Consider the following 72,089-nt stretch of genomic DNA (forward strand, 5'->3'; position numbering starts at 1 on the left):
ATTGTCTCGCTTGCTTGTTTTTGTATATGGGACTGTTATGAAAGAAGGGGCGGTAGATTGTTGCAGCTTAACTGACTTCATGTTATATCCAAAAATCTAACAACGTATTCGTTTATACCCAGTTTTGCACCAGGTCACAACAAGTTATGCACATTTTACTGTCATTTTTAGAAGTTTATGCGCTAAGTTTTGCATCCGTAATTCCCCAGATTTGATTTAAAATGGACGGTGGAACACTGAAGATTCGTGTGTGAGCAATCGAGGTAGCAAAACACTGACGACGAATTATGTTCGTTCTAGTATGGTAAACCTCAAAACTGGGCGAATGTAGAAAACGAATACGGTAAAAGTATCATATTTTCATCATTTTACAGCCTGGGCTGGCCATACTGAGCTCTTTGATTATTTCTACAACATTTGTGCCACTTTCTCATACTTTTTTGATCAATGGGAAAGGATTTTGGTGTCCAGTGCTTAGCTCCCGATATAAAAACTATGTAAAGAACGTCTATATTTCATTTTTTTAATCACATTTTTGTGATCCCAAACACAGGGACTGAACCTTCCACTATTGGCATTGATTATGCTTCACAATGATCTTTGATCGAAAAAATAATAAGTTATATAGTATACGACCAGGTTCTAAAAGCTACGTTCCCATTATTAGTTATATCACTTAAACAATACGATACTCAGAATTTTGGTTAAAATTTAAAGTCAGTTTTTCTGCAAACACACTACAAAGCGTAAAAAAGTAGTGTTTTTTACCTGCTTTGGTAAGTTCTTTTGTTCCCATGTTGTTAGAAGTGCTTGCTATCTCCATATGTGAGTGCAGTTGTTCCACCATTGTTTGTTTTCGATGCAAAAAAGAGATTTATTGTCATTATTTCTTTCATAACTCTTCAAGGTGTTAATGGCCCACTTTGGTGTCTTCAGATGAAAGTTGCATCATGAATCGAGCTATACAATGGTATTTTTTGCAAAATATTCGGTGGTGCAGACGGTACTTTTAGACGCCATTTAAAGTTAATTTACAACTTTTCATGTTGAAGGTCATTATTTAATTTTTTTCAACTATTATATTTGGAAAGCTGATAAAATGTCAATGCATTTCGATGTGCTATTTTATAATTTCCGTTGAGAAACAACAGAGTTATGTAGCTTTGAAAAATGGTTATTTTTTATTTACAAAAAAATCTAACCGAAGCTAACTCAAAAAATAAAAATGTTAGAAATCTGAAAAAATACATGTGTTTTTAAGTCGCAAAAATGAACCAAATTTTCAATTTTGGGGAAAATCTGAAGACCCCCGGCGCAAATTGTCAGATAATAAAAAAAAATCCCCATGTGTATGAAATAGTATCTTAAAATAAATGCGCCTCGTCAAATCTGATGGTCAATCATGATGGAATTGATGGAAAAAAGGCCTGAAAAAATATTTTCCAATGCTTGCATTGTGAATCCATCAACATGGCGTCATTTTGTGCCCTTCGATTTTGCAACCAACATGGCGTGAGTCAATTCATAGTTTTATTATGGTTTAATGATGACCCCAAGAAGGGCTACGATTTGACGTTTCTCTCGCAAGCCAACCAATTACACGCTAAGGATGAGTTCCTCATTTCTGTGTTGTTAATCATTAGTACAGTAAATGAGGACAGACTTTTTCAATGAAAAGGGATTGGTTGTAAATGACCCGTGGAATAAATCATGAGTTGAAATTGGTTGTAAATGACCCGTGGAATAAATCATGAGTTGAAGTCAAATTTCGTTGTCTGATGCCATCTTGAAATCCAAGATGGCGGCTTCCGCTGAACTTTAAAATGTTGTAAATGACTTGAAAAAGCATGAAACCCTAACAAAATGGGTATCGGGTGAAAGGGCTAAACGAGTAGAAGTCGAATTTCGCTATCAGACGCCATCTTGAAATCCAAGATAGCGGCATCCGCTCAACTTTTAATGCTTTAATGCTGACAAAAAGTCGCATTAAACCACCACTATACGGGTATTGAATAAAAAGGCTAAACTAGAAGATGATGATTTTTTTTCTTTCCGACGCCATCTTGGAATCCAAGATGGCAGCTTCCACTGAACTTTAAAATGCTGTTAATCAATAAAAATCGCATGAAACTACCACAATATGGGTATTGGGTAAAAGAACCAAACGAGTAGAAGTCGAAATGTACTATCAAACGCCATCTTGAAATCCAATATGGCGGCTTCCCCTGGACTTAAACATGATTTAAATCACTGAAAACCGCATGAAATCACCACATTATGGGTATTGAGTGAAACGACTCAACTAGAAGAAGTCGAATTTCGCTATCTGACGCCATCATCAATCCAAGATGATGGCTTTTGCTATTCTTTTCAAAGCTGTAAATAACTGAAAATCTCATGATACAACCACAATACTCGGTATTGGGTGAAAGGGCTATACAATTGTTGTCCGACGCCATCATGAAAGCCAAGATGGCGGCTGCCGCTCAACTTTAAAATACTATAAATGAATGATAATCGCATAAAATCCCCACAATATGGGTATTACTTCAAAGCGATCAACGAGGATTTCAAGATGGCGTAAGATAGCAATATTCGACTTCTACTCGTTAAGCCCTTTCACCCAATACCAATTTGGGTTTCATGTCATTTTAAGTCATTTACTACATTTTAAAGTTTAGCGGAAGCCGCCATCTTGGATTTCAAGATGGCGTCAGATAGCGAAATTCAACTTCTACCGGTTGATCTCTTTCAACTATACCCCTATAATATGGGTTTTATGCGATTTTCAGTCATTTACAGTATTTTCAAGTTGAGTGGTAGCCGCCATCTTGGATCTAAGATGGCGACGGGCCACGAAAATTGACTTCTACTCGTTAATCACTTTCACCTAATAACCATATTGTGAAGGTATCACGATATTTTCAGTAATTTACAGCTTTGAAAATAAAAACGGAAGCTGCCACCTTGAATTAATGATGGCGTCAAGCAACAATTTTTTTCCCTACTATTTGGGCCCTTTCACTCAATACTCATATTGTAAAGATATTCATACCACTTTCGGTGATTTCAAGTTTTCAAAGATGTATTTTTTTAATTTTAACTCAAAACCAACACGCATAACTTGCCAAAAATGTGTAAACATGGGAATTCCAATTCAAATATGTGCTATCTAACCTGAGCGTGTCCTGTTTTGACATCTTTATCGAGAACTGTCAATAAGTTTTATGGCGGTTTAATAATCATGCACTCAGTGCTATTTTAGAACATGCAAAAGAAAGCTTGGAGCAAACTTCTAAGTTTGTGTTTTATTATAGTTTAAAAAGAGCATTCATAACTCTTTCAAAATAACTAAAATAGTATGTTTAATAAAAGTTTTATTAGCGCTTTCAAAACCATCTGAAAACATATGGTCGAAAAAAAATCTAAGCATTCTGCATGACCATAATAAAACCGTCATAAAACGAGCTGCACAAAAAAATGCCATAATTAAACCATTATAAAACTTCCTAATGCTAGTTGGCTTAATCTGTGTTACTTGGGTGTAGACACCTTAATTTGTGCAAAAGAGGGAAAAGAATATTGCCTGACCTGCTGTTTATATGAAAAGCACCATTTAAATATCATCTGAACCGAAGATTACTATCGGTCAAACTATTTTTTACAGATTTGTTCGATATCCTGATGATTTTAAGAATGAATCATCCCAGAGGATGAAAATCTCATTCAAAAAAAAAACCTGATGATTTCACTATAAATTCAATTACAATTTAGATATATTTTGAAAATCAGGATTATTCAGTACATGTTAAAGACCATTTTTCAAAAATCAGAACAAATCCTGACTTATCAGGACACGTGGCACCTCTGGGTATTTGTAGCGAATGTTATTATTTTAGAAAATTATGCCAAATGGAGAGAAACATAGTGCTATGGAATTGAAAAAAAAAAATTCAAAAATAAATCATTCATAAAGTAAATGATTTACCCTTTTGATAAACTTAGAACAATCCTACTAAACGAACATGGTGACGTAGTATCTTCTTAATGGCAATTTTTCTTTGGGAACTTTGTGCACTTAGAATTTATTTTCAAATACCGAACTTTATCCTTCGAATATTTAATAACGTTTCATAACGAAATCTCAAACGACAAAATAGAGCACTTTGAGGGAAAAACACACATTCGAAATTTGCTCTTAACGGAATGTTAAATGAAAGTTTTTTGACCACTTATAAAACCTGTGAGCAAATTGTAAATTTTTATTGAGTATCTGTATGAAGTAGATTGCAATTGAATTTTTTTTACCCACTACTTGTACAAAATTAAGCAATAAGGGTCCGTTTAAAAATGATTACAAATTTCTGCATTTTTGAATGATTTTGTATAAATAGGGAGTCAAATTTGAAGTGCGAAGCAAAATTCAGAATTGGAATTCTCCATGTGAAAGTTAGTTATTTCAACATATATAGCGAAAATCCTTAAGAAGAATTTAGAAATCTAGATTGAGATTTGGAAACAGACAAATCCTATCCATCTAATTTTTCTATCATGGTTTTTTGAATTTTCAGAAATTGCAAGGAAAAAAGATGTTTAAATAGAAAAATATTGAAAAAATCCCCGCTATTCAATCAAAATTTGAACACTTTTGACTTCCTCTGCTTCAAAGGCCTGAATATAACATTTTATTTTAAAAGTTGTGATTTACATCTGGATTGCATATCTAAATTTGTCTTTAACTGAAAACATCGAATTTGGCATTTCGATTCGGACATTTCATTCGGAATTATAAAATTTTCAGAATCTTAATAAAATTGTTTATAATTTCGGGATGAATTTAAATTTAAAAGTCTGACAACTGGAAAAGTAATAATCCTATCTGAAATTCAATAACTGGAATCGATATTAACAACTATTACTTTATGAATGATTTATTTTGCGTATTTTAAAAATGAGGAAACTTTGAAATTTGAAAAATTATGAAACAAAGAGTAATTTGGATAAAAACAGTCTGTTGACGCACCGTCTATTGATTTTGCTTGATTTAAGACAAGGCCCTATAATTTCCTAATGAAGGAATGTTTCTTATTGAGGGTTCGAGTGTTTTTAACCACTTCAACTTTTAATTTTAAATTGAATCTTATATCCGTTCTACGAAAATTGTTTTTATTAATCTCTCTGCATCCACCTACCTTTCTAATTAATCGAATAGAGTTATTCAACATTTTATTCTGTCTATAAAATAAGAAATAAAATGGGATTGAATCTCCCCATTCTCTCCTACTTTCTTCAATTAGTAAATTCCATCTCACTTTCAACACGAAATGATGAATTATGAGAGCCTCGGTAAAAGTGAGACCTCGTGTTTTTATAACATTCGTTCAAATGCCTGGTTACCAATTTAATGTAAAAATCAAATAGTTCACTTAATAATTTAAAAATATTGACGATGGATTGCAAAAACCTTCAGACAGAAATAGTCCATCTTATGTAAAATTGTGTTTTAATCCAAACAAACAGAGATATTTTCTAAACTTGAATTCCGAATCCCTTGTTGGACTGGAAATTGCGTGGTAAATTTCTTCAACATCCAAACTCCCCATTTCGATTAGAAAGCATATAAAAATTTCAAAGCCTCGTCGTAACTGCGTTTTATAATAATTCTACAGTTGTTAATGGCAATGATGACGATGACGATGATGGTTAGCCTCTATATCTGATAATCATTTGGTGGATTTTAAATCGTGACTAAACTCGTGATGGGGGAACGGAAAGGGAATGCACATAATGCTAACGTTAAACAGCCCTAAGCTGCTAGCTGGTATGCTCATGTTATGTTGGCTAGATGGATGAGAGTAAATAAGAAGAGTCTCACATAAATATGTTCGGGTTTCTTGTATGGGTCGAATGACCGGAGCAAAGCAAAGAACGCAAAAAGAAAGTAACAGGCAACATCTGGAATCGTCGGAATAATAATGCTTTGGGGTAAGGAAATATGTGAGGAAGAAAATAAAAACATGAACCAAAAAACAAGTTTTCAACCTGCAGTGCTTATCTATCGAAGATGGTTACAGAATAATTGATGGCATCAATCGAACTTGAAACTACAGAAATCTTCGAGGAAATTTAGATTGAAAAATTGCTAGAATCGAATAGAAATGCCTATGTTTCATAAATATTTGTAAAAGTAATCAAAACAAACCTTTATAATACTTTATTGTGAAGAAGATAGACTGGATGAAATCAGTAAATTACATGATTTTTTGTCAAAATTGACAGATCTGAAAAAACATTGAAACAAAACAACGAAAATTGACAAAATCTGCAAAACTGACAAAAACTCGAAAAATGCCGGATGAGCTGAAAGCTGTATCGGCGATATAATGAGTGTGAATCTTTAAATTCAGCCGTGTTGATCAGAAATTATACAAATATCTTCCGAATGTTCAACTGGAGCGATTGCCTTTTTCCGAGAAAATAGTATATGAGGTTCTTGGAGCCAAAGGAGTATAAGTGCATAAAAGCTTATCAAAGACGTAAAATATCGCAGTAAACGTGCCTTCGAAGGATAAATAAATGATTTATTAAAAAAAAGAAGTTAGTTTTGAGAAAACACATTTTTAATTTGATGTGTTCGGCCATTTTGAATATATTTATCTAAAATTTATATTTCTCTACCAAACGTAAAAGTATGTAATTAAAATGCTAAAAATCTGAAAAAATCACCAATTGTAGTTTTAATTATGAAGAATCGTTTGGAATTATTAAATCCAAATCGATCCATTTGGCTTCTATACCCCTTTGGCTCTGAGGGCCTCATGTACCTACGTCGAAGCAAATACAATCAAAGCTCATTTTCTTTTAACAACGTTCTAAAATAAACATCCTAAACAAAAAAAAATGAAGAGGAAAGTGAAATTTATTTTAGTTTTTAGAGCTGTACTCGTTTGTTCTGAGCTTATTTTTTATTCCTTCAGGTCAATTTCTTATAATCTTTAACAATTATATTCGAACATTGAATATGTATTAAACGTAATGTTATATAAAAGTGATACATTCAAAGCAACATTAAATGTTAAACTTTACTTCAAATAAAAAGTCGAGATTAATGGTCTGCATATTTAAATTACACAAAAAAATATTCGCTGGAGTCATCAATTTTCGTTTATTTATCTCCAACAAACTGAAGTTTTCCAGTTTTAAGTTAAACAATATTATAGGCTCACATTTTTTGAAAATATGAATACGAGATGTGGCTGAAAAATCAAGCAACCCAGCGCTCCCCTCTATTAAATGAGCACTGAAAATCAATTGTAGTTTATATATTTCATATTTTTCAAATTATTCTATACCAGAAAATTGTTATTCATTTTTCAAAATCAACCATTCAAATCTAAGGTTTTCTAACAGTAATAAGAGATGTTGGCAACAAAAATCGAATCTGTCCACGTGGACATCTAAGAGAGAGGATGTGGGCATTTCCAAAATGTCCACGCTTGTCCACGGAGGGAGGAGGGGGTAAAAAATCTAATTTTTCTGACCACGTGGCGTCTGAACGGCCACTGAATACTTCATGAAAGTTATAGAAGTCTATACAGAAAAAAATATTTAAAGTATTTCTATCATATTTTCTTGGGTATAGTGATCCAAAATAAATTTCGCCGTCCATATGAATGAATGATAATTTCAAGCCTGTTTCTCATAACCATATTCACTTCCATACAGGCCCGTGCGAAGGACCCGCTCATGGGGGGGGGGGGGGGGGGTTTAAAAATTCAAAATCAAGATTTTAAAGTTTACAAATCATACATCATTTTTTCAGAAAACACAGAAAACGAATGCGATTTAAAATTTTGAATGGAACTAGAGTTTCAAGCTTCAGACATAAGAATAATAGAAATAAAATTCATATATTTTAACCCAGATTTCAAAAGAAACTAAATCCGAATTTTAAAATAAATTTCAAATCAGGGAAGAAAATAGTCATAATTTGGAATTGTTCAGCAAAACTATGATCATTGTTGTTTATAAATCGTGGAAATTTACTTTCCTGTTTTTCATTTTCAATTGAAGGCTTGATTGAAAAATTTCGCTGTAAAATTTTAAATTTGAAGAAATATTTGAATAGTGAAATTTTAATAAAGAAAAAAAATCCATTTGAACTTGAGAGAATTTATTCGAAACACATATGTACCTATTCGATGATTAAATCAATTTTGATAAAAAGAAGAATATCAATTTTACTTCAAAAGTACCAGTGATCAAAATCAGAGATAAAATCATTTTTTGTTTCGTCTAGTTATCAAAATAAAAAACTAAAATAGTTCATTTCTGAAGTTCACAATAATTACTTCATATATTGATAAAACAACATGTTCAGTTCATAAATGAAAGCTTCTATTGCCAAAGTACAGGTTGGGAAATAGATGATTTCTTGAATGATCAATAAGAAACTTATAAAAAAAATAAATTTAAAGTTTTGTTGTTGATATTGAAAGCACAAAGCAAATACTTATTTATTAAATGTTGTGCATTATAATTTTGCTTTAAAGTTTCTTCTTCGAATAATTTCGAATCTTTGCATAAATAAAAAAATCAAATATTTAAAAAAGATTATTCTGAGGAATGAAAATAAGTAAAACTATTATAAATTCTCAAGTGCAAGTTTTATAGTTGAAAATTTCGAGCTCTGAATATTTTGTAGCCGTCAATTGAAATACTGAGTTCTAGAAAGAACAAAAGATAGAAACTATTAAAAAAATTTAAAATTATTTTAAAGGAATTGAAAATGTTTGACTATTAAAATCGGTAAATTCATGTGAAAATTAAAAATCAAAAACTATAAATTCGGTTACTTTATTTGAATATTAAAACAAATTAAGATATTAAAACAAGTACGTTTCTAGTATTGATGATTTGGAGTTTATAAGTTTAAAAATGAATCAGTTTAAAGTCCCAGCCCTGAGTTCGAATGCGGCGATGAGGTCCTCCAGCCTACTCGTCCAGGCAAGTATTCATTTTCACCCGGAACATTCTCGTTGTGTGATGAATTTTCACCTAACCGCAGATCCTACGAAGCCCACCAACACATCTCGTCTACAAGTGCCTCAATTGCTTTTCGGCGTTCGACACCAGGACGCACAGTTTTGAGCCTTTGGGAGACCCCTGAGCCCTTCGACTCAGTCGCGCTGCTTCCTGCCTGCGTCATCAGTCGTCCTGGCCCTGAGTTCGTTGGAGGCGATGGGGTTCTCCAGATCACACCTACAGGCAAGTACCCTGTTACGACAAGAACATCTTCTTTGCGTAGTCAGTTTCCGCTTTCCGACAGATGCACCCAGCCATACACTCCTGACTTCGGAAATCCGGCATTCTCTACTGGGCCTCCAGCACCGGGACGCAACGAACTAGGCACCACGGAGACCCCGGAGCCCTTCGACTCAGTCGCGCTGTTTCCAGCCAGCGTCAACAGTCGTCCCGGCCCTGAGTTCGTCTGTGGCGAAGGGGTTCTCCAGCTTGCGCTATCAGGCAAGTATGATATCATAGACAGTTCTTCTCAGCATTTTCTACCAGAACACGGGTGGTGTTAATTCCTGCGTGATCGATTATCTGCTTGCTACTTCGTGCTCCTGCTACGATATCATTGCCTTTACCGAAACATGGCTTAATGACCGTACCCTCTCCAGTCAGATTGTTGGCCCAGATTATACTGTGTTTCGTTGCCATCGTAGCCCCCTCAACAGCAAAAAAATCTACTGGTGGTGGAGTGTTACTTGCCATTAGATCTACACTTCCGGCTTTGCTTATCGAAGACGTTTCCTGGGACGATCTGGAGCTTCTTTGGACCCGCATTGATCTCGGTAATCGGAAACTCTATCTATGCGTAGTGTACGTGCCACCTGATCGTTCTGGCGACCTGGTTTTAGCAGAGTCCTTTTCGCGTTGCCTGTCTAAAGTCAGCTCTTTTTGTTCTCCTGAGGATGACATACTCGTCATTGGCGACTTCAACATGCCCGGCCTAAAATGGTGCTCCTCTCGAAGTGGCTTTCTGTTTCCAGATCCTATGCGTTCTTCGTTCTCGCCATCTTCTAGCGTATACTTAGACGCCCTTAGTACAGCGACTTTACGTCAGATAAATGATATCGAGAATGAAAATGGACGTATGCTCGACCTCTGTTTCGTTAACGAAGGCTTAAGGATTCCGACGATTGACTTAGCACCCGCTCCCCTTGTCAAAGCTGTTCCACATCACCCAGCCTTAGTGGTCTCTCTCGATGCCGCATGAATATTTGCCCCCGTGAAGAAAACGGCATCCTTCTATCAAGATTTCAAGAACGTGGATTTTGAAGCTATATCTCTCGTTCTTGAGTCCATCGAATGGGAAGTTGAGCTCGATCCTTCTGATCCAAACGCAGCTGCTGAGACATTTTCGAACATTCTCAACTACATCATTGATCGCCATGTTCCGAAACGTAGGTTGGCTACAAATCTACGGGCTCCCTGGGTCACTAAAGAACTGCGGCGACTGAAGACGGCCAAGAAACGTGCACTCCGAAACTACAACAAGCACAAATCCCCTTACACTAAGGGAGAATACCGCAAACTAAACTCTGCTTATAAAAAAGTCAGTAAGTGTAGCTACTTAAATTATCTAAACCGGTTACAACGGAATTTTAAGACCAGTCCGAAATCTTTTTGGAAACACGTAAAAAATCAACGGAACGAACCAGAACTTCCGTCTCACATGTTCCTTGACAGCGACACAGCGAATTCTGATCCAGAAATTTGTGAACTTTTTGCCGAGAAATTTTCTGGAATCTTCATCCCTGGGGAAATTTCCATGGAGCAACTGGCCAGGGCTGTCGGAAATATACCACCCCTAGGGTCATCTTTGAATGGTATTCTGGTCGACGATGCAGCCATCCTAAAAGCGACAGCTAAGCTAAAAAATTCATCCTCTACGGGCCCGGACGGTATACCAGCTACTTTTTTGAAGCGTTTTATGCCATCTCTGCTGACACCTATAAGGCACATCTTTCAATCATCGCTGGACTGCGGAATCTTTCCTTCATTGTGGAAAGAAGCTCATATGTTTCCTGTCCACAAAAAGGGAGATAAGAGAGATGTGAGCAACTACCGCGGAATCTCCGCTTTATGCGCGATCGCCAAACTGTTTGAACTGGTTGTTTTGGATCCAATTTTCTCATTTTGCAAGCATCACTTCTCCAACGATCAGCACGGGTTCATGCCTAAACGATCCACGACTACAAACCTACTGAGTTTTACATCGTTCGTGCAGGACAGCTTTGCCAAGAGAACTCAAACAGACGCCATTTACACAGATCTCTCTGCTGCGTTCGATAAGGTGAACCACGATATTGCAATCGCAAAGCTCGAACGTTTAGGCTTCTGTGGTTCTCTACTGGATTGGTTCCGTAGTTACTTAATGGGACGAAAATTATCCGTTCGTACTGGTGAATTTTTTTCAAGGCAATTCGTTGCCTCTTCAGGAGTGCCTCAAGGAAGTCATTTGGGACCGATCATTTTCGTGATCTATTTTAATGATGTACTCTCGCTTCTCGGTGGCACAAAGCTCGCATATGCCGATGACCTGAAACTTTTTCACACCATAAACGGCCAAGACGACATTAACTTCCTTCAACAGTAATTCACCGCTTTTGCTCACTGGTGCGATATCAATTGCTTGCCCTTGAACCGCAGTAAATGCTCGGTAATATCGTTTACCCGTAAGCGGCATCCTCTTCATGCAGAGTACATTCTCGGAGACCAAACCATCATCCGCGTGGACCATATCAACGATCTGGGCGTTATTCTTGACCGACGGCTGGAGTTCAAGACTCATACGAACTATGTTGTTGACAAAGCTTCTCGAAGCCTTGGATTCTTGTTTCGTATGGCCAAAGATTTCAAAGACGTATATTGCCTGAAAAGTCTTTATTGCTGCATAGTTCGTTCTATTCTCGAGTACGCTTCAGCTGTTTGGTGCCCGTTCTACCAGAATGGAGCTGAAAGAATCGAGGCTATTCAGCGGCGTTTCTTGCGGTACGCTCTACGACACCTAAACTGGCAAGATCCGTTTCGTTTACCAAGCTACGAAAACCGCTGCCGTCTCATAGGCTTAGATACGCTTCAAGTGCGCCGAAATGCTACACGTGCTCTGTTGTAGCGGACCTTCTAACATCTAGAATCGACTGCCCCGAACTGTTGGAGGCCATACCTCTCAGCGTACGACCACGAGGATTACGAAACCAGAACCTGCAGCTCTACGTACCAATTCGCCTGAACAATTACGGTGCTAACAGCGCTTTCATCGGCATTCTAAAAACTTTTAATCGGTTTTCCGAACATTTTGACTTCGACGTCTCAAGGAACGTATTCCGAAGAAAATTTTTAAGTGTATCTAGTATTGTGTAGTTTTATGTTGATATTAATTTTAATTTGTTAGTTATAGTGTAGTCATTAGGATCAACATGTGATCCGTTGATGTTTTAAACAATAAACAATAAAAGTGGAATTAATCATAGATAACTGATGCTCTAACAAATCTCCATGAATTTGAAAAAAACTGATTCCTTATTTGTTAATTATATTTTAATTTATTTAGGAATAATAATGATGATGGTGATTAGAGTGCCCCAAATGACCCGACTTTTGAAAAAGTTATACGCTGCAGGCTAAAATTGATCCTTGGCCTAGTACAAGATCTCATGCCAAATTTGGGCCAGAACGGATCACGTTTAGGGGTCGCTCAACGAGCCTGAAGTTTGTATGGGATTTTGGAACATTTTGTTCGAGAGAAACATGAAAAACCAGTTTTTCATCAATAACTTTGGTTCCCATCGGCCGATTTCTTTCAAAAACGGGTTTTCTTAAAGCCTAAATTATGACAAATATTTCATGCGAAGACTGCGTTTCGATAAAAGTTAAGATAAAAAAGTTATAAGGCTTCAAAAATGAGCTAACTTTTTTAACGGTGGTATTCAGCACTGTTAATGAGGCGTCAATATGTTCGACCGCCTCGACTCATTAACAGTGATGAATACCATCCTTTGGATAATTGATTTGAAGCCTTTTTTTAAATCTTTTGTTATGTTTTAAAGTTTTGTTAAAAGAGTCAAAAAAAAAAAAAATTCTTAACAATTTTCACCTATTTTCAAAAGTGATTTAAAAAACAAAGCTCTTAGACAAAAACCTAATAGCAAATTTGATTTTGGGCATCCAAATTATTCGAAATCTTCTCTTAAATTCTTGTAGGATGTTGTTTTTATTTAGCTAAATCTGTTGACTATCGTAAGTGGCTACCAACTTGTGATGTGTAAAATTAGTATTCTGTGAATAAATTTCGAAGTTCAAATGGTTGGTTTCAAATTTTGAACTTGTTTAATTACACTTATTAGTAAAAACCCGTTTTGAACACGAGCTAAGGGTTTTGTGTGTCAAGAATTGAGTTTCAATACAAAAGGTATTTACTGAAGTGCAAATCGAAATCTACAATTGATTGGCTTCAATTCGTGAACGACATATAGAGCCGTAAAATGAAATGTCTTAGGTCTAGAGAGTGATTTAAGCCGAATTTCTGACATGTTAGTCAACACTTATTTTTAAACACCTTTTGGGATCAAGTGATTTCCCGGAAAATTCATTTCTTGTACTGAAAATTTTACTTGGTTAAACCCCTAAAACTAGGGTTTTAGCCATTTTTTCTATACGAGCTTTTTCATGGAAAATTTCCGATTTTTTTCAATATCCAAAAACTATCATCAAATGACCATAAAAATAACACTTAAACTAAACCCAAACCAAGAAAAAAGTGGAACTTTCACATTAAACAACCCATTTGCTCCTAAATGCCTAAATTTGATCAGGAAAGATGTTTGTTTGTGAGCCTTCAAAAACCAAGATATTTTAAGATTTTAAAATTACATTTGAAGTAATATAAAAAATCTTCTAATAAAAACCAAATTTAGCTTATTTGTAACTATTTAATATATACTATTTATTTACTTATTTAGTCAATCAAGCTAAGCCATAGGTCGGCAACCTGCGGCTTGCGAGCCGCATGCGGCTCTTTGGATGTATAACTGCGGCTCTTTAGCTCAATGTGTGAAAATTTTGAAAATCTTCGAAATTTTCTAGAGTAAACGGACGCAACATAAGTTCCTTCAGTTCAGATAATATTTCCCAGGATTCCAAACGAAACCAAAAAACTACTATAGAACAAATTTACAGCATCTTGTCAGTTTGCAACCAAGTTGAGATTTAGAAATCAGTTTACGTTCTTCATAAAAGTCTGATATAGCATTTGGAAGCCTGGAAAAATTTTTCATCGCTGGCACTGGAAGTTTTCCGTTAAATTTGATTTTCTGATTTAAGCGGATAAAAACCGAGCATTTTTTAATCGTCAAATAAAGTCCTCACTGTTAAGATTAGGAAATTGAGTTTGGTTTTCTTGAGTTGAATATTTTTAAAATAAATTTAATTTACCACCGTTCTGATCAAATATGAATATCAGTTGATGATTTTAATAATGCTTTGAATACTGATGATAATTGTTTTGTGCACTAAAATTTCTTTCATAAAACACTTTGTTTTTAAATTTTTCAAATGCTGAATTCCATCTCTCAATGTTTCTTTTCAAATCCAGAAAAAAAAATCAAGTTCTTCGTTCTAATTTTGAACATGAGTTCAAGTGAACAAAATTTTCAAGTTTGTCAAAAACTATTTTTGTAAACCGGGAGCTGAGTGCTGGTCTTGTTTTAAAATTTCATGTATAATATGAATAGTTTTAGGTATTTATTCGAAGGATAAACTTTTGTTCGGGCACGGCCGATGGGGGGGTTCGGATTTCGGGGAATTTCTTTCCGTCTCCAGTCGACGGCATCCACCAACACAGGAACTCCAGGTGAGTCGCACAATTGATGGCACAGCAGCTGATCGCCCCTTCGGGGGGAAGATTTCGTTTGCACTTGGGGGTGTACGTTGATGTGTTGAAAACACTTCGCAATTCGATTGCGGTTCTACTACTATCACTTGATTTCGGATGCACTTATTGAAAGTCGCTTTATTGGACTAATTACTAATTTATTAGCGAAGTGAAAAATCCGTGTGTAGTATTCAACGTTACAATCTATTCTATTCTAAAAATGGCTTACTTTCTATTCTATGAGCGGTTTCATACTCTCTCGAAGAAAGCTTTTATGTTAAGAGAGAGTTATGCTTATCCTAGGGTACATATACAAATAGTGGTGTTTTCGAGCAAATTAATTACAGTGTCAAGTGAACATAAATTAGACACATATTAAAAACTAAGAGTATGGATGGTATTTCCTGACCGGTACAGTACCGATCATTCCGGCCACCTTGAAACTGCTGTTTCAACGCATTTCGGACCACTTGATTACGGCCTCCTCAGTCGGTTGGACCATGCGACACCGTTGGATCAGGGGACATAGTTGGACCAAGGTACCCGGCTGAACCAGGAGACACGGTTGGACCAAGAAACGCAGCTGACACGTCGCACATCGAGGACTCTGCTTCGGCACTGGTGCAGAATCTGTGAACATAAAAAAAAAGACCCGGTAGACCGAACGGCGTAGGGTAAGGTTATAGGAACGCTAATCACCTGTTAGCGCCCCATTAGCGCGTTGAGCAACGTTCGGCGTGCTCTACCGATCTTTGTAGATTCTGCTACCATGTGGATGTATGTGGGCGATCTCGATCGGCTATAATGCTGGTGAACGAAGGAACTGCGACGATGTACGACAGTGGACGGTCTGGAATCGATAAAAGACCCGGTAGATCGAACGATTTGGATTAAGGTAATAGGAACGCTAATCACCTGTTAGCGCTCCTTTAGCGCGTTGAGCAACGTTCGGCGTGCTCTACCGGTCTTTGAAGATTCTGCGTTGCGGCTTGGTACATGGTGACGGAATATTAATGGAGTAATGATTGAGATAGGATCTATTAGCGCTCACAATGCGCGTTGAGCTACATTCGGTGTGCTCTACCGGTCTTTGAAGATCAATCTTGTTGAAAAAATGGCAGGCTTAACAGGGCATCTAGGGATCTGTAAACAGCAAAGATCCGGTAGATCGAACGGTAAAGTAGATATATTGGAACGCTAATCACCTTTTAGCGCTTGGAATGCGCATCGAGACACATTCGGCGTGCTCTGCCGGTCTTTGGAGATTGATCTCGTTGAAACGAACAATGGCTAGGCTCTACAGGACACATACGGATCTGGAAGCAGCAAAGACCCGGTAGATCGAACGGTTTAAAGAATAAATTTGGAACGCTAATCACCTGATAGCGCTCCATTAGCGCGTTGAGCACGTTCGGCGTGCTCTACCGGTCTTTGTAGTTTCTGCTAATCTTCGGTGGTTGTCGGGTCAACGTCTTGGATGCTGGCGGTGGGTAAGATGGCTATCCGGTTCACCGCTCTGACGACGTCATCACGCTTGGCTGTCTTCAGTCCCACAACACGAACAACTCCATCTCGGCCGGGATGAAGTTTTGTGATGCGACCTAGTGGCCACAAGGCTGGTGGTAAGTTGTCTTCCTTGATTACCACGATTTTTCCAACCTCCACCGGAACCGCCGATTTGCTCCCCTTCCTAGCGCGAGTTTGTAGTTGGGCGAGATATTCGGGATACCAACGAGCCCAGATACCCTGCATCCGTTTTGTGGTGAGCTTCCAATGGTCGAGATGGTTGTCGGGCTTTGCAGTAACATCCACATCGTCAACGGCTTGCAAGTTGGTGCCCACAAGGAAGTGTCCTGGAGTTAACACCTCGAGATCATCGGTTTCCGTCGGGATCGGGGTGATTGGACGTGAATTAAGGCACATCTCCACTTCAGCGAGCAGTGTGGTCATGTCCTCGTAGCTCATGTTCGTGTGTCCTATCTCACGTAGAATATGGTGTTTGGCAGACTTCACTGCAGCTTCCCATAATCCACCGAAATGCGGAGCTCGCGGGGGAATGAATTTCCACTGGATTCTTTCCGTTGCACACCAGTTGAATATCTGCCCCCTGTCTTCGCTGTTTTTCTTCAGCATGTCGTACAATCGGTGAAGAGCGTTCGATGCACCTTTGAAAGCTGTTCCGTTGTCCGAATGAATTTCCCTCGGGCGACTGCGACGGGCAACGAAACGACGAAGTGCTGATAGAAAGGCGGGCGTTGACAGATCCGACACCAACTCAATGTGAACGGCCTTCGTAACGAAACATACGAAAATGGCACCATATGCCTTTGTTGGACCATGACGACGAATCGGTGACTTGATAAAAATGGGCCCGAAATAGTCGACTCCACACACAGCGAATGGACGATCTTGGATCACACGGGATTTTGGTAGATCTGCGGAGCTTTGCTCAACGAGGGTCGGCTTCTGCAGAAAGCATTTCATACAGCCATGGTACGTTTGGCGAGCTAAATTTCTTCCTCCATGAATCCAGTATCTTTGGCGAATAGTGGCAATCATCAGCTGCGGTCCAGCATGCAAAAGCGTTCGATGGTAATGCTCCGTAATAAGCCTTGCCAGTGGATGCTTAGCCGAGAGAACTGCTGGATGTTTGACACTCTGCGCAACGTCTGCATTCCTTAGGCGACCACCAACGCGAATAATACCATCATCACAGAGGAAAGGACGTAGGTATCGTAACTGCGACGACAGCGGATTTCTTGTACGTTTGGGGTTTTGGAACTCGGAGAGCTCTTCCGCGTATAGCTGTGACTGGGCTAATCGGAGCAGCGCACGATCTGCCTCGGCTAAATCTTCAGCTGAAAGGTAGACGATCGCTAACTCATTGGGTGTAGGGAACGGCGTAACTAGTTGATTTTTCCTCCTTATAGCTGCAGCTTGGAGTGCCTTGATGTATTTGATACAAGCGGCTGTTACCCGGTTGAGTCGCTTGAACGTTGAATACCGAGTGAACAGCTGGTCTGCAAAATCCTCTTTTTCGGAAACGGTGGCAGCTAAACTGACAGAAGGACTTTCTTCAGCGACCTCTGGTGAATCATTCTCCGGCAAAACACATCGTGGCCAATATTCCGATGACGACGACAGCCAATCTGGACCGTTCCACCATCGAGCTTGGTTGAGAAGATCGGAGGGCTGTAGTCCACGAGAAAGTTCGTCGGCTGGATTCTGCACTCCCGGGACGTGTCTCCAATTGAAACCTTCAGTGCCAGTCTGGATAGCAGTAACGCGATTGGCAACAAAGGTTCTCCATCGATGCGGTGGCGACCTCAACCATTGGAGGACTGTGGTTGAGTCAGACCAGAAATAAACGTGTTCTGATGACCCAATCGCGCCTTGTACCTTCCGGAACAACTTTGTGGATAGAACAGCTGCGCATAGCTCCAAACGTGCAATCGAATGTTTCTTGGCCAAAGGAGCAACCTTGGATTTGGAGGTCAACAACCGCACTCTGATTTCGCCAGCAAACTCGGAACGAACGAAGCAACAAGATCCATATGCAGCTTCAGATGCGTCACAGAAGAAATGGAGCTGGATCGAACAATCTGCATATCCGTTGACAAACCGAGGAATTCGAATATCGGCTAAAATGTAGAGCGTTGCATGGAACTGCTTCCACTCCTCCTGCAGCTTCGAAGGCAGAGGCCGATCCCAATCGTACGGTTCGTCCTTTTCTGATCTAAGTCGCCACAACTGTTGCATGAACAGCTTGGCCAGTGTTATAGCTGGCCCGACGAGGCCCAGCGGATCGAAAATCCTCGCTATGTAGGAGATTACTTTCCTCTTGGTCAGCACCGACGCAGGAAGTGGAAGGTTGATGTTGAACCGCAGCATATCAGTTCGAGTATCCCAAACTAGGCCGAGAGTCGATACCGATTGATCTTCGTTCAAGTCATGCAGTGGATCGATGGCAAGGTCTGCAGATGGAACGTCTACAAGAGCCGATCGGTTGTTAGAAGCCCACTTTCTCAGCTGAAATCCGGCAGACTGACACATCGCGGACATCTGGCGGCGTTTTTGTATAGCGGACTCTAGATCGTTGGCACCGGATAGTAAATCATCCATGTAGTAGTCATCGATGGCTTCGGCTGCGACTGGGAACCTATCTCCTTCATCAATGGCTAGCTGCTTCAAAACACGAGTTGCCAGGTACGGAGCTGAAGCGGTTCCGTAAGTAACGGTGCGGAGTTCGTAAGTATCCAACGGTTCAGAAGGGTTCTCCCTCCAAAGGATTCGATGAAAGGGCTGATCATCGGGATGTAAATTAACTTGACGGTACATTTTTTCAATGTCCGCCACAAGAGCGATGGCCTTTGTACGGAATCGAAGGGTGATGGACAGCAGATCCTGTTGGACGACCGGACCGACGAGCAGCCTATCGTTCAGCGAATACCCGGATGTGGTCTTGCAAGAAGCGTCGAATACCACGCGTACCTTGGTGGTTGTGCTGGCTTCCTTGAAGACCGGGTGATGTGGCAGATAGCAGTGTGGTTTGTTATCGACGACAGGATCTATCTTAAACATGTGTTCAAGTTGTGCGTATTCTTCGATGAATTTGTGGTAGGCCATTTTGGTGGAGTCATCTCGCTGTAGGCGGCGTTCTAAGCTGTAGAACCGGCGAATTGCGATCATGCGAGAGTCTCCAAGGGTGATCTGGGAATCATCAGTCCGGGGCAGCCGTACGACGTACCTTCCATCGTGATTTCGAGTGGTGGTGCTGGCAAAAATCTCTTCGCACTTCCGTTCTTCTGCTGAGAGGTTTTGGCCTTCATCGACGGTGTCCAGCTCCCAGAAACGTTCCAGAGTACAGTCCAAGTTCTGGTCAACGGCGGAGATGTAGCACGCTCGTGGTGCGGTGGTGGAGCCGGTCGTTACCTTGCCGGAAACTGTCCAGCCAAAGTGTGTGTCCACCAAGAACGGGAATCCGTTGCCAAGAGATTGGCGAACGCCGGTGTGGAGCTCGTGATAGCACTCTCCACCGATGATTATATCGATCGTAGCTGGAACATTGAAATGGACATCCGCCAAAGGCACTTCAGGAATGTTCCACGTAGATGTGTCGATAGGTATTGTGGGCAGATTTGATGTCGGCTTCCTCATAACTAGAAAATCGAGTGTGGTGGAGAAGTCACTGTTCCTGGAAACTATCTTGGCCGTTAGCTGGTGCTTGATGCGCTTGACGGACTCTCCTATTCCCGCAACTGAGATGTCCACGGGGCTTTGTCTAGTGGCGAGCTCGTTCGCCAGCTTCTTCGTAATAAAGTTAGACATCGCTGCAGAATCCAGAAGAGCGCGTGCTGGAATTTGCCTTCCATACCGATCGACCACTAGAAGCGCAACTGTTTCCAGTAGAACCGTCGAGTTGGAATGCACAGATAAGTTGATTGCTGGCGGGCTGAGTGAACCACTGGTGCCTTGAATCGCCGACGTGGGTTGCGGGGCTGGTTGATCGTGCAACATAGTGTGGTGCTTAGCTTGGCAGTTTCTACAAACAAACTTCGACTTGCACGCTCGTGCCTGGTGATTTGAACGGAAGCAGTTTCGGCAAAGACTGTGCCTCGTAACTAGTTCTCGCCGCTGGGAGATCGACAGCTTCTTGAATGCTGGACACTGGTGCAAAGGGTGCGTTTTGGAACAACAGTGACACTGTTGTGTGCTGGATTGTGACTCGGATGTTGCTGCGTTGACGACGGATTTGATCGCTGACGGCTTCTTCGGTGTTTGTCCGGCCACCCTGGAAACAGTCAACACTGTTGAACGGTGCTGCAGATCACTGGCAACGGATTTCAGCATTCGAACATGTTGGATCAAAAAATCGATGAGCTCGTCGTACTTTACTTCGTCCTTTTGACGAGTATCTTGCTCCCAAGCGCGGATCGTTGCTGCATCCAATTTATTCGAAAGAATGAAAATAAGTGGAGTGTCCCAGTGCTCTACTGGCTCGCCCAATTTTCCCAATGCCTTGACATGTCGCTGAAAGTCATCAACCAGAGTGTTGAGGTCCTGTGCTGACTCACGCTTTATCGATGGGAGATTGTACAGGCCTCGAAACAATTCCTTCCTGAGAAACCGTTTATTATCGTACCGCTTCTTCAGTGCATCCCATGTCGACGAATAGTTGTCCGCTTGGATGTCCACAGACTCAAACGGCTTCTTAGCTTCTCCCTCCAGTGACTGTAGAAGATATTGCAGCTTGTTCACGATCGGAATATCTTCGTTGCAGTGGATCATTGAGATAAAGTTATCACGAAACGAGATCCAACGCGACTCATCTCCGCTGAACTTCGGCAGATCGATTTTCGGCAAACGATGGTGGAAACTAGCAGACATGTTGTGTGAAGACGATGCGTGCATGATCGTCGAACTCAACGGATGCTCCCTACTTTCCAGTTTGGACAGCAAAAAACCTTTCGCCCTGCAGAATCGATCCTCAAAATCCGCCCGAAACTCTAGATGACCTTCAAACCTCTCTTCGTGATCGCCCAGCTCAATATCATTCTGCACGTTCAGGAACAGCTCGTTGCACTTGTTTAGCGCCTCCAAACGCACCGCAACCTGGCAACAATCCCGTTCATAGGTGTACTCCGCAATGAACTTCTCCACCACATCTCGCTCGGCACACGCTCGTCGTCGCGTCAGAAGGTCCGCTGCTAATTTCTTCTCCGCCTTGCTAGCCATATTACCACCACTCGAATCACACTTGTTGACACCAAAAATACCGGACACACCACCAATGATTGACTTTCGGATATTTTCTCGCAAATAAAATTCCCAAATTTATTTTTATTTTGTAGATGTTGCTATCTTTTTGGACCGTACTGTAGTCAGCAATTCGTATGAACAGCACCCAGCAATGTTGTAACACAACTGTTACGATTTGAAACCAAAAGTGATTTGCAATTTCTCCAAAAAATGTAGTTTCCGAAGTGTCGCTATTATTTTGACCGACACTGTAAAGTGCAACAGGCTAAATGCACTTGCAATTCGTTCTACAGCACGCCTTTATTTATCCAATGCAATTTCTCCTCAAAAAGTTTTATTTAAAAAAAACTTGTTCCAAAACTTTTGTGCTCCAGTGTAAAACCTCAAAATTTTGTGAGACAGTGTAATTGCCGTTTGTTTTGGTTCTAATAAATATCAATCACCAACTTGATTCTAATTGCTGCTGTTGCAATTGCAATTATTGGACAAATTTTCGTTGGCCAAGTGAATAATGGGCCTGAATATTATATTCACGGTGAGTATATCACAAAATGGCCTACCTTGATGTGATTGTACAAACCACAGCTGCTACTGCGCTTCCGAAGATGGCGAATGTTGGATTCCAATGCTGGTCCAGATGAGCTTCTGTCCTCGAATCCGGTTCGAAGGACCAAATGTTCGGGCACGGCCGATGGGGGGGTTCGGATTTCGGGGAATTTCTTTCCGTCTCCAGTCGACGGCATCCACCAACACAGGAACTCCAGGTGAGTCGCACAATTGATGGCACAGCAGCTGATCGCCCCTTCGGGGGGAAGATTTCGTTTGCACTTGGGGGTGTACGTTGATGTGTTGAAAACACTTCGCAATTCGATTGCGGTTCTACTACTATCACTTGATTTCGGATGCACTTATTGAAAGTCGCTTTATTGGACTAATTACTAATTTATTAGCGAAGTGAAAAATCCGTGTGTAGTATTCAACGTTACAATCTATTCTATTCTAAAAATGGCTTACTTTCTATTCTATGAGCTGTTTCATACTCTCTCGAAGAAAGCTTTTATGTTAAGAGAGAGTTATGCTTATCCTAGGGTACATATACAAATAGTGGTGTTTTCGAGCAAATTAATTACAGTGTCAAGTGAACATAAATTAGACACATATTAAAAACTAAGAGTATGGATGGTATTTCCTGACCGGTACAGTACCGATCAACTTTATTTGGCAAAGAAGCATTTTCTTCCATAAACTTTAATATATCTTCCAACAACTTTTACATCTTTTTTTTTTTTTAATTCTAAATCTAATTTCAAATTCTGTAATTATTTTTAAATCGTCATGGCTGCTCTAAAAGTTGATTTTGATTTTTAAGTCTTTATAAGAATTTGGTTTTGGTTTCTTCTATGAAGTGATTCAAAATAACATCAAAAAACTAAAATTTGAGTTTAAAAAATCGATTCGTTGAAAAATGAAAGACAGCTAATGTCTATCATTATGTAAGATTTATTATTGTTCACGAAGATCCGAGATACCTATCAAAACTTTCATTGGACCCCAGCATATATTTTTAAATCATCGATAGAATCTATTCTTGGCGATTCCTGAAATTCAAGATACACTGAAATACAGCAAATCTGCCAAGAAATAAAAGTATTTTAAAAATTATTTTTTTACTGTTTAAAATGTTTGAAATTGTTGTGTTTTGATATATTGAAAAATTTGAATAAATTATTCACACAACGAATCTTATATCATTAAAATTGGTTAACATTTTCGGCCAGGAAACCGCCAACAAACTACAAACATTACAAAGTCGCAAGTGAAAACTGAGAATTCATTCAACAAATTAAAATATCTGTAATCAAATAGATTACATTCCAAATCACTAATTGTTTACAAATTCATAATATGAATTTGTGATTAGAATTCATAGAAACTTTGACAGAAGTATCAATCTATATCCATGATATATTTGTAACTCAGAGGTTTAGACATTATTTTTAAGATTTCATTAGTATGAAAAGAAACAACTTGGAAGGGTTACGATTTTGAAATGAATTGAGAATTTAAACTTAAATTTTTGATATCGAAAAATATTTTTTTTTATTTCATCAGAAATTAAAATGAGAACTAAAGAGCTGAATCGGAATGCTTGTAGTGAAAAAATTTAAAAAAAAATTTGAAGAAAAAATAATTGTGACTAACCCTCGTATAGTTTTTTTTTTATATTAATTTATCTTGTAGTATGCATTTTTATGGTATACAATTTTTAATGCTTCTTTTTAATATTTCAACAGAACACATCGAAAGTCTATTTTTTATCTGGGAAAAGGTGTTAGAAAAGAATTGCACCAAAGTTTAAAATGATAAATTTTATTAGGTCACAATGGTAAATCGTCAAAATTTCAACGTTTCTACGCTGTACCCGTTATGAAAATGTATTGATTCAGAAGAAAGAAAATCGCTTCCGTTTGCCAATAAAACAACGAAAATCTGTGGCGTTGTGAAAAAGGATAATAAAACTGAGTTAATATCAGGATGCAATGTATCTTAGCGATCAACATTATTTGTAGTAAGGTTAAAATGAATTGCGGCTCTTTGAAACTTTGACATTTCCTTAATTTGCAATTTTTGGCTCTTCTGTCTCAAAAGGTTGCCGACCGCTGAGCTAAGCTAATCTTAAGCTTTAAGTGATTATTGTGCGTTTAGATAAAAATTTTATAAACGTCGTTGGTGAACTGGCATCATGGCTGACTTCCGACCAAAACACATTGAGTCGTTTTATTTAAGCGTGCGCCAAGAAATTTTCAAATCAACTTTGCCACAAATTCATTTGAATCGTTTGTGTAACTCATTCTTGCCCGTAAGGGTACGAACACAGTGAGCGCGAAGCGAACTGCGAAGCGAAATATTCATTCACCGGATGAATTTCGCAAGTTCGTTTTTGAAGGCCGGCCACAGTGTACGCGAATTGCGAAGCGGTTCAACACTGAAAAAAACCTTCGGTGTTTTGCAAAAATTAATCACTCGTGAAAAAATCTTTGCAAATTTAATTTGCAGAATCAAAACTGTGAGCGAGGGATACGTACCGCGCAAAAAAATAAATCCGCGTTAATTCCGAAAAACCACGTTAATTCGGAAAACCGTGGAAAAAAATCTTGCGCGTTCTAGGACCGTAGGGATTATGAAAAGGAATCTTAAGGTCATGAATACTCGGTGCCTGGACTTTATGAGTACGTCGGAGAATAGATTTTTGACACCCAAATCCTATATGGCGGCTTCAGCCTAACACCAAAATGCTTTAAATGACTGAAAATCGCATAAAACAAGCATAATGTGGATATTAGGTGAGAGGAATCAATTAGAAAAAGTCGAAATTTGCAGTCTGACGCTATGAAACGCCATTTTAAAATCCAATACGGCGGATTCCGCTCAACTTTAAAATATTTTAAATGACTGAAAATCGCAAGAAAAAAAATCTACCAAAACTATGACAAAAATATAACAAAATAATGAAAAAAAAAATACAATATAATAACAACAAAAATTACGAAACGCTGACAAAACTTTGATAGAAATATGGCAAAGGTTAGTGAACCTTCATATAAGAGAAGCGACATCTGATCCCTCTTAAAATGAAATATGTGGCAACATCGCCGAAATCTTGGACAAAAAAATTCCCAGCACTGTTTTCTGGCTCAATGTTCAAGCTCTAAAGTGAACGCTCCTTCAATCCAACAAAACAACATTGAACTCGATGCCTGAAGGATCGCGATAAACGGTATGAATGACTTGAATTTCGTTAATAATCAGTTAGCTTTCTAACTAGAAACATGATTCACCAAAGCATTAAAAAAAATTGCACCTAATCATAAATTCATATGACCAGCTAAAAAATTATCTGTTTGAACTATAACAACAATCGCAATACCTTCCTTGGTTGAGTTTTCAATAAGAAAGGTAAAAGCTCTGCGACAAAATGCTCGGATCGATTGGAATCGATTTTGACAGTTCTTTTGCTCGATTGGAATTTTGTGTTTCAGATGTCACTTCTCTTATATACAGGTTCACTAGTAAAAACCATAGTGATCAAAGTTACCCGGAAACTCGAAGTCTGGTTTTGTAATAAATATTTAATTATAACCACCAATGTCGTTTGAATTAATAGCAATCAATGGTCATGTTTAATACTCCTCACCTCAGTAAGTGTTTTAAAGCTTTTAGGTGTTACCAAAAAGCAACCCCTTCCAAAATATTAAAAAAAGAATGAAAAAAATGATCAAAGTTCCCCCAGTTTACGGTACCATTTCCATTAGGTTATGGGCCCACGACCGGGTTTCATAGCAACGGGATAACTTGGAAAAAAAATTCAACAGGCAGCAGAAGCATCAATCCGCCTTACATTTTGAAACATCGCAATCAGTGTTCAATATTTTCACAGTCAAAGCTCAATCTGCACTGCACTCACACTGACAACATTCTCTCTGTAAAAGTCAAAACTTTAAAATAGCTTTCATATTTGTATCTTTCAATTCAAAGTAAAGGATTCATTTCCTGTCAAAATCGCTTGAAATTCATTTGAAAGGCGCTCTAATCATATTCAATGGAAAATTTTTGATGTCACACGTCCACACAACATGATCAATGTCAAGGTAGCTTTCCCCACAAACACAAACATTGTTTACGGCTAGATGTATACGAAACAAATGCGCGTCAAGCCAGTAGTGATTTGACATGAGCCGAGAAACCACGCTGATAAAATCGCGACTTGTGTTAAAATGCTTTAACTACGCCTTCGTCGGAACCTTAGGGATAATCGTGTATAGCCAACATCCCAGTGTGCCGTTATCCCAGCTAGACTGCCAAGCGAGGTATTTGAAAAATATTCATTGTAACATGTAAGTTATTATCCTCTCAAAGATTTCCACATGAATATGTTGTAAACTAATGTTTTTCTGATATAGTTTAGTGATCATAATATTGATACTCTGCAAATCAGTAGAGGAAGCAATATTTACAAATATATATACCTCCCGTGAGCTTTCATTACGTCGTATGAAACAAAAAGTAAACAAACAGTTTTATTACGAAAAAATACAAAAACTGACATAAACTAGTAGCAACTTTTTTCCATTTAGATTATTGGTAGCCTGAACAACATTTTTTATATGTGAAATACAATTTTTAAAGTTGTTTTGCTAACTTTTGCAGCAGTTTTCTGTGAATTCTTTAGATGTTTCATACGACGTAATGAAAGCTTACAAGAGATATATTTTTGAAGTTATCGTTAAAAAACCTTAAGTGTCCGGTAGGGGACAAGTTCCCCCTATATATAGCTGGATATAACAATTGTCTATGTTTTAGTTAAATATAAAGCAAGGTGACTTACCAATCGAAGCCCGTGCAACCTGTTCTGTCTCGTTACATAGCTGCATCTCGTACTTTTTTGACATTTCATTTGATTTTTCTACTGTCACGTACATGTTAAAGCTTTGATGAATCATTATATTGGTTACGAAGGATAAAAAATAATGAATGGAAGCTTGCCTATCGAGATGAAGAACATTTTTCAAATTTGAAAAACAAGAAGTTCCAATGCTAAATATTACTTAAAAATGTATTTTTTTGTTTCGATTATAGTCGTTTTAACATCTTTATGTCATAAGCGACTTACAACTCTGATCTCTTTTCAATTGTCGATTAAATCTTTCACCTTTTACTAAAGCTTTCCGTGAAGAGGGATACTCTAATGAGTCTAAAATGAAAAATGGATTTCTTTTACATTTCTAAAATTGAAACATATAACTTGGTAGACATACCAATATCTACTTTCATTCCAATACAATTCGTTACAATTACAATGGGATTACTTATTTGAATCATTTAAGAGAAAAAAGTCACAAATTTACGCCAGTGGGAGTGCGAGCTCACTACTATGAGGGGAGTTTGTAATGGTTTTTGAAAAGATTTTGTTTGAGTTTTCAAAAAATCTGTCAGTGTTTTACCTTTTTTTACGGCGAATTGGAAATGTCCATGTTGTCCGATTTTTCCGTCGTCGGGCTGGCCGTTTTCTCCCGCGGCAACGGAGGTGCCACCGGGGATGAGTTCTTGGTGCTTCCGCCTTCCTCCCCTTCGCCCGTTCCGCTTCCTGCTCCTAGACGTTCCTCGGCATCGTAATCACGGCTAACGGTTTCCTCCAGGATCTTTTTGAGCCGCTTGTCCGGCGAACGGCTGCTGCGCCGTTTGCTTGATCGGCTGGAACTTTCCTTGGATCGACTTGTGCGGCCCCGAGATGTCGAACGTTTTCGGCTACGAGAACGAGACCGGGATCTACGACGTCGTTCGTCCTTGCTCCGGTGAGACTTCTTGCGATCTCGACTACGGTCCCGGCGATCTCTGGACCGAGATCTTTTACGATCCCTGGAACGGGAACGACGACGATCACGGGAGCGAGATCGGCTGCGATGGCGTGAACGGGAACGCTTGCGTCGGTCCCGAGAGCGCGATCGTTTGGACCGGGAACGAGACCGTTTGGAACGGGATGGAGAACGTTTAGAATGGGATCTCTTGGATCGAGAATGCGAACGCTTGGAGCGGGATCTGGAACGCTTCCGAGATCGGGATCTCTTGGAGCGAGACTTGGATCGTTTGCGTGATCGAGAACGAGAGCGACGTTCCTTGGAACGTGAATGGGATCTTGATCTACGGGAGCGACTGGTGCTTTTATCTTTGGACAACATTCCAATAACCGGATCAATAGCAGCCGAAATCATGCTGTGAGCTTCTTTCACAATGGACATTGCTTCCTCTATTTCTTTTTGAGCGGCCTCGTTGCTCTTGGCTTCTGGTTTCACGATCGGTTGCGTCGAATGGTGAATACTAAGACGATAACCTCGGAATTCGGAGCCTTGCATCTTCAGCGCTGCGACAATACTTTTCTGTTCACAAAACTCCAGCATTGCGTACCGGGACCTGTCGTTCTCGGCAAAACGGGCATACTTGATTTCGCCAGCCGACTTGAAGTGGTCCATCAGATCTTCCAGCCTCCACTCGGACCTGATATCTAGCACCAGAATCGTCCGCCGGGTCTCCTCAATTTTCTTGGCGTCGAAATTAACCGGCAATGGGGGATACTCCGGTAAGTTATTCTCGTCCAGCTTCGGATCCACCGTCTTCACCACCTGGTTCGGAACCATCCCATCAATACGGTTAACCACTTCCGGTGGCAATTTCATTGGCCCATCGATATTTTGCAGCCCTGGAACCAACGTTCCATTGGCCGCCATCTCCAGTGCCTTATACTCATCCGGAATCGCTCCACCCTGCACCGGAATCACAATCAAAGCCCGATCGATAAACACGGTGTTCGTCAAGTGCTGAGCCACGGCCACACAGCTACTCTCGAAGTACTTCACGTAGCAGATCCGAGACACCACCGGACAGCTCACGTCCCGGATCGTCGGATACAGCCGGATTTCATCGATCTTACCCAGATGCCCGAACAGATTCTGCATCTGGTCCTTGGTGGCTTGCGGAGCGATGTTGGTGATCTGGACCACCTTCGATCCGGATCCTCCACCAGCCATCTTCTCCAAATCCGCCCTGGTCAACACTTTGAATGATTTTCTGTCAAAATTCACAAACAACAATGAAGTCTATCAGAATACACCATTTTTAAAAGCAGAATTTCCGAGAAATACTTACTTTTTCCGGTTAAATGCAAGAAAACTTATCAGCGGCAAACGTTTTCACCGCTGCGTTTGGAAAATGTCAGCCGAAAAACGAGTTTTCTTCTTCTTGATTTTTGTCCGACTGCGAGCGAGCCGCCGCTTCCAAAGATGGCACGCACACATGCGCGCATCGCATGGTAGGCAGTGATGTCAACCTTCCAGATTTTGTCTGGATCTTCCAGACTTTTTGGACTTTTGCCAGACATTTTTTAAGGTTTCCAGACTTCCAGACTTTTGGCATTTCTTCCAGACAATTCCAGACTTTTGTGTTTGGACATAAATTGTTCTAAGATTTTATGAAAATTCAATTTTGTCATGGTGTAATATGGCAGGAAACAGGGTGGCCACCCATTCGGGAAATGCGGGAAAAAGACAGGATTTGGAATCCACCGGGAAAAATGCAGAAAAAAGCCGGGAATTTCTCCCGAAAAGTCGGGAATTTTTGGCTCGGTGAAAGTCTGTTCAATGAAGTTTGAACGAAAAAGGCGAAACAATTGTTAAGTACTTAAGTAAAAATTGATTCACAGTTGATCATCAATCTCTTTCTGATTGGTTTCGACCGATTTCTACCAGGTCGAAATGGATCCTCTTACCGTGTTGGATCGGTTTTGACTAGTTTTAACTTGCTTCATTGAACAACGGGAATAACCGTAACGAAATCGTTAATCCAGTATGCATCGTTAATCCAGTATGCATTAACACAAAAAAAAAGGAAAACAATCTGTTATAGAAACTATTGCAAATCGGAAGCGAGAGGCGGCCGAGGAGGCGAAACAATTGAAGCTTCTATCCGACGCTCATAGAGAGGAAGCATGATGGACGACTCGGTCAACGGCCAAATACCGAATATTGACCTTTTAAACTATTCGGCCAAACGAATATTCGGTCGAATACTCCAGAGAGTTTTTAATTATAAAACCAAGAGCGATTATTTCATTTTCCTTATATTTGTTCCATTGTAATACCCCTCATGTTTTGAATCGATCATTTCCAATCAGATGATATTACCATATGATGTATTACGAGGTCTTTTTCAGGTAGGGGATTCTCTGATATTCAAAATGTCTCAAAGAATTGAAAGGACATCAGATGACTTGTCGCTGCTAGGGCGTTCGTTACCAAAGATATTTGGATCCTGTGAAACCTAGAACAAAACATGTCAAAGCAGGTGCTAAGCAATTTGAAATTGCTTATTTGATATTGAATTATATGAAGGTCGAATTTGAGCAAAATATCTTCAAAATAGTAGTTTCAAAGAACGATGATTTTTAACTTAAAAATACCATACTTTCCATCACACGTTTCTACATGGTCGGGCAATTCAGGACGATTTTTGAAAAAAATATAAAAACAAAGGCAAATCGCAGAAATCTAGGTCTAGGTAGGTGGTTTCAAAAATAAATATTCGGATTTTTGTTTTGTTTCCTGTTTTACAAAATCGGGAATTTCATGTTAACATGCGGGAAAAAGTCGAGAAAAATGCGGTAAAAACCAAAATGGATTTCGAGTGGCCACCCTGAGGAAATGATTAGTAGAACCTATGAACTATGAATTCAATAAGGGTTCGAAACCTTGGCAAATCCTTTGAGGATGTATGTTAAATTGAAACTCAGACAGAGCACGTGACTGATATAGTGATAGAAAAATACTAGTGTAAGATTGAGATCTGGGGACCAAAAAAAAGGTTGCTACCTTCAAAACTTAGGTGTCCAGACATTTGCAGAAATTTCCAGACATTTTTTAAAAATCTTCCAGACTTTTCTGAAAAATAGTTGGCAACCTTGATGGTAGGCGTTATTTAACACTGAGGGAAAAAAGTACAAAAATTAATAAAACATTATATTCTATATTTGTAATTTTGTTGAAAGAATTCTGAAATCAAAATGATTAGGGGCCGTTCAGATACCACGTGGACAGAAAAATGAGATTTTTGCCCCCTCCTCCCCCTCCGTGGACATTTGGCTAACTCCCCAACCCCCCCCCCCCCCTTTAGTTGTCCACGTGGCATGTGAACAGCCCCTTAGGGGCCGTTCAGATACCACGTGGACAGAAAATTGAGATTTTTGACCCCCTCCTCCCCCTCCGTGGACAAGCGTGGACGTTTGGCAAACCCCCACCCCCCTCCCCGAGTGTCCACGTGGACAGATTTGAAATTTGTTTTTATTTCTAAATCTAATTTGACAGTTAGAAAACACCACTTACTGCTAGACACGAATACCATAATGCTGGTAAAGTATCAAAAATGAAACCTAAACAGAAAACCACTTATTGCCTTTTTGTTATTGAAATGGCTGATTTTGAAAAACCCCGAATAAGCATTTCCTGAAATAAGATAACTAAAAAATTTTTAATTTCTAAATTATCATATTTATCACTACTGGAAAGCTTTGCAATTTTAAGATTTTGGATGAAACATCTTAATATTTATTCACATTTAGAAAATATTTTGAAAGTAAGTATGTCCACGTGGACATTACACAAATCCCTACCCCCCTCTCCGTGGACAAGCGTGGACATTTTCATACCCCCCTCCCCCCCCCCCCCTAAGTTGTCCACGTGGTATGTGAACGGCCCCTTACTGAATCATAATTTTGAGTCTAAAATTTGGATTAGAAATTGAATCTGAAAAATTCAAAATTTTAATTTTCAAACTCTGATCGTTGAATTATTAAGCTGAGTTTTGAATATGAATTTTAAATCTGAAATCTAAACTTTAATATGAATTTTGAATTTTTTATCCGCATAATAAAAGTTTTCGCTGATTTTGAATTTGAGTTTTTATTCTGATTTGAAAATCTTGACCTTAATTCTGAATCTAAATGTTGAACTCCAAGTCTTAATTCTGAATTTATATTTTGGAGCTGACGTCTGAATTTGGTTTCTGATTCTATATTCAAGCCAAGCCTCTCTTGAATTTGGCACTTTTCGACACACACGATAAATAAACATTAATACAAAATCGGAAAAGACACAACGAAATATTATAAGACAAAATAAACAAAACCAAATAAAATAAAACGAACAATTAAAAAGGATACAAATATTACAGGATTAAGCAAAAAATGTAAGTTAAAACAGACAAACATGAAGAAACGATAAGAATTATACAATTATCAATTAACCCTCCAAAGCTGTTCGGGTCAATATACAACTCAATATGTCAACGAAACGGAACAGCTTTGGAGATTGTATCCCATTTACCCGAAAACCATTGCCCAGAATGAATTTTTCCCAGAATGACAAATACCCGAAATCAAACCCCAGAATGAACCATTTCCCAGAAAAAAATTCCCCAGAATGCACCATTTACCAGAAATTTTTTCCCAGAATGGACCATTTCCCAGATTTTTTTTTCCCCAGAATGGAACACGTCTGTTCCCCAGGTCAGGGGCGGCGTGCAACAACAACCGAGCGTCTGTTCTCCAGGTCAGGGGCGGCTCAAACAGCGTCTGTCTTGCAGCAAGCGGCTGAACTTATGAAATGCGACTCCCGCCAGCTAAGTCCAAGATGGCAGCCCCATCGCGGGATAGGGACTTTAGGCTAACAACCTACTGCTCCTGATACCTTATATTGTTACAGAAACTGAGAGAAGAAATAACCGAATTGGAACTTTGGCAACGACTTTTAGCATGAAAACACGGACTAGAATTGGAACTTGGAATGTTTTGACCCTTGCCCAGCCAGGAAAGCTGGCTCAACTTGCTAGAGAAGCTAGCCGCCTCAAGCTAGAGATATTGGGACTGAGCGAAGTCCGTTGGCCTAACACTGGAGAACACAAGACACAGTCCGGGCAAGTACTGCTTTACTCTGGCATACGAGGAGAACATGCTACTCGGGAACGAGGAGTTGGTTTCCTGTTAAGCCCGCAGGCCCATGCGGCCCTCATAAGATGGGAACCGATAAACGAAAGAATAATCGTAGCCAGATTCAGAACACGGGTTAGAAACCTTACAACGGTCCAGTGTTATGCGCCAACTGACGTTGCCGATTTGCAGGAGAAAGAGCAGTTTTACAGTCAATTGAACAGCGTGGTTGAGAGAATTCCGAAGGGTGACATTCAAATCCACTTAGGCGACTTCAACGCAAAGATTGGCTCCGATAATCAGGACTTTGAGCGCATCATGGGGCGCCATGGCCTAGGACAGATGAGCGAAAACGGAGAGCTGTTTGTAGAATTTTGTGGCAACAACAATATGGTGATCGGTGGATCGCTCTTCCCCCATCGACCAGCACATAAGGTCACTTGGGTATCCCGAGATGGCCGAACAGAAAATCAAATTGACCACATCTGCATCAGCCGAAAATGGAGAAGGAGCCTCCTTGATGTCCGCAACAAACGAAGCGCAGACATTGCATCTGACCATCACCTCGTCCTTGGCGAGATACGACTGAGAGTTGCGCGTGTACAACGGCGCGAGGAGAAAGTCGGGTGTCGATACGACGTCCGCCGGTTGGAGAATCCAGAGGTGAAAAGGGCATACGTTGAACAGCTAGAATCCCGAGCCTCGGAGCTGCCGACAGACGGAACAGTCGAAGAACAGTGGTGTGGAATCAAGAATGCCTTTATCACGACGAGCCATGGTACTCTCGGTAAAGTTTGTGGAAGACGAAATGAATGGATGTCGGATGAAACCTGGAGGATGATCGATGATCGGAGAAAGGCGAAAGTCGGAATTGAGCAGGCATGTACCGGGTCAGCCAAAGCAGCCGCCCGCTTACGATATGCGGAGCTGGAAAAGGCAGTTAAACGAGCTTGTAGACGAGACAAGAGAGCCTGGACAAACTCCCTAGCCGAAGAGGGAGAAAGAGCCGCCGCCATTGGAGATATCCGATTATTATATGATATTTCTCGCCGCCTTAGTGGGGCAAGGACTAATGCAAGAATGCCGCTGAAAGACCGAGCAGGTCAGCTGCTGACAGATCGAACAGATCAGCTCAAGCGTTGGACTGAGCATTTTGAACAACTTTTCCGAGTTACAAATAGCAATGGCCAACAGAACCCGCAGCTCGAGGCGCCCACAGTAAGTCGCATTAATGGCGTCAACTCGGAAGCGCCCACGCTGGCTGAAATAGAAGCGGCAATCAAGGACATGAAATCCAACAAAGCGCCTGGAATCGATTGCATTCCTGCTGAAATGCTCAAAGCCGACCCTGCCTTGTCAGCACAAATGTTGCACCGTCTTTTCGCTGACATTTGGGATACTGCAACATTCCCGGCCGACTGGATGCAGGGTATCCTCGTAAAGGTCCCAAAGAAAGGAGACCTAACAGAGTGCGGTAACTGGCGTGGCATAACTTTGATCTGTACAACCCTTAAAGTACTCTGCAAAGTGATCCTGAACAGGATCCAGGAGAAAATCGACACTACACTCCGACGGCAACAAGCTGGATTCCGATCCGGACGATCATGTGTGGACCACATCACAACGCTACGAATAATACTGGAACAAATCAACGAACTCCAGGACTCTCTTCTGCTGGTGTTCGTTGATTTCGAAAAAGCATTTGACCGACTGAACCACGAAAACATCTGGGCTGCTCTAAGACGACGAGGGGTCCCAGAGAAACTAGTCCATCTCATCGAAGCACAGTACGAGGCATTTTCGTGCAAGGTCTTGCACGACGGTGTCTTGTCCGAACCAATCCCGGTAACTGCTGGAGTGAGACAAGGATGTATTTTGTCACCGCTGCTTTTTCTCATCGTAATGGATGAGATCTTGACTGGATCGATTGACTGTAGACCAAACCGAGGATTGCCGTGGAATCCTTCAACCATTGAGCAACTGAACGACCTTGACCTGGCAGACGATATTGTTTTGCTCGCCCAAACACAACAAGACATGCAGAGCAAACTCGACGACCTCACCGAAAGCTCCAAGGCAGCAGGTCTCAAAATCAATGTCGGAAAGACCAAGTCGATGGAAATCAATACAGAAAATCGTTCCAATTTCGTGGTAGCTGGACAACAGGTTGAGACAGTGGAGTGCTTCCAGTATCTTGGTAGCCAGATTACGCCTGATGGTGGTACCAAGAAGGACATCGAAACCCGGATCAGAAAAGCCCGATTTGCGTTTGCGAGTCTCCGAAACATCTGGCGGTCATGCCAGATCTCTCTACGAACTAAGATCCGAATCTTCAACTCAAACGTCAAATCCGTATTGCTGTACGGGTGTGAAACTTGGTGCACATATGCGGTGACGACGCGAAAACTGCAAGTTTTTGTGAATCGCTGCCTGCGGAACATCATCCGCGCTTGGTGGCCTGGCAACTGGATCTCAAACGTTGAACTTCATCGCCGGTGTCATCAAAAGGCGCTAGAAATCGAGATTCGGGAACGTAAGTGGAGATGGATTGGGCACACGCTGCGAAGAGATGAAAACGAGATTTGCAGAGAGGCGCTTGACTGGAATCCAGATGGGCATCGAAGAAGAGGCAGGCCCAAAAGCTCGTGGCGGCGAAGTCTAGCCGCTGAAATCCGCACAGTTGACGTGAACCTTGGCTGGCAGCAAGTGAAGACGCTGGCTCCGGATCGCCAGCAGTGGAGATCTTTTATCTCAGCCCTATGCGCCGGTCAATCGGCGCTGGACCCTTAGGTAGGTAGGTAGGTAGAATGGAACATTTACCAGAATGGCACAAATCCCAGATTTTTTCCCCTAGTAGGGGAGATGGGGGCATAATGGCCACCTTAAGGAAAACGGTTATTTAACCATAGAAAATAGCTATAATATGGAGGTTACATTATTGTTTCGTGTTCAGACACTTGAAAAGCCTATTCCCTAACGGGCTGAAACGTGAAAAACTAGATGAAAACGTTAAAAAATGCATTTTAAAAATTTTTGCCAAAAGCTGAAAACCAGCCACTGTGGAGGCATAATGAGAACCCCCTGAGGCAGTATGAGCACCATTAATCAGAGCAAGATGTGCGTTTTCTGCCGGGGAATCTAGCAGCGAATTCAATTCGATGAAGTCAGGTGAGTCGTAGATTCATCAAACAAAGCAAGAACAAATAATCTAGGTCTGTTTGTAAAATACAAACAATTCACGCTCGCTCATACATTAAGTGCTTTGTTCGGAGAATGATGCTACTAGCCGTATAATGTAACAATAAAAAAATCAATCATGAATTGTGAATGGAAAAAAATCACCTCGAACAGAAATCTAACTCTAGTCTTTTGATTACCTCTCCGACACCTTACCAATAGGCTAAATCGTCGGATGAAAACTAATCAAGGTGTGGCGCTATAAATCAATTTTAATTCGCTGCTAGATTCTACGGCAGAAAATGCTCATTATGCCTCGATAATATGGTGCTCTATATGCCCCTAGCCAACAAATTTAAGTAAAAACGTGTTTTAAAATTGATAAAAGTGAAAAATCAAAAATTTTATGATGGTAAAAATTGAGAAACAATGTGTACATCATGTTGCAGTGCGTACATTAGAGATCAAGGTTATTTTAAGATCATAAGAGCTTATTTCGTGGTGCTCAAAAATTATAATATTTTCGTAACTTGAGAACCAGGCTAGTTTTTTTTAAATATTTCTTTAAAAATGATAAGGAGATTCCTTTTTTTGTGAAAAATTAATACTATAGGAAGTACGAAACAAATCCTCATGAAAATTTATTTAAGAAAATACGTACTTTCGTAGAAAGGAGTAGTGCTCATTATGCCCTGGGTGCTCGTTATGCCCTCATCTCCCCTATTTTTATTTGTTTTTTTTTCTAATGAATTCTTGAATATTTCATATGATTCGAAATTAATTTTTTCAAAATGATTTTTTAAATGAAACTACGACTTTGAAATTTCCCAACTAAATTTATTTTAGAACCAATATTGTGCTTTGTTTATGGTTTGGGTACTTTAATTGATTCAATGCTTACCATGGTCCTTTAAAAAACCGTTTTGGTATTCGACTCCTCACGCTGCGCGTTCGAACTTTTTTTTTTTTTTTTGTAAATTATTTATTTGAAACGGCTCATACCTTTAGGCTTTAAGGAGCCAAACTCCTTTTTTTTTGATTACAATTGTGTACTTAGATCTAGTTCACTTTTTTTTTTTTGAAGAAAAAGAAAGATAGAAAGGGAAATATGAAAATAAAGAGAATTATAGTCGAAGATCGATAGCTTTTAGGAAAAGGTATATCTCGAACATATAGTCCAAGTCCATCATACCTAATACATCCCTCACTGGAACGTCGGGTGGTTTTCCTCGGGCCCGAAGGGAATCTATAAAGTTCGCTTTGGCGAATAGGTGGTCCTCACACGACCAAACAATATGCTCGATGTCATGGTAACCTAGACCACATCCGCATAAATTGCTGCCAGCAATATTTAAACGATAGAGTACCGCATTCATGGAATAATGATTGGACATGAGACGGGAAAATATACGAATAAAATCCCGAGTCAGGTTCAATCTATTAAACCAGGGTTTAAGGCTTACCTTTGGGATAATCGAGTGGAACCACCGACCCAACTCATCCTCGTCCCATCTACGCTGCCAGTTGACAAGAGAGTTTCTTCGAGCCAAGAAGTAAAATTCGTTGAATACGATTTCACGCTGGTAAATGTTGCCTTCCATCGCACCCACTTTTGCAAGGGAATCTGCCCTCTCATTGCCTGCTATTGAGCAATGTGAGGGGACCCAGATAAAGGTGATAGAAAAGCAACGTCTTGATAAAGTGGTCAATATATCTCGTATCATTTCGAGGAAGTACGGCGTGAATTTTCCTGGTTTTATAGAGCGGATTGCTTCAACAGAGCTGAGACTATCAGTTATAATATAGTAGTGTTCAATAGGTCGTGTGGCGATACTATTCAAAGCCCAGTGAATAGCTGCTAACTCTGCAACATATACAGAGCATGGTGACTGGAGACTGTGAGATGCGCTGGATATTTCGTTGAACACTCCAAATCCTGTTGTTTCCTCTATAAGTGATCCATCGGTAAAGTACATTTTATCAGCATCGACGTGTCTATATTTAGCTTCGAAAATTCTTGGAATCAGAAGAGGACGATGCGGATCCGGGATTCCACGAATTTCCTGCTGCATAGACAAATCAAACTGGACAGAAGAATGATCGTAGTCTGGGCTACAAACACGAGTTGGAGAATACGAAGAAGGGTTTACCTGCATTGACATGAGGATATGGTATATAGACATAAATCTGGTTTGAACATTTTGCTCAAGTAACCTTTCGAAATTTACAATCACCAATGGGTTCATGACCTCACACCTGATGAGGAACCGAAGTGATAGTAAATTGAATCGATCTTTCAAAGGGAGTATTCCTGCCAAAACTTCAAGACTCATGTTGTGTGTTGAGGGCATACAGCCCAAAGCGATACGGAGACAACGGTATTGGATACGCTCTAGTTTGATGAGGTGAGTTTTGGCAGCTGACTGGAAACAGAAGCTACCATATTCCATAACGGATAGAATAGTTGTTCGATACAATTTGATAAGATCTTCTGGATGGGCTCCCCACCAGGTGCCAGTAATTGATCGGAGAAAATTGATTCTTTGTTGGCATTTTCCTTTCAGATACTCAATGTGGGCTCTCCAGGTACACTTGGAATCAAACCAAACCCCAAGATACTTGAAACTCCTCGATTGAGTGATCGTTCTGCCTAGGAGTTGAAGCTTAGGTTGAGCAGGTCTACGTTTCTTAGAGAAAACAACCATTTCCGTTTTCTGAGGGGAAAACTCAATCCCAAGCCCCAAAGCCCAGGAAGACAATCTGTCTAAAGTATCTTGTAAAGGCCTGTGCAGATGAGACTCAGTAGATCCTGTGACAGACACTACTCCGTCATCTGCAAGTTGTCTTAGAGTGCAGCCTTCAGAGAGACAGCTGTCGATGTCACTCACATAAAAGTTGTACAAAAGTGGACTCAAACATGAACCCTGTGGGAGGCCCATGTAAGATGTTCCACAGAGAACAGACGTACAAGCTAGCCCACGAAACTTGTGTAAAAATCCCAACACCCTTTTTGATTTTTTGTGAGTTTATATATGATTACGCCTTTTCGAAAACTGGGCACTTTAAAGTTGATTTGTGACTTTTGAACGGCGCAATAGATGGCACTGTTTGTAGTCGATTTCTAACGTATTTTTTGGTGATAACATTTGAAATTTTACACACTTTTTTGACGATTTTTTGTTTGAGCTTGTACATCTGTTCTCTGTGGATGTTCTTCTAACTGCAAAATCTCCGTGAGCAAAGTTCAAATGTTTCTCACAAAGTAAGCTGTATAAGATGTTGTTCAATAGAGGAGGCAGACCCCGGGAGTGCAACTTGTCTGACAAAACCTCTATTGAGACTGCATCAAAAGCTCCCTTTATGTCTAGAAACACTGAAGCCATTTGCTCACGTTTTGCGTACGCCATTTGTATCTCTGAAGACAGCAAAGCAAGGCAATCGTTTGTCCCTTTGCCCCTTCGAAACCCAAATTGAGTATCTGAAAGGAGACCATTTGTTTCTACCCATTTGTCCAAACGAAACAATATCATTTTCTCCATCAATTTGCGTATACAAGACAACATCGCTATTGGACGGTAAGAGTTGGGATCTGTAACTCGCGGTTAACTCAGTGGGTGGGTGGTTTTGGTAAAAGGTGTATTGAGTGGAATTGTGGACTCAGGGTCGTAATCAGGAATCACCACGGGCTACTCCCTCTTGAGTGCTGCAAGGGTACCCAAAATAGAGATGTCCAAAAGCGTAACAAACAAACCCTGTTATGAAAAGCGAGTGGTACCTCGCATGTCACCAACCGTTTTTCGGAGACTATTTTTATATGAATGACCAAAGTGCAAAATCTTTCTCGGAACGTATCAGGGGGAGGCATGGGACAACGTAGCATAAACGAGAGAAAATCAAAGCAAGTGGAAACAACTCCAACTAAATAATTACTGCAACAGGGTTAAAGTTTTACAAATTTTCAGGCGGTTATTTATTGGCTGTATAAGCCCTGAACTATACATCACTTTTAGTTTATACTTGCGATTTTGGTGTAGTTTTCTTCTTGTTTGTGTTGGATTCAACTCCGGAAATTCTTCCTTCTCGAAGCGGGCAGCTACTCTGGCGGATTCTCACCAGTTTCGGCGTCCCGAAATGGTGTTGAATCGAGATGATGCAGGCCAGAGTCAGCGTGATTGTCAGGTGGAATCAGTTGAGGTTATGTCCACCGGGTCGAAGATGTTTTCTGTCCGTATTTCTGTCGTATTTTTGTTGGTGGTGTTGGTTCGGCCCACAACCGCTGCCACGAGGTCGATCCGAAGCTTGTAGGATGAAAAGCAAAAAGAAAAAGGTCCTCTGGACCTAACCAAAGAAATTACTACACCTGTGATGCAATGTTTTTAACCGCATGTTCTTTTTATAACTATTTTTAACAATTTTCATTAATATATACAAACATTTTATAAATTTTACCTTTTTCTTCGTAAACTGTTTTTAACTTGTTATTTGTTTTCCGCCGTTGTCGTTTTACGTGGTTTTTAAGCTATTTTAAACAAACAATAAACTTAGTTTCTTATAATAAACATAACCACGTGTTTTTAACATGTTTCGTACAAAGTTTGTAACTTTTACCTTTTTGCGTACTATTAGTTTTAATATTTTTCGTTTTTGTAGTCGTTTTAACACTTAAGCTGTGATTGTAGCCTGTTACATAAAAAAAATACATTTAAGTTTCACATTTCATACATGTAACATTTTCAAAGTTCGGCACGTACTACTTTTTAATATTTTTAATAAACTTTCATATTTGTAGTTTTAGCCACTTTTAACTCTTTGTTTGTAACGTCCTTTTTTTAACTTGTAGACGTATCTTCGTTTTTAACCCTGTAATATTAGTAAAAATTTTAGAATTTGTTGAACCACTTTGCACAAAAACCATACTTTTTACGTTAAGAACACGACGCGCACTTCTTTGCCCTAAGGCGTTCACGGACAGAAAGACTCTGCACTTGCTAGGCCAAATCTTCACCACCTCGAATTACATAAAGTTCATCCGACCGTCACACCAATATATAAGCACGTCATCAAACGGAACTGACGTGTGCGACGTTGATTGGGTGATAACACTTCCTCGCAATAACAAAAGCCTGTTCATCCGCGCCTATGGGTATCTCTCGGGAGAGAGTAGCCGCGTAGTGAGAGGGATGGGAGGTAAAATGGGACGAACCCCTGAGTGGCGATTGTTTTGACGTCTCTCGATGAGAGTTAATGAGCACCCCTTACCAGGGATGTAGTCGGTTTTGCAAATGTGTCGGAGACACATTATTTTTAGGTTACAAACGGTTACATTACCCCATCGTCCCTTCTCAAAATGAATGAAAATCATTCATTTTGAGATCAAAGAGATGAACGCAAACGTTTGTTTTTCTATTTCATTGTGAAATATCGGAATTATTAATATTTTATTTGGATTTTTGATATTCTCGAATAGCCTATTTCTCAATCAGCATGTGATTGGAACAGCCTCAAATTCACACAATGGAACTCATTGAGTGACGTTCACTCACGCGATACGTCAGCGATTATAAAAATTTCGAAAGCTTTCAATGTAAACAATGGCTCAGATGGATGGTGCAATTTTGGTAAGTTTTTCACCTTATTTTCGCAAAAATAAGTCCTCAAAAGCGCTAATATGGGCAGATTTTAGTACTATTCTAACGTTTTTCTATCTCTCTTTTCTTTTCAGCTAAAACTGCGGGGAGGAAATACCTGGAAAGGTGCAAAATTAGACCAAAATCACCGAGTGCGAGCGAATAATTTTTTCATGGATCGAAGTGCAACAACATTTCCGAACGTGTGCTATCGCGATGGAAAATACAAGTTCATGTGTTTTTTTCGTTTCTTCGCATCCCTTGGGCGGATGGCTGCAGCTAAGCCTACAGAAATGGAAGGAAATCACTACAGGATACGATTTAGGGTAAGTTTTATGTATCGGTTATTGACCCGAGTAGGTGCAATAATATTTGTTTTCGTTTTCTTCTTTTTTTTTCAGGTACACGGTTTCAAGTCGGCTGCGGAGAAGACCCCAATGGATTTGCCCGAAGGATCAGCCAACTCGTAGGAGCTGGTACCAATCCGAGCCAGGATCCTGCAAGGATTGTAGCACGGCCCTAGTTTGGCGTTGTATTTTTCAACGGCCGAGGACTGACGAAAGTTCCGTTTTAGGACCTGCTGACCAACTTCATAGACCGGAGCAGAGGTTTTATGTCGTAAATTATATGTTTTCGCGTTCTTATTATAATTTTTCTTTATGTTTTTAGATACAATGTTGTGGATAAATTGTTTAGTGCTATTTTGTTGTTCTTGCCTTACCGAATCCGAAATTCCCTCAGCATCACGATCGATGCGATGTTGATCGCCAGAATCAACTATTTCGTGACCAAATAAGATTTTATAAGGGGAAAATCCAGTGGCGGAGTGAGGGGTGTTGTTTAGGGCGTGTTCAATTTTCGAGATTTGTGTGTCCCATAGAGTTTGGTCGGACCTAACGTACGTTCTGACGCACGCGTTGATTGTGCGATTAAGCCTTTCCACCGGATTTGACTGGCTGTGGTGGCGGGCATTAGTCCAGTGGCGCACGTTGTACTTATCGAGGAAAATCTTAAACTCCTTCGACAAAAACGTCGATGCATTGTCTGAGATGAGACATTCGGGAGTTGAGTAGCGTCGAAACCAATTCTCTTCAAGGAGTTTACATACTATCGGAGTGGCTATCTTCCTAACAGGAAACAGAAGGGAAAACTTCGAAAACAAATCCATTACCACAAAGAGATGGGAGTTGCCCTGTTTACTCCTGGGTAAGGATTGTATGAAATCGATACCAATTATCTGGAACGGTTTTGTGACAATTCGTTGATTGCCCATTGGAGGATGTTGGGATGTATTAGCAGGCTTGCATTCCTTGCAAAGGGTGCATTTTCCGACATATGAACGCACATATTGGGCCATTTTTGGCCAATAGTATAGCTTTTTGATTTTGGCAAGTGTTTTTTCAAAACCCAAGTGTAGGGCATCGTCGTGGTTCTCTACCAAAACCTGCTCGTGCAGATCCGGCGGAACGCAGACTTTCCAGGAAAAAGAATAATCGGTAGCGGGTTCGTTAGATGATATTAATCTTTTTAGCACACCATTTTCTAAACGATAATCCTTGTGTTTTTCAGGTTCTTGCTCGACTTTGGCTACCATTGTCAGATACCAGCTAGGATGTCCAGGTGAAGTATTGAGCTCTTCGACTGCACGAGATAGAGCGTCAGGCACCACGTTGTCAGACCCTCGTCGGTGCTTGATCTCCATGTCATATCGTTGCAGCTCAATGCTCCACCTGCACAGTCTAGAGGAAGTTCTCCAGCTGCTTCTAAGGATGTATGTGAGGGCCGAGGCATCCGTGTACACGGTGAACTTCGTACCCTCAACATAACATCGGAACTTTTCAATGGACTTGAGGACTGCTAAAGCTTCCTTTTCCGTAGCGCAATAACGTTGTTGCGTGGTTCCTAGTTTCTGGGAAAAGAAAGCGACGGGCTTTTCACCGTCGTCGTAGAATTGAGTCAGTACTCCCGCTATAGCGATATCACTTGCATCACAGTGTATGCAGAACGGCCTGCTGAAGTCAGGATTCGTTAAGATAGGGGTGCTGATCAACAGTTCCTTTATCGTAACGAATGCTGTTTCAGCGAGGTCATGCCATTTGATAGCTTTGGGCTTGCCTTTGAGAAGATCTGTTAGGGGCTGTACAACTGCACTGAAGTTAGCTATGAATCTCCGATAGTAGTTGCACATCCCTAAAAATCTTCTCAAAGCGCGAAGCGAGTTTGGTCTCTCGTAATTAACGATTGACTCAACTCGTTCTGGATTGGGTCGTAATCCTTGCTGACAAAGAATGTAGCCTAGATATCCAACTTCAGGGACACAGAATTTGGATTTCTTGATGTTTATGGACAAGTTGGCCATATTCAAACGAGAAGCTACTTCTCGTAGTCGAGTCACGTGATCATCGAACGTGTCGCTTACCACGATAATATCATCGAGGTAAACGAACACGAACGGTTCAAGCTCACTTCCACCCAGTATGCGGTCCATTAGGCGGGCCAAGGTCGCCGGACTGTTGACCAAACCGTATGGCATTCGTCGGAACTGGAAAAACCCTCGGCCTAAAACGGAAAACGCGGTGTACTTCTTCGATCTAGGATGTAACGGTACCTGTAAAAATGCCTTTGACAGATCTATAGTGGAGATAAACCTACAGGGGCCTATTCGACTAAGGATTCGGTCGGCGTGTGGAAGTGGGTACGAGTCTCTAACGGTAAGTTCGTTTAACTTGCGGGCATCAATGCAAAGTCTAACAGTGCCATCAGTCTTGTCGACTGGGACCAGACGTAAAGACCAATCACTGTATGACTTTTCAATGATACCGCACTCGAGCATTCTGTTGAGTTCAGTGTCGATTTGAGCTTGGCGTTTTGGTGAAACCGGATATGGGTTGATACGCACAGGCGGCTTCTTCTTAGCATCTTCGCTGAGTTCGATACGATGGGAAATCAAAGGGGTCGCTTCTAGTTTATCGTCTACGGCTACTTTAAACAGGTTTTTCACTTCTTCTAATTCCAGCTGCTGATCAGGGGACAACTGTGAAACGTCCTGTGAGCTTTCAACTTCATCAACAGAGATGGGGAGAAGCGAAGGTACAATCCCAAAAGCGTTCCAGAAATCGGAACCAAGGATTAGTTTCTGTTTGAGTGAGGGAATGACCAGCAAATCCACCATCTTGGTCGAACCGTTGAAGTTCAAAGGAGCGTTCACGTATCCCAAAACTTCTAAGTTTTGTCCGTTAGCTGTAGCGACATCTAAGGTGGTTTTATGGATATGTAAACGGCAAGATTGGATCATTTTTTTAGCTCCTGAGCCTAACACGCTTCTATTGGCCCCACTATCGAGTAGACCGATAATGGGCACCCCGAAAATCGTGACCTTAGCGAAAGGACGACTGTCATTTCTCAAATTGAGGAGAATCTCGTTTACTTCGTTGTTATTACAAGGGACATAATCAGTGGGTTCAACGATTTGGTACCCTAATTGGACCAAATCAATTGCGTGGGTGGGATTTTGTAAGGGATTTGGCGATAATTGAGGAACTACTTGCCCTTTCAAGCAGTTGTGTGCGAGTTTTTTGCACAGTAGGGGCAATTTTTAGTTTCATAATTCATGAAACCGCAACGATGACAAAATATGTGCGCAGGTCTGTCACAATCTTTGAAGTGATGACCTTTGAGCCTACAATTGTAGCACATATCTTCTGGCAAAGGTGAGTATTTCGACAGCAAGAGTTCATGACCATCAAGAACCGGTTTTTTCTTCGGGAATGGTTCCTGATCTTTCCTATACACTCAGGAAAATTCTTATTATAATTTTCATAAGATGCATCTTATGAACCGCTTTTTAGAGTGTAAAATAATGTTTCATAAGAGTCTTATGAAATTCTTTCAATTTTCATACGATGTTCTTATGAAAAATAGAAGAAACGGCATTGTGAAAAAATAATGAACAAATTCATTCATAGCATCAGTTTTTTTCATCATCTAACAGTACGAAACAATCGCCAGTTCATAGTTATTATAGTTTTCCTTCAATGTTAAATGTTATTGCTATCTCCGGAATGGTAAGTCCGATTTGATGGTTTTGGTATGAACGTTGAATATATTAGTAAACAAAAATACATTATTTCTTTACTTTTCAGCAAGCTGATCGCCAAAAAACGGAAGGTCGAAGATTGAGATGCGGCAAAAAAAAATTTGATGGAGCCGTCTGTTGATGCACTGCTGATGGTGACCATGAAGAATTTAGTTTTAAACAAATTTGGCAAACAATAAAGTGAATGTTTTCAGCATGAAATAACTAGAATTTTTCTTATTAGAAAGTGATTTACTGTTTCCATAAGAGTCTCTTATGAAAAGCAACAACCTCTCATTGAAGTAGGCGTTCATCTTCAGAATTCATTCGCGTCATAAGACAATCTTATGAATTTCATAATTTTTTCTTATGGCGCCACTTCATAAGAGAATCTTATGGCATACATAATAGTATTTTTCTGAGTGTATGAATCCCTATAAGTGTTTTTCGGTTTTCGGTAGTCATTTCCGGTTTCGTGTTTTGAATTACCGTAAAAGTAACGCGATTTTTGATACGATTTTTCCGTGTCGTCACGAATTTTCGGTTTTGTTCCGGTGCGGAGTTCATTAACTTGAGGACGTGTACGCGTATGGTCATCGGTGGATTGGAACTTGTACCAGAACGTGGCATCTAGTTGACGTCCGAAGGTTTTAAGGTCGGCTAGATTGTCGATTTTAGACGCGATCGCGTATCCGCGGTAATCAGATCGCATATTCCGGAATATGATTTGAAATTTTCGTTTCTCTGACACGTGCTTGGTAAAACCGTTGAAAATGTTTTGCATCTCGACAAGGAAATTTTGAAATTTTTCTTTAGGGCCCTGTTTTCGGGATATCGCGCGCATTTCACTGGCGTGGTCGTGATCAGGGGATAGGAATTCCTTTTTGATTTCGCGCGTCAACTGTTTCCAGGAAATGAATTCTTCGTTTTCGACGCCTGACATAAACCATGCTCTAGCAGGGCCGCGAAATAGATTGATGGCTGATCGGAATAACTCTCGATGTGATATGTTTTCGGATTCTGCGGTGAACTCGACTTCGCGTAAAAATCGCATAAGACCTTGACCGTTGTCTTTGCCGTCGTACCAGAGGTTCCAGTCGGACACTGGTCGGCCTCTACGCGCACGGTAAACATGTGGTGGTGATCGATCTACGCGTCGCGGTCGTCGCGATTGAGAATGTCGGGGATCAGAGTCAGAATCTGAATTTGAAGCGCGATGATCAGAACTGTCGTGATATGGGCGAGATTTGCTGGGTTTCGTTTTAAGGGAAATACGCCTGAGATACCTTTCGTCTCTTTCCGAATCTGGCGAACGTTTACGTGGGTGGTTTCGAACTGACTTCAAAACGCGAGGCTGGGCACGTGATCTCTCACCACGTGGGTTTAGATCAACGGCTTCTTCTTCAGTTTCATCCAGACTATCTATATCATTATTAGTACCCTCATATTCGCTACTCTCTACTTCTTTCGGATTATGTTTTTCTCTTCCATACTTTTTCTTTTTCGATATTCTATTTTTGGAAAGGTTTAGTTCTGCCAATGAGCTTGCAATATTAGCCATCAGCGTTGATTGCGTTTTCTGAAGTGAAGCAAATGGGGCGAAGAATGAAGTTATATGTTCGCGAATTGCGGATTGTAATTTGTCTAAATCATTTAAATCGTTTTCATTTTCAGCGATTTCTAAAGCTCTTGTGCATCTAACGAAATAATGAGCTAATCTGGTTTTTAGAGTATCCCGAACACCTTCAAAGTAAATTCTTCGTTCTAAATAATCAACAATGCATTTTATTTCTCGGTCAATCATTTGAATTTCTTCATCTATAGTTTTATTCCATCGAGTGGAATCAATATCTTGGGATCCAATTTTCTCTGCTTTCAGACGATCTTTGAGCCGTCTCATTAATGCTGCTTTTGTATCTTTTTCAGAACATTCTACTGCTCGTATAGTAAGCTCAAAAATGATCTCACTTCGATCTAAATGATGCACCATCATATTTTTATACAATTCGTTAATTTCCGAATCCATTTTAATTTAATTTATTTTTTTAACTATTTAATTTTAAATAATATATTTATGAATAAATATACCAAGAATTAGAAACTCTGGCCAATTTAATAATAAACAGGATAAGAAAATAATGTATTTTTAATTTATAATAATCGGTTGGAGAACGATCCAAAAATTTAAAACAAAATGTTTTTCGTCCCTCCCTAGGGGAATGGGTAAATGTAACCTTGGTGATAGTATTTTTTTTTGCGGGCGCCAAATCTTCACCACCTCGAATTACATAAAGTTCATCCGACCGTCACACCAATATATAAGCACGTCATCAAACGGAACTGACGTGTGCGACGTTGATTGGGTGATAACACTTCCTCGCAATAACAAAAGCCTGTTCATCCGCGCCTATGGGTATCTCTCGGGAGAGAGTAGCCGCGTAGTGAGAGGGATGGGAGGTAAAATGGGACGAACCCCTGAGTGGCGATTGTTTTGACGTCTCTCGATGAGAGTTAATGAGCACCCCTTACCAGGGATGTAGTCGGTTTTGCAAATGTGTCGGAGACACATTATTTTTAGGTTACAAACGGTTACAGATCAGACGCTGGTTTTCCGGGCTTTTGGATAGCAATGACTCTCACTTGTCTCCAATCTTGGGGAACAATGTTATGCTCCAAGAATTGGTTAAATAAATTTAACAAGCGAAATTTTGCAGCATCCGGAAGGTTTTTCAACAAGTTAAATTTGATTTCATCAATTCCCGGAGCTGAATTGTTGCAAGAGAGGAGGGCAAGTGAGAATTCGACCATCGAAAAGCTTGAGTCTAGACCACTATCAGACCTATCAGGAGGCACGTTCCGGATTATTTTTTGCACAGGTGTAGAATCTGGACAGACTTTCCGTGCGAATTTAAATATCCACCTATGTGAATATTCCTCACTTTCATTTGTAGATGATCGATTACGCATGCTTCGTGCCACTTTCCACAAAGTACTTAAGGATGTTTCACGCGATAACCCACTGACAAAATTCCTCCAATACGCCTTTTTCTTCCCCTTGGTTAACTTTTTAAACTGATTTTCAAGGGAAACGTAAGCTTCAAAATGGACAAGAGTTCCATGTTTTCGAAATTCTTTAAATGCTGTTGATTTGTCCTTATAAAGCTTAGAACACTGAGGGTCCCACCTATGATATCCTGACCTTAACCGGTCGACAGCTTTCTTCAGACAGAGCCAGGCTCCCAACAGTCCTAGCTTTTTATAGCTTTCAATACCCGTCTTCACTCTTCTGATTGCGTGTGTTTATACTCTTTTTCAGGATGCCACATCCTCCCTTTGCACGAAATTTGATTAATGGAAATATATTTGCTTTTCCAGACATTTTCAATCCATTATTTTACTATTTCTCTAATGCCTAGGTAGACACTTTTGTGCTATCATATTTATTCCTTTTTTTATTATCTCTGTCCACAAATGTTTTTCCTCGTTATCTCTATTTTTATCTCTTTTCAAAGTCTGTCTTAATTCTCACTTTTTGCCTTATTCATGTCAAACTATTTGTTATTTCTTCTCTCTTTTTCATTACAGTCATCTCCTCTCCCTTTTTCTCTTATTTTTATATTACATTCGTTTTCTCCTTTTCTACTCTCGCAAAATTTCCATAATTATTTTATATTTTATAGTTGGTGTGACTCTGTTTGCAATCTCATTTCCTATATTTTTGCTTTCCTTCAACTCTCACGCCGTTACCCTTTTTCATTTTTTAACTCAATTTCAGATCTGTTTCTTCTACTTACTATCTGATTTGTAACATTTTCCTCATTGTTTGTTTTCTGGCCTTAATCATTTTTCAAAAATTGACTACCTAAACATAAGCTTGTACTCGCTTCAGGGTTATTTTTCACTTGTCTTTGCCTGACCATGAGCTGATACTCGGATTCAGGGTTATTTTTCACTTATCTTTGCCTGACCATGAGCTGATACTCGGATTCAGGATTTCGCAATTTCTTCTATTTTCATTTGCGCCATGGGCCAAAACCCCGACTGCATCAATTCTTAACACTGCCTTGAGCTAAACTCGACTAGTGTTTGCGCCTTGGGCTTACCCCGACTGCAACAGTTTTAAAATAATAGCACTGCTTTGAGACTAACTCGACTAGTGCTTATGCCACATGTTGGCCAGTTAATTTCCTTTCGCCCACCCCACCGCAAGTAGGTTGACGCAACAAGAAGCCCACTAAATCCATTCAGCTCCGATTCTGTGGTAAGCCGATCCGACTTCGCCTGTCAATCGGGCGGCACTGCATCGCCGACGCGAACGTTGGCTGCAAACCGTAATCGAGACGATTGTGATTGTGATGAGCAACAAATCCTACATTTCTCCGTTGGACGTGAAGGCGAGAAGGTGTGTGACACGCTTGGCGGTTTCTCCCGAGTTGGTGCTGGATCAAACGAATCACAGGGACCGCAACACTTTCAGCATATTCGACATCGGACTATCTCTGGAACTGCAACACTTTCGTTTCTGCATCGCCAGGCACCCTTACAAAATGTAGCACTGTAGGTCCACTACCCCTCCCTCGGACAAAAAAACAATCTAAACTCTCTTCGAGGGTAGGGGTAGTACTCCTGGCACGGATCGCCAATATGATATCCTGACCTTAACCGGTCGACAGCTTTCTTCAGACAGAGCCAGGCTCCCAACAGTCCTAGCTTTTTATAGCTTTCAATACCCGTCTTCACTCTTCTGATTGCGTGTGTTTATACTCTTTTTCAGGATGCCACACCACCATGGATTAGGAGGCCTTCGATGCAGCCTTGCCAGATCTACGGATTTCTCCGTAGTTCTACGGATTTTCAGCATTTCTACGGAGCTACGGATCGATGCTCGAAATCTACGGATTTTCAGCATTTCCTACGGATTTTCTACGGATAATCGCATAAATTCAAGGGATTCTGCGGATAAATGAAAATTCTACCTGACAACCAAAAAAAAAAAAAAAGGTCATCAAGTTTTATTATGCCGAAATCAGTACGTTTTTCGATTTTCGTCAAATCTACGGACTTGAGCGGTTTTCAATCTGGCAACGCTGCTTCGATGAATAGATGATTCTGGGATGGGTTTTGTTTGAGCGTCAACTGCACTATCGTGTATCAGACAAGAAAGAAAGTGGTACTCCTCCAAAGGAGGTAAAACGTGCATAGAGTCGATGGCGGTTTTAATTGTGTCCGAGTACTTTTTCCAGTCGATGTGTCTTGTAAGGTCATATGTCATATTTATTGTGTTCGAAGAGCTGACCCCATTGGTGATAGTAATTTCGATAGGTAAGTGATCACTACCATTCGGATCATGGACTACCTTCCACTGGCAATCAAATGATAGTGAATTTGAGCAGAGTGAGAGGTCAATTGCACTTTGTCTTGCAGGAGGTTTAGGTACCCGTGTTTTTTCACCCGTGTTCAATACTGTTAAATTGAAACTGTCGCAAATGTCATAGATAAGAGTAGAACGACTATCGTCAATTTGTTCTCCCCAGACAGTTCCATGTGAATTGAAGTCACCCAGGATCAACCTTGGCTCAGGGAGCACTGAGTACAGGTCCTCTAGGTGATTTCGATCCACTGCAACTCTCTGAGGCCAGTACAAACTGACAACACATAAGTCCTTACCTCTTATTGTTGTATGACATGCAACAGCTTCAATTCCGCCTGATAAAGGAAGGTGAATTCTATAAAAAGAGTGGCACTTATTGATCCCCAAAAGCACCCCTCCATAAGAATCGTCACGATCCAGACGGATAATATTAAAATTGTGGAATGAGATGTTAGATTGAGAAGATAGCCAAGTTTCGGACAATGCAAAGATATCACAGTTTGTTTTATGAAGTAAATAATTCAATGAATCCAATTTTGGAATAAGACTACGACAATTCCACTGTAGTACAGTGATATCTCCGACCTCTCGGCGTAAATTAGCCATCGAGAGATACAAACACTGAAAGGAGGGGGCAAGTTTGCATCAATTGCTTTAAAAATGTCTTTAATACAGGAAGCATTGCAAATACAATGTCTTTCACGGGTTCTGATACATTAAAACACGAAAAAAATCCGTTCAAAATGTCAGTCAACTTAAAGAGCCCAGACTGAGTCGTTGATTCTGGCATCACGTTTGGGGTTTGGGTTTGCGAAGCTCCCGCAGCTGTTGGTTTATTCTGCAGTGGTACATTTCCGCGGAAACCTGGAGGAACTTGTTTTTCCTTTTCAGCAGCAGTCGACTTTTTCTCGTTTCTATTTGAAGAGACAACCGTAGCTATTTTAGCTGGTATTTTCGGAGAAGGCGCCTTTGTTCGCTTCCGAGAGCCTCCTGCAACGAAGACTGGCTGAACTTCATCAGCCGTATCTGTGTCTTCATTGTCAACTGACAGCACAGAAAAAATGTTACAGGTCTGAGGTTGGACCGGTGGAGAGGCGCTCTTTAATATGGCGGCATAAGAACGCTTGGAGCGTTCTTTTAAAGAGCGCCTCTGTTTATCCCAGCTTGCCTGAAATGCCTCGCAGGAGGAGATATCATGGGGTGAGCCCCCGCAATAGACGCATTTTTGCTCAACTGCTGAGCATGCTCCTTCCCCATGATTCTCCCCACAATGCAAGCATCGCTTCTTGTTGCAGCAATGCGAAGCAGTATGCCCCAACTTGATGCAATTCTTGCATTGCATTGGGCGAGGCACATAAAGGCGTACTGGAAGCCTTAAAATTCCGTCAATCAAGACGTAATGAGGGAGGGCTGTTCCTGCAAATGTAACCCGAATCGAGGCTGAAGGCGAATACTTGGTAACGCCATCAACGACGGAGGCAGTCATGAGTTGGCGACAATCCAAGATTCCGACCGAAGTCGAATCAAGGCTCTTGAACTTACCTACGCCGTGAGACTTAACGTATTCAGCCTCCAAACTCGATTCGGTGATCACACCCTCGATCTCTACGTCTCGAGATGGAATATAGAGCTGATACTCTAAATTAAAAAAATTACTGGCAAGAATTCCGTTTGCGGCCTTCCGGTCGGCCACAACAACGCGCAATTTGTTCGGACGTACTTTGGAAACACTGGTAACGGAGGGCCACCTAGCCAGATCTTTCGTGATCTGCACTAAATTTAATGGTTTTCCGTTAGTTTTGGGCCGGATGAAAACCACCCCCGGCCCAGAAGAGGATGAATTATCAGGATAAACTGCGGTTGTTTTTCCCGCAGCTGCAGATGGAGTAGCAATATCAACTGGCGGAGAAGGATGAGCATTCGAAGAACCAGCTACAGCTGAATCCTCCAGATGCTCCTCATCCTCATAGATGATTTGCTCACCATCCACCTCTGGCGGGTCCGACCCCCCGCCTTCGCTCATATTTCATGAAAATAAAAGCGAAGCTCAATTTGATCGAAATATATAATAGAGAAAAAATAGAATTAGAAATAGAGAAAAGTAAGAAAAGTATAACAAACTTGATTTTTGTTTTGATTGGCTCCTTCAGTGGTGATCCCAACCACGTGGTCCTTCTTCGAAGATGGCTGCCACGTCAAGTCTCGGCTCGAGCAAGAACGACCAGATTGATGATGATGATGAGTCAAACAATGGCGGCGGCCCTCGTGGTGACCAGTTGAGGGCAGTCAGCTAGCCAGAAAAAAACCTTTTTTTTTTGTCGACCAACACTATAATAGCACCACTTTGGCGAGCTGGGGTCTGCCTTTGGCAGAAAAACGTATAGCGCGGTACAAAACACCGTATTAAACGCCCGAACGGAACGAAACACCCGGATATATTGGACGAAATCTCGAAACGCGACTGTTCACTATGAGCGATACGAGACGAATGGCGTTCGAACTTGAAAGACGTTTTGTCGCGTGGCGGACGGGGCTAAGGGATCACCCCTAGCTTTCACGCGGACCTAGGAAGCCCCGGCAGACCTAGACCAATGTCTTAGGCCGCCGCTTCCGACGGCGGGTCGGCGGCCTCCTCAGATTTGGGAGCTTCGGCGGCTTTGTGCCGCCTCAGCCCCTTCATCCTCGTTAGTTGCGGCCTTGCCGCAAAAGAATAAAGTTATGACATCCCATTTTTTTGTAACAATTCCTTTTTTTTAAATAATTTCTAGTAAGGATAAATGTTTTCAATTTTCTGGGAAATGGTCCTTCTGGCGAAAAAATGTCTGGCACATGGTTCATTCTGGTGAAAAAATTTCTGGGAAATGGTACATTCTGGCGAAAATTTTTCTGGGGAATGGTTCGTCTGGGGAAAAAATTCTGGGGAATGGTTCTTTCTGGCGATTGTAATTCTGGGGATTTTTCATTCTGGGCAATGGTTTTCGGGTAAATGGAGTACAACCGCTTTGGAAGGTTAAAAAAAATTAAAAGATCGCACAAGTTAAAACGAGACAAAAAAAGAAAAACACGAATAAACAAGATACAACAAAACAAAACAAGGACTACATTATCGAAGTTTACCTTTTTTCTAAGCTATCTATCTCCGTCTATAACTATGATACTAAAATTCATATTTCCTTTTTTACTAAACAAAGTTTTAAGCCAAGCTTGTAAATATGCAAAACAAGTTTAGCTCCTTAAAGCCTGAAGGTATGAGCATTAAGCCGTTCCAAATAAAGAAAGAGAAAAATTACAAAATAAAAAAAAATTAATTGAAATTATTCTTATTAATGAAAAAAAACAAAGGTAATATAAATTATAACAATCACGAACAAAGAATTGTAAAAATTTACTGAATTTTCCAGTCTTTTTTTCATTGATTAACGGCTATATATTGATAAATGTTATATTTTTTACGAAGGTTATTTCAATAATTGTATATTATACAATTATTTTCAAGTAAAATGCTTTAATAAACAAATCACAAACAAAACACAGTAAACTGAAATCGTAGAATTTGGTTATTTTACAGAAGTAATTCGAGAATTCCGATAATCATCAAAAATGCGATCCCCTGAATTGAGATTCTCTATCAAAAACAAACTTAACAGATGCGTATATTTCTTAGAAATGATACATTGCAGAACAATATCTCGAATTTGAATCCGCGAATCTTAACATATTCCTTTTTTCACAACCAAACGAAGAAGACACGAACGCCACAAACTGGTTGAGTGTTTATTCCAAATACACAAAAAAAACTACCAAACGAAGGATTTCGTGAATATGCCAAACCTTTTCTTAGGATCAGATAATTTTTCTTATAACGCAGGGTTTCCAAAAACCTAGTAGAATATTGATTTTATTTTCAAATATTTATTGATTGAAGCAATAAATGCGAATTGTACAGAACGTATTTAATAATGCGAAACACGAAAACATTTTTTGACGAAATCATTTATCTACTATTTCTTCGCACTCGGGATACCAAATCTAGGTAGGCGTAATTCAACGCCGCCGCAAAACGTCACCGTGCTGCTGTCAAAATCGTCATAATCCCGTTTTTTCCTGCTGCGCCTCTTCACACATTCGTTAACAGGCAAATCAGGGTTTTATTCATATATCGAACCGAACTCGTAAAGGTACCGTTTCTCGTTTCTCGGTGTCGTCGTTTTCTTGTGTTGTTACGATTTTCTGATGTGTTCTCCCGTGATTTCGGGAACCTGAGTCTGCTAAACTGCTGTATCTCCGCAGGTGAGCGATAAGCTGATAAGCGAAAAAAGGCGACAGCGTTCCGGGTGCAACAGTTTGCGCATCGCCCTCGTCGAAATTCTATGGTTGAATTTTAATTAGGTAAGCCCGCAAAATGGCAAAATCGCAAAAACAAATTCTACCCCTCCCCATTGTTGGATATAGTTCGTGCGATGGAACTAGTTATGTTTAAGCGATAGTGCGGAGTGGGATTAAGTAGGGATTCATTGATATTAAGAACAGGGGGGAGGGAAAACGATTCCGGAAGTTTTCCGATTACTAATAATTGTTTTTCTTCTTTTGTACGCTTTCCTTTTGTGGGAAAATACACCAATCAACGATTGTGCCCTATCGCTTGGACACAATTTGCTCCTGTTATTATGCACTTGGTTCCGATGCTGGCTGGCTGATGACGGATCGCGAACTCCTCCGCTGGCTTTAATTATCACCGTATTGTGTGTGGTATGGCTGCGCACTTAATTTGCGTGTATGTACTTCATCATCGTCGTCATCATCATCAACAACAACACCAATTCCCAATCGCGCTGTTATCAGGAACGAGCTTAATTTTGCACAATACTCTCGCGCAAGCTGCGCCGTTGAAATCAGCAGAGCGCGCTCGAGGGATCAGTTTGTCCGAAAAGTTTTATGGAATCAATCTACTGACACACTCAGCTACAACACTTAACTGGTGGTGGTTTTTTGAACAGAAAGATAACAGCAACCCCGCGGAAACTGCGGAAAGTAATCAGCAGATACGGATCTTCTAGCCTTCTTCGGTAGAAAACAATAGAAACCTAGAATTTCGGGTAACTACCTAGTAGCAGCCTGTTTGAGATATAGATACCGCGGTGCAAGTGATACACTCCACCCGGGAGGAAGACGACCTTTACATTAGTCATCATCAATCACCTTTTTTTACTAGTTACTTGAACATTTTGTTCGGGTGCTGTCCGAGAAACAGACAAAAAAAAGGTCGAGGGAGACACAACACCGAGAGAAACAAAGCAAGCAGCACTTCAACAGTGTGTCATTGTAATTAGGAATTACGCTGAATCGCATCGGCAGCTGAAAGGCCGCGGTTGGTGAACTCTTCTCTGCAGGCTGTTGAAATACGGATTCCTCGAGAAGCTAGACGGAACTTTAAGAAGGGCTGTAACGCATCGTTTGTTCTCGGAGGTCAGGACTTTTGGAGTCGAATTTTAACGAATAAAGTAAACTGAGGTGAGTATGTATATGCATTGATTTCTTGAATCATACAATACCCGTATTTTCTTGAGAATTTTTTGAAGTACGAATAAATCACGGATATTTATACTCATATTTTACACATTCGATTAGAGATTTTTTAATTCAATGTATGGTACATAATCAGAATAATGATGATTGTTTATTTGTGCGCTTACAAAATTTTTAATTTTATTTAACTACAAAATGTTAATCACCATGTTTAAAAGTGTATAAAAAAAGTCCAAGTGGTTGAGATTTTCCAATGATTGTTTTTAATACTTATTTATTTGAAACGGCTAGCACATTTTCCAATGATGATGAAACAAATTTTACATTTATGTAATTTCCAACCATCAGAGTAAAGATTCCGAAAACAAAATTCTTTACTCTGTTTCTCACAATTTCATACTTTTCGCCAAGGTAAAACTGCTTCAAAGAGAAAATGTCACCCTTTGGATGGAAATGATTTAGATATTTTTGATGTTGTGAGTGGGATTACAAGTTGTGAGACTTCACAGATGTAACTTGAGTTATGCGATATAAGACCTGGGAGATGAGGCCTAGTCCACACTAGGCAACTTGAACTAACACTTCGGTTGCTGAAACTTGTTTATGTTTATTTCTAGGTCTAGAAGATGAGTTGCATGTCAAAAGTCTTCCGACAATTACGGGAAACATACAGTTGCGTTCAAAAAAGAATGAAATCGCGTGAAGCTGTGCACTCTCCTCCAACTTTAACAAGCTGCCATTTCTTACTCGGTTTATATTTTTTTCATGAACGTTTCACACAATTTAGTTCAACTATCCAACTTACGCTCTACAAAATTTGAAGTCTTTATAATGACTGGAAACAAAGATACAGCTATTTCCGTAGAAAAAGGAAATTTAGAATTGCTTCACTAAATTCGCCGTATCTTTGACAGTTTTCGTTGGAAAATCTTGAAATTGGGCCCAAAAATTTAAAAATCTTTTATCTCGTACCTGGCCAAGTTTCGTTAAAATCGATAAACGCGATCAAAAATGGTGCCGGGTTGAGAAAATGAGGTTAATTATCGATTTCACTTTGTAGCGGGTTGGATAGTAGAACTAAATTGTGTGAAATTTTTATAAAAAAAACTTAGCTTGTCAAAGCAATTGTATGGAGATGTGAACATAAACACGTTTCAGAAACCTGAATTGCAGTTCAGGTTGCCAAGTGTGCACTAGGCACATGTGCAATTACACACGTGACCAGAAATCTGAGACATGAGACGTTAGCCCTCAGACCTTAGTTTAACACAAGGACTTGAAATACCGTGTCCCAGATTTAAGAAATAATCTCCTTAAAAATTTGCACTGAATTCGGAACTAGCACGATGTTTTTACATGATTTTTCCCAAAACCCATTTTGCTTTCGCTCGATTTTGGATCAAACTTCTGTCGCATCTGCTTGAGTATGCCGTTCCAACGTGGACTTTAAAACCAAATGTTGCGATGTGAGGCAGTACAGAAATATTATTTTCGTCACTTCATCAACGAAAATTACGAAGAATCGACTGCCTCCTAGCGCCCGAACTTCAACTAAACTACAAAAGTCTACGTGCAATTGTTGAAAACGCAGGTTTCAGTGGTGGAACAGAGTTATCTTTATTCATGTTTCGTCAGTCTAGTCATTACATTACTACACAATTCATTAGCGATTGCTATCGCCGCACACTCCACTTATCATATTCCCTATCCGGGAAAGTAAGCATTTCTGAATGAGTAAATGAGAAATTACTTATTTTTGTGTGAGTATTCTGAGGTATCCACTCAGAATATCTGGCAACACTGCTGAGCTACCACGAACGATGCAAACATTTGTACCAGGAAGTAAGCATTTTGAGAAAAAGTAAGCAAGGGGTACCAAAAGTTTCTCAGTAGCCGAAGGGTGGGGACGAAGCGCTAAATATTGATAGCAAAGTTGTTCACCTACCAGCCTTTGCTGGTTTTTTGTAACATTAAGATTACCTGGGTATTGGGGATGAATAAACCAAACGGTTTAAAATGCCAAAAAAAAAAATTAAGATTACTTGTCACAAGATGGTGGATTCCGTGTTTTGGTATCTTAACACACCCGTTGCTGTACTCATCCTGATTTGTACCGCGTTTATCATCATCACTTTTCATCAGCAATCATGGATCCATTTAGTGGTATAAATAAGGTTTAGCAATTGCTTCGGTAGCTTTTACTTAGCTCGAAATCAATCGAAGCAAAAGTCCAAAGCATTTGCTTAGTTTGGTATGAATAAACATTTGCTTAGCGGATGTGTACTAAAGTCTTAGAACATAGCTTTTGCTTTGAAAAATAGAGCTATCCAACCAGCAGAATCTGAAGTTTTCTAAAGTAAAATGAAAGAAAACGATCAGAAAATTGAAAAGTACGGCTAAAGTAGCCTTGAAGTCGACGAAGCGGGTGGTGCGTGTAAGAAGGACCGAATTTTTTTGTTAATGCGTGTTCGTATGTTGATGTTTAAAGAAAAATGAATACATATTCGAATATTGTCAAACAAAAAATGGCCTTTAATGGACTTTAATATTTATCATAAGCTCTCCCACATGTATTCGGATCGGGATAATCCGATGTATAAAAAAAAATTGGCAATAAGCGCGCATTTTAATTTAGATTTTTTTTTAATCTTAGGATTATAAAAAATTATAAAAAAAATGAGAGATCTGTATTATGTTTTAAATTATTACAATTTATTTCTAACTTTGAGCCATTGGGACTTCTTCCACTATTATAGCCGGTTTTTTTTTTAATTTGAAATATTTACTAATTGATTTGTTTATTGTCATCTTAGACGAATGATTTTATACAACGACAGGAATATGAAAAAAGTTGGGTTATCACTTAGACTTTTCTTTATCCATGTTGAAAATACCTTTTTGAATTGTTTTGAAGTGAAATATTGCTAATTTGATAAGTTCATGACGTTATTAAAGAATTTTTTATTGGAAAAGTCTGCTACCGAGCATGCTTAGAAAATAAAGCAATTGCTATGAGATTTGTCGAGCAATTGCTTCAGATTCGAGCTTTATTCATACCAACTAGCTTGTTCTAAAAGTAAAAGCTCCTGACTGAGAAAACAGCTGTCAAGAAAAACTTTATTCATAACAACCGAAGCAATTGCTTTAAGCGACTGCTCGACTGCTCGATTCAGTTTAGCAAAAGCAATCACTAAGTTTTTTTCATACCACCCATTGTTCTCGATTGCGAATTGGACACAAAGCATGTGGAGAACAAAAACAAACCATGTTTTGGTTCCGCGCGATACAGCAGAAATCTTCTGCTGATGCTGATGCTGATGTTCTAGAAGACCCGAACGGTAAGTTTCAACACCTCCCCTCAATTCGCTAATCGAACCGCTGACCGCTTTGTACGATCTCCCTGATGAAAGCTCAAAGTACTCTATCCACTGATGGTTCTGCGCCTCCTCCAGGTACTGGATGCAAAGAATGTTGTCATCCATAAAAACGAAAAGAGTGCTAAGCACACCTAATTCACTCAGGAAGTTTGTTAACCACAAACCTTCCTTGACTGCATGGCAAGGGACTCCTATCTCAGCTTTGGTCTATGATAGACTGATCGCCTACTGACGTTTCGTTGACCATGAAATAAGATTCACGATGTAAGCGTGACTCGATACAGATCTTCGATCATCGGAATCTTCGGCATAATCTGCATCTGTATATCCGATTAGTGTTTCCGGTGTCGCTTTTCTGCGGTATTTCAACGCCATAATGATCATACCTCGATGGTATCGCAAAACACGCTTTAGACCTTGCCAATGCCTGGCAAGGAAACAGACTGGCACGGGGTAAGTTGACCGCTGACCATAAACCCCAGTCGTCCCGGCGTTTCAACTCGTTGATATTCTGAGGTCTGGCCTCATCAATAACAGCGACTACGTTAGTAACGTAGCTCAGAATAGCTCGTCTGATTCGCTGACTGCGTCAGAGGGCTGGTTCGGTATTGACGGAATCTTGATAATCGTCGTCACTCTCATTCGTTGATCCTGGTGGCTGATAACCTCAGCATGCGAAAGTACAGTATATCTTGCATGTTGCTTTCTGGTAATCCCAGAAAAACATTCTCTTATTGTTAACAGGGCCCTTTCTCGATGGCTGAGAGAAGTAGCCAGACTTCGACCGACTGCACTCATCCAAAATGCTTCAGAAATCACGGGGTGGATGAATTTGCTAGCGACAAACCGTCGCCCAAACCACCCCCTCCGAAGCACCTGAAGCAGCTTCCATCCGTCGAAGACATGCTCGCGCATACGTGTACTGCCTGCAACGTAGCTTCACATCACGAAAGTAATCCTCTCGACAACACCATCCCCCAACCTCCAATCCTGGCTAATACTCCATCTGGAGCATTAGGACCTGACCAATCCTGGTTACAGATCCCGAGACTCCTCCTCCCGGTCGTCGGAAATAAATTCACTTTGCATCGAGAGTAACCCTCTCGGAACCCGACTTCCCGGCCTCGAACTGCAGTGACACCTTCCGGCTGACCTGGAACAGCGTGACGTGTGCTGACGATCCTCTGCGCTTGGATCAGCCCATAAATCACTCTGATCCGCGTAGGTAACCCTTTTCTAGAGGATCCGACCGGTAAGTTTCAACAGCAATATATCTGTGAAAAAGACGATGTCTGTCACCTGCTCACGGTACCTTATTGTCCTCCCAGTCAAACGCTCAAGATAAAGAGTGTATTGACAAGCTGAACATGGGTCTCAATAAAGCATGACTTATGCTCAGCATCTCTAAAAAATCATGTTATCTACGTACGAATTGAAACGCTTATGGAGGAAATACCTAATCTGTTTCTGTGGGGAGTGGATCATGTTAAGCCATAGCACTGGCGGCTGGCATTGATCCACCGTTCGACAGTTGCACGTCACGTTCGAGTTCCTCTTCAGGGTATCCTTCTGCCTTGTGATCGAAGGCGGCAATGTGATAAGTGTAGTGTACCATGCTAAGCGACTCTCCCGTCGGCGCTCCACCGTAGATAGTCCACCCTAATGCAGTCTTAACGGCGATCGGCTGACCAAGCTTGCCTTTTCGACTCTCCCTTACAAGTGTCATGTTTGCATGTTGCACACCGATTAGTAGACGCGGCCGAATATTATTATACGGCTCCAGGGGGATTCCTCGCAGATATGAGTTCTTGGCCTGAAGTTATTGCGCGTCGAGTGTCTGATACGGTAGTTGCAGTCCGCTCACTGTCCGTACGTCCCCTAGACAAAGGCGCTCTCCTTTTAGGCCAGACACTTCGAAGCTGACACTCTGGCTGTTATCTTCGGTGCGGTGTGTGACTCCAGTCCATTTGAGACTCAAACGATGAGGTTCTCTAGTCAGGTTCAGTTCATACGCAAGTTCCTGGTCCATGAGCGTCATCGAAGACCCGCCATCTAAGAAGGCGTAGCACTAAATTACAATGCCTTTACCATACACAACGACTGAAACCTATCGGAAAAGACAAGTGTTGGACCCCGACAGATGAGTGTTGCAGGACCGCTCTTCCCGTGGCGCGGGGACAGGCGTCTGGATCGCCGTTGACTCTGCGTTCAGCTCTTTGTGCAGCAAAGGGTGGTGTAGGAAGGTGCACCCGTTGATTCCACAGTTCCTGAATTGACATCCTCCTCTATGCGACTTAAGGCACATCTGGCATACTCTAGCTTCATATATGGCCGCCCACCGTCCGTCATACGAGAGCTCCTGGAATTTCTTGCATTTCGACAGAGTTGTGCTAGACCCCTTGCAGACAAGGCATCCTGCGATGTTAGGTCGCCTTGCGGCAGCTGTCGATGCGCTGCTACATTGCTGTTGAGCGTGATACTCCTCTCCGCTAGGGCAATAGTGTTCAGCGTGAGCATTCACAAAGGCTTTGGCTCCTGAATCTGACGCGATTCTTCAAGACCACGTGGCTTAGAGACCAAGCAAGCATCTTCTCCGATGCTGTAAATCCATTCGCTGAAGGCCACCAAGTTGACCTTGCGAAGATTTCTGGTATGTCTCGCCCACTGTAGTTGCATTGGTCCGGAGAGTTTGCCAACTAAATCGTTCAGCAACGAAGAATCTCGCTTGAGCTCCTTCCGCCCACAAGCGTCGATGGTCACTGTTAGGTTAGCGCGTCGATTGCCCTATCCACTGTCCTTGGGTGTAGAAGGAAACTTCGAACTGCGGCAAACGCAGCTCCCTTTAAGGAACTCCTCAGACGTAGCATATTCTCGTAATCTGTGTAACAGCACATCCGAGTTGTGCTTTCGTACGTAGAAAGAAACATCGGCCATTCTTCGGGATTCCCTGAGAAGATGAGCAGGTCCTTTGCGACGACGACGTGGTTGATTGCGCGTCAGGCTTTGGTCTGGCCGATTGCTGCTGGCATTTCTCAGTTTGTTTCCGCCTTTCTTCGCTGGTGTAGAACGACCCTTGGGTTTGAAGGTGGAATTTTTAGTTCCTTCCTTTTCGTCCTCACTAGAGTCATCGCTGCTGTCTATCACCGTTTCCTCCTCGGAATCATCGCTGAACACATTTCTTCACCTTCTTCCTCTTCTTCGTCATCAGAGCACTCTTCTTCTTCATCCGCACTAGGAGATTCCTTTTCTTCTTCTTGGCGCCTTCCACCAGTGGCGCCTAACCAGTTCTGCACCTTGGTATCAGCGTCCACTTCTTCTTCATCGGCGTCTTCTTCGTCCTCCAGGTCGACCAACTCCTCTAGAATGCTGAAGTGTTTCTCCATCAGCTTCTTTTTATCTTCCAACAGCTTGAGCTACAACATTATCAAACGAAAGCTCGACGCAGATAACCCGAATAAAAAAATACTGTCAAATTCATAGTTTTCGATAATGAAATTTATGGTTTCGGCAAAATTTACCATGAAAAAAGGGGGTTGTTAAGCAACTTAACAATGAAAAAATTAACTTTTTTCCATACATTTTAGAACACAAAACTATGAAGATTACGGTCATTACAACTTCCAGTTCTTTCTCGAGGAAACTGTAAAATTCATCGTTTTTCATTGTTTTTATATTGTTTTAACGATGATGAAATTCAATGTTTAATTATAATATGCAACAGCCTTCATGACCGTGAAATTTCATGGTTGGAGTTAATATTTAATAATTTTCTTTCCGGAAAAATTATAAAAAAAAGAAGCCGTATTTCCTTGCTTTTTGGATTTTATTCATATCTAGAAAAACTTTGTTACACTCACTGAGACACTTGTTTTTTTTTTATTCACCATAACTATCACCATCACTGCAATGCGTACCAATCTCTGGTAGACGGCTCCGGCACACCTTCAAGATCCATGTCCCGTATGTGCGATGAGAACGGTTTGTGCGCTAAACTTCTATCTGATAGAAGTCAAAATTGTTTGCAGCTCACGCCTGAAGCACCGGTTGTGATCTTCTGCCCTTTGCATCTGCCTCTGGAAAATAATGTTTAAAATTAGTTTTCAAAACTACAATTTATGTACAACAAAAGTACTCACCGCCGTTACCTGAATTGATGCCATTGTCTTCCGATCTGATTATGGCCACTTCAATACAAAAAACAAGTAAAAACTTGTCCGGGATTTCCGACCTCTTCCGACCGCAAAAAACGTAAACAATGGCGCGCATGAAAATTTTCCTCTGCACGAAAAATTATAATCAAGCGAAAAAACCTAAAATCTACCGTTTATCAAGTGCTCGAATAATATTTTGATATTAGGATGAATTTCATTGTCAAATTGGATATCATGGTTCGGTTATATTAAAACCATGATCCTTGCTATTCGGGAAGTTATACCGTATTTGTTTTCACCACCCGAAAGTGTTGCATCTTCCACGCTGAAAACGAGCATGAATCGAGTTTTGCACCCATCTTTGTTGGTGTACGTGAAATCGGCAGTGTCAACAGAAAACATCAAGCTGTCAAAAATCCATTACAGCTGGTATTTGTTTTCGTTTGACTTCGAAAATTGAAATGAAATTTACTTTAGTTGATCATTATCTTTTAAATAATATGGAAATTTTAGCATGAATTTATATACTATGTTGAATTGTGAAGATTTCAGATTTATTTTGCTTGGTAGATTCGCCTGTGGCTCTGATGATAACTGCAATACCGGCTGATTCTGGGTGGATTCTATGTTTGCTGCTGCTAGACTGCAGTTACCCCAGCTTGAAGGTTCTGGTATTTTGAACGTTTATTCCTCGCAAATACCTCGAGTACCTATTTCCGTTTTCAGATGACAAAAGAAAAATTCTTGGAAGTCAAATTGGCGAACTCAGATCGCGGCAATCGGGGGAGAAAATTTTGCTAACAGACCGAAACGAACGAAATTCAAGCTCCCAATGCGGGTGTAGTCTTGAACTACCGTTTTTGAAGGGCAACGGGTGGGAATCCGGGACTTGGCGCAACCGAGCATCGTCACCCTAAGGCACAGCTCGAAGCAGAGTAGCTTCGATGCAGCTGAACGCTTCTTGCTGTGGAGACCAACTTATAGGACCCTCCCGAACAAGAAAACTTTTCGGTTTGGGTGATTCCACCAGATCTTTTGGTTGGCCTTTTTGCACTCGGATTTGCTGCTCTTTTTCGGCATTGCCTGGAACCGATTGCAGCAAACCTTCTGGGCACATTTCTTCTTGGGAGCGTTGCTTTGGAACGTGCCATCCAGGTGAAATTCTCCGCCTCTGTTGGAAACGGCACTGGTATTGAATCCGGAACAAGTTTCCGTTCTTCGGGATAATAAAGAAGAAAAAAAACAGCTCGAACGCAATTTTTGCGGTATAGAAATAAACCAACCAGCTGATATTTGTTTACAACGGGAAGCATGTGCTGTCAAAATTCATGATAGTATTGGTGAGAGCGCAAGCAACACCGAATATTTTCAGAGTGTTCCACCGTCTACTTTATGGTGCACTACCAGTGGACTACTCATCGTGAAAACGAGCATGAAAACAGCAAAAAGTGCACTACCGGTAGTGCCCCGGTGCACCACCACACGAAAACGAATTCTCTATTATGCCGTTTTCGTTTTCTCCACAAGCGTGGGGCAAAACTTTTTATGAATAAACAAACAGAATCGTTACCCGGGACGATGCAAATATATGGTTGCTATACTCACACTTATGTTTACCCCCAACACTGACAACTTTTACGGGGTGCAACCGCCTGCTTGAGGTTCAAATCTCGGGCAAAACTAGTGGACTTCTGAATTAATAAACGAACACAATATGATCGATACTACACCGATCAGGAAATCTGAATTGTTTCTGTTTGTAATATGTGTCCTTTATGTTCAATTGACACTTTAATTAATTTGTTCGCAAACACCATTACTTGTGTATGTACCCTAGCATAAGATGTACTCTCTCGCAGCATAAAAACTTTCGCCGAGAGAGACTCATACAATAGTTTAGGTTAGCCATTTTTAAGTTAGAAAAGAATCTAGAGTTGAATCGAATACACGGATTTTACTTCATCTCCAAAAAGGTCTATATAAATTAAGTCCAATCAAGTCCGACTTATTTCTATTACGCATCCGAAATCGGGTCTAGTTAAGCAATTGTGGAAAACAAATAGCAACTATAACGTGCCTACTGTGTGGTGCTTGCTTGCAAACCAACCCCCAAGTGCAAACAAAATTCTTCCCCCAGCGGGTGAACAGCTGAAGTGCCGAAGACTTACCGTGATTCCTGTTGCTGGTAGATGCCGTCGTCTGGAGACGGGAAGAAATCCCTCGAATACTGAACCCCCCATCGGCCGAGCCCGAACACAATAACAGCAGCTAGGGCAAAACTCGTGGGTAACTAGGTTGCCACTGCCAATAAACGAAAACACTATTAGTCTCAGCAGAATTTCACTGCGAGTTTTTCTTTGAAAATATCGTGGAGCGTAAAGGGCTGAAGGAACTATAAATGTTTGCTGAAAACTGGATCTTCCGTTTTCTCTCAACCCAACGACATGACGATCGTGAAAGCTTTGTAATTTTTCTCAACCTCCTTCTTCTTCTTCTCATGAAAAGCCTGTATTCCTGAAATTTTGGGAAGAATGACAGCTTGCTGTTAAATTCATTGAAAAAAAATCCCGAAATTCAATTCGATCTAGCTGCTTGAGGATCTTCGAATCTTACCAGATGGATGGTTTGTTGAATCGTAGATGATGATTCTCAAGATGCCTTGCCTGTTTAGTCTGGAGCCCCTGACTCTCCAATTGGATGATGCAGAGTACCTAAAGAAAGTCATTTAGGACCTGCCATTTTTCGGCACGATACTTCCCGCAAAAGCCTTTGAAACCAGATCTTAGAAAACCAACTCGACTGCGAAAAATGATTTATGTTATGTTGCTTTTTGTATGGCATGACTAGGAGAGTATCAGATAAGTACATATAACATTTTGCACTCAAAAGCCTTGTAAGGTTTGATCGCTTACTTAAAAAAATATAGAAGTTTAACACTCTGACCCTGCCGAGGATGTTTATATGGAAATTTCATCAAGTAAGCCTACATATTGGTAATTACTGATTTTTCTTTACACAATCCAGTTAAACAATAAAATATCATTTGGTTTCGTTCCTTGTCAACCACAGCTAGCAAGTAGTTACCTAAGGTTTTGGCGAAGATTAGGTTGTCGATTAGGCTTGAAAATTCTAATCTATCTATCTATCTATATATATAAAAAGTAATTTCCGTTTGTTCGTTTGTATGTTTGTCTTCAATAGGCTCAGCTGCTTTAAGAGCTAGAGAGCTGAAATTTGGCATGGGTGCTCATTAGAACCAGGAATGATGAAAAATGTTTTTAGATTTTCGGATGACCCCTTTTGAAGGCGGTCGTCCATACAACAACGGTTTTATTCCCCCGAACCAAAAGTCATGGCACCCATTTTGTGAACCGACTTTCTTTTCCGATCGTTTCGTTGGCGGGATTATTTTCACCATCACCATGGGCAGGCTATTAGAAACACGACCATCCAGAGCTCACATGTACTGGATAGCAAATCAAAGCTTGCTGAGCATTAAAAATTTGAAAGTGAAAATTTTGGCGGGTGTTTTTTGTACCTTCTACTGTTCAAAGCACATGCTACCGGTACGAGATATTTGGATACAATTTTAAGCCTACATTTTGTTTGAAAAATAAAACTAGCTTGTTAGGAATATATTGACTAGAATAGTAGTGGCTTTAAAAGTGCTCTTTACCGCCGCTGGGGGGCTTTGAGGGTCAACCATTTTTATATTTTTGGAATTCCTCATAGAGATAGACAAAATGCAAACATGCAAAGTGAGTTTTCAACATGCTCAACAAAATCATCCATATTGAAAAGTGGGATAATCTTCAACACATATTTTCATTAGATAAGGGATGGAAAATATAAAAAAGCAGTTAAATCTTTTGAAGATAAAACTATTAGGCCAATTCTATTCAAGCTTCCTAAGAAATGATGTTTGTCAATATTAAGTTTTCAATATCTTAGTCATCTAGCCGTTTTTATACATCGGATTGGGTTGAAAATTGGCACATAGGGGTTATTTGGGACAAACAATTGAATTCACTTATCCAAATTAAAGTCAGGGGTCACCTAAGGGGTCGTCCATATTAACTATTCACTGTTTTTGCGATATTGTCGTTATTATACATTTATTTAGATGAAAATTGGTACACCAGAGTTTTGGGGGACGATCAATCGATTTCAGGTATTGAATTCAGCGTAAGGGGCCGGCAATGGGGTTGTCCATATAAACCTTACAATATTTTTGAAATATCGTCGTTATTATACATCGGATTGGGATGAAAATTTGCACACGGTAGTTTTCAGAGACGGACAATCGACTTCAGATATCAAGGATTGTATAAGAGGCCACCAAAAGGAGTTTAAGTTTTTGGCAATAATTGTGTTGTTATGCGACGATAGACTCGAAATTTTTACGGGGTTTTTTTTTTGGCACGGGCTATCAATTCCTGATTTCAAATGAAGTAGCAGACGACAGAAGAGGTGTTCGTTCAATATTTTTGCAATTATAACTTAACAATTAATTCGGAAATGCATCTGGAAAATATTTGGCTCCTTCATACATACCTTCATACCTTCATACAAACTGTTCATAACATATTCCAAGTTGAAAGCTAAACGGAGTTCGTATGGGGACAGCTAGTGAGTCATATTAAGTTAACTTGAAAACATAAACAAAAATTCAATGACTAAGTAGCTTCTGTGTGTGCCTAACTCATTTGCTTTATTTATCCCTATTGTGACATTTTTAAGCGGATGTACTCTGCCCATTACATTACTCACTTCCTCTTTTCAACGTTAGCTCCGCTCTTCCAACTTACAAGTTATTAGCATATTTGAGGCGCTTAGAATGATCCTTGTGATTAAAATAATGTAAAAAGCTCAATTATAGGTTTCGGAAAACATGTACCGGAGTTCCTAAGATTTGTACCGTTTTTTTTCCTGGGATTTCAAACATTTTATTAGAAAGCTAATTGCTAGAACTAGGGAAGTAAGCAAAGTCCAGTTACATGGAACCCTTAGTCGTGTCCTTAGTTCAGAACACCCACTATCTCGGTAATTAATATTGTTTTCCTATTAAGAGATTTTATTTTTTATTATTATTTATTTTTTCCTCGGACAGGGAAAGCCCGCTGGAGTTAAGCTTCTCTCAAGCCTCTTCTCCAACAGGCACAAAACCCTGTCAAAACAATTTTAACAATTCGTTTACAATATTAGGTATTCCAAAATATGTATGAGCACTCCAGTGAGCGAGATAATGCTCTGTGAAGGAGTGCTTGGCACTTTTCATTTGCTATTTCACAATTTTATACAATATAATAAATAGGGTGTTACACTTGTATTATACATATTCGTAGCTTTTTGTGGCTGCTGCGGTGGTGCGTTTCTGATGGGAGGTGGCGGGTGGCGGGTGGGTGGCGGTGGTTTGGAGCGGCGTTTGGGCGGCGGTGGGCTAGGTGGAGGGGCGAGAGCGAAAAGATGATATTAATAAGACGTGTGGCACAAATAATTTTTTAGCGGAGGAAGCGGTTTATGTTCTGCTTGCAGATCGATAACAGTTGCGCTTTGAATCGCGAGGGCGTTGAAGACCGTTTCAGGGTCTCTGGCAGGTTGTTGTAGAGTTTACTGGCAAAGTAGCTAGGTTTCTTTTTCCCGTATTCCGTCCTTACACGGGATAGGCGGAGATGATTTGCGTTTCTGGACAAGCGGTGCGACGCCATTCTCTCGAGGCGCAAATTGTGGTGGGATTCTCTGCTTGTCAGGAGTTTGTGGGTGAACATTAACGTTTGGAATTCCTGGGCACCTCGTATTGGAAGTATCGAGTTGTTCATGCCATATAACAACTCAGAAGGATATAAATAAGGCAACTTGAAGATAGTCTTGAGGACACGGTTTTGCATGGTTTGCAGTTCCCTGAGGCGGCTTTTACATGCTTTGCCCCACAGCGATACTAGGTATTGTAACCTCGAGTGGAAAAGCGCGAAGTAAACGTTTTTCAGCCAGTGCGTAGGAATAAACGCTGATATTTTCCATATTGCACCACAGACCGGAGCGAGTGTTCGTTTCAGTTGCTCTATGTGGGGTGACCAGCATAGAGTATCGTCCAGAAGTAATCCCAGATATTTGAACTGGCGCACTCGTTCAATAATCGTATTACCTATACGGATTAATGGCAGCTGTGGTATGGAGCGACGACCGGAGTTGAACAACATGTACGATGTTTTTGATAGGTTGAGCGAAAGCAGGTTACAATCGAAGTATTGCTGAAGGACTTGCAGGTCATTACCGATCCATTCCACAATCTGGAGGGGGTTGGAGTGACTATATGATATTATGGTGTCATCTGCAAAGAGCCGAACTTTGCCATGTAGGTTCAGTTGTGGAAGATCGTTGATAAAAACTAGAAACATCAGCGGACCTAGGTTACTCCCTTGTGGTACTCCCGTTGTAATGAATTTTTTGCTACTTGAGTGTCCTTTCAGAGACACGAATTGTTGTCGATCTGTTATGTAGCTCTCAATTAACCGATGAGGCTGACCTCGTATGCCATACCAATCCAATTTTTGCAACAGCAAGGCGTGGTCTATTGTGTCGAATGCTTTCCTTAGGTCCAAAAACAGGGCACCGGCGTAGTTACGATTGTCCAGGTCGTCATATACATCTTCCAGGAGTTCAGTAGTTGCTGTTAGTGTACTGCATCCTTTTCGGAATCCATACTGGCGCGGGCTTATAAGGTCGTATCTCGATAAGTACTCACTTATCCTGGTGACGAGAAGTTTTTCCAGGATTTTGTTCAATACTGAGAGCGTTGAGATTGGACGGTAGTTTGAAACGTCTGAGCTGTCTCCGGACTTGAAAATAGGAGTTACTCGGGCTAGCTTCAATGCGTCGGGATAAACTCCGGTTCCGACTATTTCATTAAAGATATCTGTCAGGATATCGGAGAGCGCCAAGTGATGTGTTTTTAGTGTGTCCACGGTAATATTGTCAGCACCAGGAGATTTGTTGGAATCTAAGTTGCTGATTTCTAACAGTACCTCTGAGACGGTTGCCGGTCTCAAAAACAAGGAAGGCGATGGTTGCGAACGAAGTGAATTGTACTGTTGAATGTCTCGATTGCTTGCGATGTTAGCAGCCAATTGGGGACCAATATTGCAGAAGTAGTCGTTGATGCTGTTTGAAACTTGTGCTGGATCCACCTGAACTTCATTTCCAATCTTGAGCGTAACATTATCGTGCGATTTGGACTTGCGGCCGAGGGCTTCGTTCAAGAATTTCCAGGATTGCTTTGGCGATGCTGTTTGCAGAAGTCGAAGAAAGTATGACCGTTTACAATGACTTTTTAGCTTTGCCAGTCTTCCGGAGATGTCTTTTAGAAGATGCTTAGAGTGTTCGTCCGCAGGGTGACGCTTGCAATGCTTCCAAATCTTGTCTTTCGTTGACATTAGTTTCCAGACGTCAAATGTCATCCACGGGCAGTTCCTCTTCACCTTTGCTCTTATTGTTATTGTTTTTGTGGCACGATTTCGGATCTCGTTGTATTTGTCGGCTATGAGTTTGATCTTTT

General features: G+C 40.6%; 2 protein-coding genes, 1 long non-coding RNA gene and 1 other non-coding gene across 5 annotated transcripts; 1 reads left to right on the forward strand and 3 right to left on the reverse strand.

Moving 5' to 3' along the window:
• Positions 1-16,384: 16,384 nt before the first annotated feature.
• On the reverse strand, positions 16,385-21,676 carry LOC129753469 (uncharacterized). The gene has a single exon (XM_055749288.1). It carries the CDS (start codon positions 21,674-21,676, stop codon positions 16,385-16,387), a length of 5,292 nt encoding a protein of 1,763 aa, XP_055605263.1.
• Positions 21,677-27,370: 5,694 nt separating this feature from the next.
• LOC129758886 (U5 spliceosomal RNA) lies at positions 27,371-27,490 on the forward strand. Its single transcript, XR_008740111.1, has one exon. It is a non-coding gene; the product is annotated as a U5 spliceosomal RNA (small nuclear RNA).
• Positions 27,491-27,503: 13 nt separating this feature from the next.
• Positions 27,504-29,557, reverse strand: LOC129757216 (probable splicing factor, arginine/serine-rich 7). The gene is made up of 2 exons (XM_055754359.1): positions 29,402-29,557; positions 27,504-29,323 (listed from the first exon to the last, which is right to left on the reverse strand). Exon 2 carries the CDS (start codon positions 29,281-29,283, stop codon positions 27,709-27,711), a length of 1,575 nt encoding a protein of 524 aa, XP_055610334.1. The 5' UTR covers positions 29,284-29,323; positions 29,402-29,557; the 3' UTR covers positions 27,504-27,708.
• A 10,790-nt stretch (positions 29,558-40,347) lies between these two features.
• On the reverse strand, positions 40,348-42,218 carry LOC129757218 (uncharacterized). Of its 2 annotated transcripts, XR_008739649.1 has the most exons (4): positions 41,159-42,218; positions 41,016-41,087; positions 40,857-40,926; positions 40,348-40,745 (listed from the first exon to the last, which is right to left on the reverse strand). It is a non-coding gene; the product is annotated as an uncharacterized LOC129757218 (long non-coding RNA). The 2 variants fall into 2 exon arrangements; XR_008739648.1 differs by having other exon boundaries at positions 40,348-40,926.
• Between the last annotated feature and the right edge of the window lie 29,871 nt (positions 42,219-72,089).

This window comes from Uranotaenia lowii, chromosome 3 (assembly GCF_029784155.1).
Source record: "Uranotaenia lowii strain MFRU-FL chromosome 3, ASM2978415v1, whole genome shotgun sequence".
Classification (NCBI taxonomy): Eukaryota; Metazoa; Arthropoda; class Insecta; order Diptera; family Culicidae; genus Uranotaenia; species Uranotaenia lowii.

Bases quoted from the DNA above. Each gene is read 5' to 3' on its own strand.
- LOC129753469 (XM_055749288.1), bottom strand. From the start codon at position 21,676: ATGGCTAGCAAGGCGGAGAAGAAATTAGCAGCGGACCTTCTGACGCGA.
- LOC129757216 (XM_055754359.1), bottom strand. From the start codon at position 29,283: ATGGCTGGTGGAGGATCCGGATCGAAGGTGGTCCAGATCACCAACATC.